Below are 72,089 nucleotides of genomic sequence, written 5' to 3'. Positions count from 1 at the left end.
ATATAGAGGAGCTTCATTCTGCCTGGGGACCAGGACCGGGCAAGACTACCCACAGGTATACCCACTGGAGACAACATCTGAAGTATACCTGGTGACCTATCCTCGTAAGTATATTTTTGTTTTCAATATATCTATTGACTGCACCTTTAGAATCATCATATGGTGTTATATTGTTATTGTTAGGTGTCCTCAAGTTGGTTCCAACTCATAGTGACCCTGTGTACAAGAGAACAAAACACTGCCTGGTCCTGCACTATCCCCACAGTCATTGCAGTGTTTGACGGTATTATATTAGCAATAGTAATGGAAATATTTTATTGCATCTTGCTATTCAAGGACAGATCCTAAGGAAAAAGGAGGAAAGAATATGTTGAGGTTTAGAGATATGGCCATTGAATGATTAAACTTATTTTTTTCTCTTTCTACTAATGTTCACCTCTTTATACAAGATCCTTTGAAGGGAAATAGAGATTTCTATTTGGAATGAGAGACTTGTAGTTTTGATTTGCATTTCTTTAATGACTAATATCGAGAGCATTTCCTCATGTATCTGTTAGCTACCTGAATGTCTTCTTTAGTGAAATGTCTGTTCATATCTATTGCCCATTTTTTAATTGGGTTATTAGTCTTTTTGCAGTTGAGTTTTTGGAGTATCATGTAGATTTTAGAGATCAGGTGCTGATCGGAAATGTCATAGCTAAAAACTTTTTCCCAGTCTGTAGGAAATCTTTTTACTCTTTTGGTGAAGTGTTTGGATGAGCATAGGTGTTTGATTTTTAGGAGCTCCCAGTTATCTAGTTTTTCTTCTGCGTTCTTAATAATGTTTTATGTACTGTTATGCCATGTATTAGGGCTCCTAACATTGTCCCTATTTTTTCTTCATGATCTTTATCATTTTAGATTTTATATTTAGGTCTTTGATCCATTTTGAGCTCATTTTTGTGCATGGGTCTTGTTTCATTTTTTTTTTGCAGATGGATACCCAGTTATGCCAGCACCATTTGTTAAAAAGACTGTCTTTTCCCCATTTAACTGTTTTGGGGCCTTTGTCAAATATCAACTGCTCATATGTGGATGGATTTATGTCTCAATTCTCAATTCTGGTCCATTGGTCTATGTATCTGTTGTTGTACCAGTACCAGGCTGTTTTTGCTACTGTGGCAGCATAATAGGTTCTAAAGTCAGATAGAGTAAGCCCTCCTACTTTGTTCTTCTTTTTCAGTAATGCTTTACTTACCTGGGGCCTCTTTCCCTTCCATATGAAGTTGGTGATTTGTTTCTCCATCTCATTAAAGAATGTCGTTGGAATTTGGATTGGAATTGCATTAAATGTATAGATGGCTTTTGGTAGAATACACATTTTTATAATGTTAAGTCTTCCTATCCATGAGCAAGGTATGTTTTTCCACTTATGTAAGTCTCTTTTGGTTTCTTGCAGAAGTGTATTGTAGTTTTCTTTGTATAGGTCTTTTGCATCTCTGGTAAGATTTATTGCTAAGTATTTTTTCTTCTCGGGGGCTACTGTAAGTGGTATGGATTTGGTGATTTCCTCTTTGATGTTCTTTTTGTTGGTGTAGAGGAATCCAACTGATTTTTGTATGTTTATCTTGTATCCCGATACTCTGCTGAACTCTTCTATTAGTTTCGGTAGTTTTCTTGAGGATTCCTTAGGGTTTTCTGTGTGTAAGATCATGTCATCTGCAAATAGAGATAATTTTACTTCTTCCTTGCCAATCTGGATGCCCTTTGTTTCTTTATCTAGCCTAATTGCTCTGGCTAGGATCTCCAGCACAATGTTGAATAAGAGCAGTGATAAGCGGCATCCTTGTCTCCTTCCGGAACTCAAGGGGAATGCTTTCAGGCTCTCTTCATTTAGGATGATGTTGCCTGTTGGCTTTGTATAAGTGCCCTTTATTATGTTGAGGAATTTTCCTTCTATTCCTATTTTGCTGAGAGTTTTTAGCATAAGTGGGTGTTGAACTTTGTCAAATGCCTTTTCTGCATCAATTGATAAAATCATGTGATTCTTGTCTTTTTTTTATTTATGTGATGGATTACATTAATTGTTTTTCTAATGTTGAACCATCCCTGCATATGTGGTATGAATCCCACTTGGTCATGACGAATTATTTTTTTGATATGTTGTTGAATTCTATTGGCTAGAATTCTGTTGAGGATTTTTGCATCTAAGTTCATGAGGGATATAGGTCTGTAATTTCCTTTTTTTATGGTGTCTTTACCTGGTTTTGGTATCAGGGATATGGTGGCTTCATAGAACGAGTTTGGGAGTATTTCATCCTTTTCTATGCTCTGAAATACCATACTTCTCTGGTTCCGGAGGTGTGAGTAGGCTGTGTGGCTGGCTGCTTGTCCCTGAGAAAACTGCGGCCAACTGCTAGTATCAGCCCACCGCTGCTGCTCTGGGAATCGTGCCTGAGGGCTCCCTGCAATTCAGGTCCAGTAACTCCTCTCCGCTTCTGAATGGTCTCTTCCTCCCCCTGCCCCTCAGTTCATTTTCTAAGCTTACCTTTGATGCTCAGGGCTCCTAGCTTGTCATAAATATACTCGTTTCACTTGTTTTTTGAGGTCTTTGTTGTAATGTTTTTTTGTTGTTGTTGTAATGAGGGCTCACTGGGAGCGTCTGTCTTTTCTGCCATCTTGGCTCCACCTCCATGTAACTTTTGACAACTTCCAATTTTCCTAGATTCATATGTACATTCTACATTCCAGTTATTAATGGATGGTTGCAGCTGTTTCTTCTCATTTTGAGTTGTGCCATATCAGCAGATGAAGGTCCCAAAAGCATGACTCCATTCACGTCTTTAAGGTCAACTCTGCTTTGAGGAGGCTGTTCTTCCCCAGTCGTATTTTGAGTGCCTTCCTACCTGACGGGCTCACCTTCCGGACTGTACCAGACAATGTTCTACTGCTATTCATGAGGTTTTCACTGGCCAGTTTTTTCCAAAGTAGACTACCAGGTCCTTCTTCCTAGTCTGTCTTAGTCTGTAAGCTCCGCTGAAACCTGTCCACCAAGGGTGATCCTGGTGTTATTTGAAATACTGTTGGCAAAGCTTCCAGCATCACACAAGCCATCACAATATGACAAACTCATGGACACATGGTGGTGGAATGAGGTAATGCCCAAATAACGCCACAGTTATTCTCTCGTCTTACTTGCCCACTCTCAGCTTCAAGCTTTGCCTCAGTGCCTGCAGTGCTTGTGGGCGGGGAGTGGGAACAAACCAACTGTTCAAGTATGCCAGGGGCCAGTCCCTTTAGAACCCTTCTGAATGCCAATTAGTTAGATGAATCATTAAATGTCTCTTTACTCTATCTGCTCAGTGCAACATTGCCCCGGATTATATCCACATTCTTACCTTTGAAGAGAAGGGTATCATTGCTGATATCAGATGGATCTTGGCTGAAAGCAGAGAATACCAGAGAGATGTTTACCTTGTTTTATTGACTGTGCAAAGGCATTTGTCTGTGTGGATGATAACAAATTATGGATAACATTGCCAAGAATGGGAATTTCAGAACACTTAATTGTGTTCATGCAGAAACTGTACATAGACCAAGAGTCAGTTGTTTGAACAGAAGAGGGGATACTGTGTGGTTTAAAATCTGGAAAGGTATGTGTCAGGGTTATATCTTTTCACTGTACCAATTCAATCTGTATGGTGAGCAAATAATCTAAGAAACTGGACTATATGAAGAAGAACGGGGCATCAGGATTAGAGGAAGACTTATTAAGAACCTGCAATATACAGGTGATACAGTCTTGCTTGCTTAAAGCAAAGAGGCCTTGAAGAACTTACTGATGAAGATCAAAGGCTTCAGTATGGATTACACTTCAATATAAGGAAAACAAAAATCCTCACAACTGGACCAGTAAGTAACATCATGATAAACAAAGAAAATATTGAAATTGTCAAAGGTTTCATTTTACTTGAATCCACAATCAATGCCCATGGAAGCAGGAGACAAGAAATCAAATGAAGTATTGCATTGGGCAGTTGTGCTCCAAAAGACCTCTTCAAAGTGTTAAAAAGCAAAGATGTCACTTTGAGGACTAAGGGGCCTGACCCAAGCCATGGTATTTTCCATAGCATCATATGCATGTGAAAGCTGGACAATGAATAAGGAAGACTGAAGAAGAACTGATGATGCCTTTGAATTATAGTGTTAGCGAAGAATATTGAATATACCATGGACTGCCAGGAGAATGAGCAAATCTGTCTTGGAAGAAGTGTAGTCAGAATGCTGAACCGATTTGATGGCACCTAACAACAAAAGCCACCTTTGATTCTAAATCGAAATTAGGACTTGCTTGTTCCTTTTGGCACATTTTCATATCGTGAGCACCTTTTATGATATGCCCATCTACACAGCTATCTAAATAAGAGCAGTTTTATGGGGAATGTGGCAGGGAGTTCATTTAAGATCCTTCACAGGCTCCTGCCTGCCTCTTTCAGATTGGCAGCCACAAATGAGGTTAATCATGAGTGTATTTAATAAGGTAGAGTGGTCTGGTCATACATTACACCTGGGAGTGTTGAGTCTTGCTCTGAATTGAATGCCTAGTACTGTTTCGGTGACTTGGGCTTTGAGCTGTGTTGACTTGTCTAGGGGACAAGTCAAAAAAAGTTAGTGGTATATTATTAGGAATGTTAGATAAGGCAGTTCCATGTAACTCCTATCATCATGCATTCTTGGATTGAAAATGAGCCAGTCTCTCAACAGTTTGGAGAGAGCAACTTTAGAACTGGCCCTTTGAACATCATAAGAAAAGATAATATATGGAGGCACTTTGAAGAAAAGCACCTCTAAATCCTCGAACCTACTAATGTAAAAAATATGAAGGGTATAGACACTTGTTATGAAAATACAAATGTGAACTAAGCCATCATTTCTAAGAGCTGAACGTCTTTTGTCTTTTCCCAGATGGTTACCTAAGGAATTGAAATCATAACCACTTTAATTTGATGTGTGCCGTAGTTATCTAGTGCTGCAATAACAGAAATACCGTAAGTGGCTGGCTTTAACAAACAGAATTTTATTTTCTCCCAGTTAAGGAGGCTAGAAGTCCAAGCTCAAAGTGCCAGCTCTAGGGGAAGAATTTCGCTTTCTTTTGGTTCTGAAGAAAGGTCCTTGTCTCCTCATGGTGATCTCCATGTGTCTTGGCATCTCTCTTTCCCCATCTCTCTCTGCTTGCTTGTTTAATCTTTTTTATATCTCAAAAGAGATTAACTCAAGATACACCCTGCACTAATCCTGCCTCATTAACATAGCAAAGACAACCCATTCCCAAATAGGATTATAACCATAAGCATAGAGGTTAGAATTTACAACACATATTTTTGAGGGACATAATTCAATCCATAACAATTAGTTAATCTATACTCTGTAAGTCATTATGGAACCCATGATATTTGTAGTCTGCAATCAATAGCAATATTAAGAAAAGAGAAGAAAAAGATTAATTAGCTAGCACTGATAGCATTTAATTAATGCCCATTAAAAAGAAAAAAAGCAAATGCTTGCAAGGACATGATTCATTATTGAATTTTTAGAGGGCAAATCTCCAGAAAACCACATGTCATCTGAGAAGTAAACTTAGAAAGTTTTCCAAGCATCAGTCATCTATTTAATATCTTGCATAAAAGCAACAATGATTTCATCAGAACTGCTGGAGAATACAAAATGATGTGTCATAAGTAATCTTAATCCTTAATTAATAATGAAAGAGTAACAGTCAAATGGCCTTACTCTCATTCAACTATTATGATACAGCCAGTTAATGGCAATTTATAAAACAGAGGTAAATTTTCCCGCCTTAAATTATGAATGATGTTGAAATGTGGATTTATTACTCAAGGCTGGGTCACTGTTACTCTGCCAACAGCAGAGGTCAACTTTGAGTTACCAAGAAAGAGCAAACATACCCATTATACATGGTTGCTTTAGATGCAGGTTTTAGCAAATTCTACTCTTAATTGTTCAAGTAATGGTCAATCTGCCCACATATGTTGTAGTTGTTTGGCTTTACTCCAAGGGAATGGGAATTTGGTAAATCAGGTTCAAAACCAGAGTTAAGATTCAAGCCAGAATCTTAATTCTTAATAATGAAAGAGTAACAGTCAAGTGGCTTTGCTCTCATTCGACTATTATGATACAGAAAGAGATGGAGAGGCAGCTTCTATGTTTCCCTTGATGATGCGTATTTGCCCTTTGGAGGCAGAATAACTTCAGTTTAGTTACAAAAAACAAATGGTCTCCTCTCCAATTGTCAATAACGTGGATTACCTCAAAAGACTGTTCATTTTTATATTTTACTTCTTTTTGAAGGTTTGGACACCACCAAGTATCCTCTGGGTGGGCTCTTGTGGTAAAAAAATTATTTTATACTATGCTTCTAAATCAAACTTCTCAGAACTTAGGAGCACATACACTGCTTGGACATGGCTTTGACTTCTAGCGAAACAACAGTTGGGACTTCAGTTGGGGCTTAGGACTTAGCTTGAAGTGCCTCCCTTCTCCCTGGCCCTATAGTACCTATTTTGTAATCAAATATATGATATGAAATTCATCACTATCATAACTTCAGAACATTGGAATGGGCTGTCAAGGTAGGCTATGGAAGTCTTCAAGAGTTTAGACAACTTCTGGTTCTAAATGACTTAAATGTCCAACTGCTTTAAAGTGAATGATCTCTAGAGATTCTTTCTTGTGCTGTAATGGTAATATTATACATTAAGCTATTCTTCAGAGATAAGAACAGTTAAGATAATTAACTAAAATATTATTTCACTGCCCAACAACACTCAGGTTCTTCCCAGCCCTGGAATGGTTTTATCCACTTTTCCTGACCATGTCTGTTTCTGGATTGTGTTAAGCAGAACTGTTACTCTCATTGATGAATTCCCTGCTGATTGTCTGGTTTAGGCAATGACATACACCAGAGTATTCTATCTAATTTTATTAAAAAAAAAAAAAAAGGAAGATGATTCAGAGTAGGAAGTGAAGTAAGGAAAAAAAGGCATAAAATTTTCTAATTGAGAGCATAATAGATACTCATTATATAAAACTTGTTGTTGTCGAGCTGTTTCCATCTCATAGCAACCCTGTGCACAACAGAACAAAACACTGCCAAGTCCTGCATCATCCTGACAATCATTGCTATGTTTGAGCCCGTTGTTGCAGCCATTATGTCAATTTATTTCACTGAGGAGCTTTCTCTTTTTTCTGACCCTCTCTCTACTTTACCAAGCATAATATCCTTCTCCTGGGACTGGTGCCTTCTGATTAACATGTCCAAAGTATGTGAGACAGTCTCACCATCCTTGTTTCTAAGGAGCACTCTGGCTTTGTACTTCCAGGACGGATTTGTTTGTTCTTGCAGTCCATGGTATATTCAACATTCTTTATCAAAACCGTAATTCAAAGGCATCAATTCTTCTTCAGTTTTCCATATTCATTGTCCAGCTTTCACATGCATATGAGGTGACTGGAAACATCATGGCTTGGGTCAGGTACACCTTAGTCTTCAAAGTGACATCTTTGTTTTTTAACACTGCAAAGAGGTCTTTTGTAGCAGATTTGCCCAATGCAATAGGTCGTTTGATTTCTTTTTTTAGTTTTTATTGTGCTTTAAGCGAAAGTTTACAAATCAAGTCAGTCCCTCATACAAAAATTTATATTAAAAAAAATTTATATACACCTTGCTATATAGTCCTAATTGCTTCCCCCTAATGAGACAGCCTGTTCCTTCCCTCCACTCTCTTTTTGTGTCCATTCCCCCAGCTTCTAAGCCCCTCTGCCCTCTCATCTCCCCTTCAGATAGGAGATGCCAGCATAGTCTCAAGTGTCTACTTGATCCAAAAAGCTCATTCTTCACCAGCATCTTTTTCTATTCCATTGTCCAGTCCAATCCCGGTCTAAAGAGTTGGCTTTGGGAATGGTTCCTGTCTTGGGCTAAGAGAAGGTCTGGGGGCATGACTGCTGGGGTCCTTCTAATCTCAGCCAGACCCTTCAGGCTGGTCTTTTTACGAGAATTTGGGGTCTGCATCCCACTGCTCTCCTGCTCCCTCAGGGTTCTCTGTTACGTTCCCTGTCAGGGCAGTCATTAGCTGTAACAGGGCACCATCTAGTTCTTCTGGTCATCATTTGATTTCTTGACTGCTGCTTCTGTGGGCATTATTTGTGGATCCAGGTAAAACAGAATCCTTGACAACTTCAATATTTTCTCCGTTTTTCACGATGTTACTTATCGGTCCAGTTGTGGGGATTTTCGTTTTCTTTATGTTGAAGTGTAATCCATATTAAGGCTGTAGTCTTTGATCTTCACCAGTAGGTGCTTATAGTCCCCTTTGCTTTCAACAAGCAGGGTTGTGTTATCTGCATATCGCAGGTTGTTAATGAGCCTTCCTCCAATCCGCATGCTGTGTTCTTCATATAGTTCAGCTTCTTGGATTATTTGCTCAGCATGCAGATTGAATAAGTATGGTGAAATGTACAACCCTGACACACACCTTTCCTGATTTTAAACCATGCAGTATTCTCTTGTTCTGTTGAATGACTCCCTCTTGGTCTTTGTACAGGTTCCTCATAAGCACAATTAAGGGTTCTGGAATTCCCATTCTTTGCAATGTTATCCATAATTCATCATGATCCACACAGTTGAATGCTTTTTGGTGTTCTCTGCTTTCAGCCAAGATGCATCTGACATTAGCAGTGAAATCCATCATTCTATGTCCTCTTCTGAATCCAGCTTGAATTTCTGGCAGTTCCTTGTCAACATACTGCTGCAACCATTTTTGAATTATCTTCAGAAAAATTTTACTTGCATGTGATATTAATGATACTATTTGACAATTTCCATATTCTGTTGGATCACCTTTGAAATGAGCACAAATATGGATCGCTTCCAGTTGGTTGGCCAGGTAGCTGTCTTCCAAATTTCTTGGTGTAGATGAGTGAGCATTTCCAGTGTTGCATCCATTTGTTGAAACATCTCAATTGGTATTCCTTCAATTCCTGGAGCCTTGTTTTTGCCAATGCCTTTTTTTTTTTTTTTCAGTGCAGCTTGGACTTCTTCCTTTAAAACCATCGGTTCTTGATCATATGCTACCTGTATTTGTATTATATCCTATTTTGGGAGTCTTAAGAGGATAAACTCATTGCTCTTGAGTCAACTCTGACTCATAGTGACCCTATAGGACAGAGTAGAACTGCCCCATAAAGTTTCCAAGGCTGTAATCTTTACGGAGGCAGACTGCCACATCTTTCTCCCATGGATTGGCTGGTGGGTTCCAACCACTTGGTTAGCAGCTGAGTGCTTAACTTCTGCGCCATCAGGGCTCCTTCTTAAAAGGATAGGGATGACATTATGTTATTGTTTGTTCCATGTCTCCTATCCATTATCAATTACTTTCGAGCTGATTCCTACTCATAGTGACCCTGTAGGACAGAGTAGAGCTGCCTCATATTGTTCCCAAGTCTGTCAATCTTTTACTGATGTGGACTGCCACATATTTCTCCCACAGAGCAGCTGGTGGGTTTGAACCATTGACCTTTTGGTTAGCAGCTGAGTGCTTAACCATTGTCCCACCAGGGCTCCTTTGTCTCCTTCTAGCTGCTAGTATAGTGCATTGTACATGATAGGCCTCAGATAAACATCTTTTGATTGAATATTTTACAATTTCTTGCTATCGTTTCACAAATTGTGGGTTGAGACATCAAGTTCTAATTTGCTGTAGAATTTTGTGAGAGTTTGAGATCTTGATTTTTTGTTTGATGTATTCAGAAATTCCCCCAAAGAGAGGCTTTTCTAGTCCATGCTATTTGACCCACTCTCTGATAATGAATCTTTAAAAAAATAATAAAAAATGGTGAGAATTCTTGAGTATGAAACTTTCATTTCTGCGTAGAATGTAGTAGGTTCTTCTTGCTGCAATAAGTAGAAAAAAGTGGTTACTAAAGGTTACCAAAATATACTTTTAAAGATATTAGAGGGCTGTGGAAGCAATGAGGACTAGGTGAACTAAATTTCCATAAAGGCAAGAATCCTTCTGGAGGTGAAATGTTCTACTCTGGCATATATGGGTTTGCCATGAGTCAGAATTGACTTGACAGCAACCAGTTTTAATGCTACACCAAAGGACTTTGAGCAGGCCTGTCGTGGTTATCTAGTACTTCTACAACAGAAAAACCATAAGTGGATGGTTTTAACAAACATAAATTTATTTTCTCACAGTTTAGGAGGCTAGAAGTCCAAATTCAGGATGCTGGCTCTAGGGGATATCTTTCTCCCTCTGTTGGCTCGGGAAGAAGGTTTTTTTCCCTTCTGAGCTTCTGCTCCTGGGCAGTCTTCGTGTGGCTTGGCATCTCTTCCTGCATCTCTGCGTCTCTGCTTGCTTGTTTAATCTCTTTTATATCTTGAAAGAGGTTGACTCAGGATACACCCTACACTGATACTGCCTTACTAACATAACAAATACAACCCATTCCCGAATGGGATTATAATCACAGACATCGAGATTAGGATTTACAACACATATTTTGGGGGGTCATAATTCAATCCGTAACATTCCACCCTTTGGCCTCCAAAAGTTCATGTCCTTGCCCCATGTAAAACACATTCACCCCATTGCATCCTAAAATTCTTAAATCAACTCCAAGACCTAAATTTCATCTTCTGAATCATATAAATCAAATATAGGTGAGAGTTTAGGCATAGTTCATCTTGGGGCAAAATTCCTCTTCATCTGTGAACCCGTGAAATCTAGAATATGAGTTAACTGTTTTCAAAGTACAATGATGCAACAGGCACAAGGTAGACATTTCCATTACAAATGGGAGAAATTGGGGGAAAAAAGGGATAACAGGCACTAAGCAAGCCCAAAACCCAGAAGAACAATTTACTTTAGCTCTCAAAGCTTGGAAGTAATCCTGCATTCTCTGAGACCATCTGGACGATGGTCCTAACCTCCAGACTCTGGGTGTTGGCCAGGCTTTTTGTATTCTGAGTGGAGTCATCTTGGCTGTGGGCTTCAGCTGGGATGGCAGCTCTGCTCCCTCACTTTTGGGTGACCCCATTCTCCTAGTCCCTCTGAGTGGGACCCACCCCCTCAGCCCTGGTAGGTCCTGTTCTTCTGCCCCTTGGACATGGAAACCCTGCCCCCTCAGGTGTAAGTGGCAGCCCTATCCCCCTAGAACACCTAAATGGCAGCCCAACACTCTGGAACCGAGTTGGTGAAGACCAGACTCTTTGAAACCTAGGAGGCTGTGGCCCCACCCTTTGAAACTGAGAACACCCTGCTTCCCATGTCATTCCAAAAGTTCTGCTGATCTCTGAGCTGCTCCAGGGATGGACCTTTTATTTTCTTGGAGGACAACAGATGTAGCTCCTTTGGCCTGTTTCTGCCTGTAAAATTCCAAGACACAGACAGTGTTCTTTATTTTTGTTCTTTCTCTGTCCCCTTCAGTTTAAGCTGATGGGTTTTCTGCTGTGGTAGTTTGTTATATCCATCAGTCATAGGTTTAATCTCTTTAAAAAAAGATTGTGTAGCCACGTCCTTGGTGAACATTTTAGGACACATGTCCTTAGTTTGTACAAGAGAATTTTCCAAATCTTTAAGTTCTGTTTTCGTTTTACATGGTTCATTCTTAAATCCATCTCTTTCCTCTCACATTTTACTATAAGCAGCAAAAAGAAACCACATGGCCCCTTTAAAATCTTTCTTAGAAATCTCATCAGTCAGATATCCAAGTTCATCACTTCTACCTTCCACCAAAAATTTGAACATAATTAGACAAGTTCTTTGCCACTGCATAAAAAGCATCGTCCTTTCTCCATTGCCCAATAACATGTTGTTATGGATTGAATTGTGTCCCCCCAAAATGTGTGTCAACTTGGCTAGTCCATGATTCCCAGTATTATATGATTTTCCACCATTTTGCCATCTGATGTGATTTTCCTATGTGTTGTAAACCCTACCTCTATGATGTTAATAAGGCGAGATTAGTGGCAGTTATGTTAATGAGGCAGGACTCAATCTACAAGATTAGGTTGTGTCTTAATTTGATAGCTTTTGAGATATAAAAGAGAGAAGTGAAAAGAGAGACAGGGGGACCTCATGCCACCAGGAAACAACAGCTAGGACAATAGCATGTCCTTTGGACCCAAGGTCCCTCTGCTGAGAAGCTGCTTGACCCAGGAAGATTGATGACAAGGACCTTCCTCCAGAGCTGACACAGACAGAAAGCCTTCCCCTGGAGCTGGCACACTCAATTTGGACTTTAATCCTTCTAGACTATTAGAGAATAAATTTCTATTCATTAAAGCCACTCATTTGTGGTATTTCTGTTATAGTAGCATAGATAACTAAGACACATGTTTATCATTTTCTTTTAAAGCCTCACCAGAAGCACGTTTAATGTCCACATTTCTAGCAACATTCTGTTGCTGGTGCCGTATGTGTTCTCTAAGACTATAGACATTTTCTCTGTAGCTCTCCTCACTTCCTTCTGAACCCTTGACAGAATTGCCTTTGGCGTCCATAATTCTTTTTCAAGGCAACAGTTTTTTCAAGGCAATCTAGGCTTTTACTATTAGGCACCTTAAAACTCTTCCAGACTCTACCCATTGCCCAATTCCAAAACCGCTTCCACATTTAAGTATGTGTTAGAGCAGCACCCCATTCTTCTGGTTCCAAATTATGTCTTAGTTATCTAGTACTTTATACCAGAAATATCACAAGTGGGTGGTTTTAACAAACAGAAATTTATTTTCTCACAGTTTAGGAGTCTAAAAGTCCAAATTCAGGGTGCCAGCTTTAGGGGAAGAATTTCTCTCTGTGTTGGCTCTGGTGGAAGGTCCTTTTCTCTTCAGCTTCCACTTCCTAGTTCCTTGGAGATCTCCGTGTGTCTTGACATCTCTCTTCCCCATCTCTCCCTCTTGTTTAATCTCTTTTTATATCTCAAAAGGGATTGACTCAAGATGCACCCTATACTAATCCTGCCACATAAACTTAACAAAGACAACCCATTTCCAAATGGGATTATGACCATAGGAATAGAGGTTAGGATTTACAACACCTAATTTTGGGAGACACATAATTTCAATCTATGGAGCCCTGGTGGCATAGTCGTTAAATCGCTCAGCTGCTAACCGAAAGGTCAGTGGTTCGTACCCACCAGCTGTTTCTTGGGAGAAAGATGGCCTTCCATAAAGACTTACAGCCTTGGAAACTCTATGGAGCAGTTCTGCTCTGTCCTATAGGGTCACTAGGAGTCAGAATCACCTTGATGCTAGTGGATTTTTAGTTTTTGGAATTCTGTATATAACAAGGCCCAAGAATTAAAAAAAAAAATACATTTATTAAACTGATGCTCTTTCCCTTAAATTTGAAATTGGACAAATAACAGGCTTCTGGTTGTTGCTAAGCAATACTGTTAGCATCTAATTAGGTGTCTGGTATGGTTGTTCAGGCAAGGCGTTCTATTGATCTTAGCACTGGTTCCTTTGCTCTGGAAAATATAAGTCTTCACTGAGAAAGATGGAGTTTCTTTTATGAATCCTTCTGATATCAGCTTCAGACTATAAGATGTGGGCAGAGAAATGCCCTTCCAGCAGGGAGATTTCTTCCTCCTGTTGTGCCTCAGTTTTTCACACCACACCAGTCATGTTATCCTCATGGGGCACTGACACTTCCGGTTAAGCCACTAACTATACAGTTTGGTACCTGACTCATATTTTGGTGATTCTTCTCTTTTCCTTCTTATAACTGAAGACTCAGTATAACCAATTGCAGTTGGGAAGTTGCTTTAATCTCTACGGGAGCATGTATTTTTCTAATAGCCAGGGCATTCCTTTTTAGAATAACATTACCTTTGGGAGTTGTATGTATGACGACTGATTTGAAACAGACACTTGTTTACCCAAGAGAGGTTTAGATACTATTGAAATCTGGTCTTCATCAGGTATTGTACCTGTTAATATGTTTGAGTGAGTGAAGGAAAACTAAGTGAAACTTTTTGTACGGGGAGCAGAAATAGTATGCTTTATGCATTTGGAAAATTGGAGGTCAGCAGTGGTTTAAAGTTAGGCAAGCCACTTAATGTATTTCTGGACTCCAGTCTCCCACAGTCCCCAAGCTATGTTGACCTGGTATTTGAAGGTAAGTGAGCCTGACACTTTTTGAAAAGAGTGTCTTGCTTACAATGTGCAGTGTCTTTTGGTTCCTCCCCACTTTTGTTTAGTGAGGGGAGCTATTCCTCTACCTCCGTCTTCCTGCTGAGAGTAGCTTTAGACTAGAGAGGTTGAAAATATGATCAACTCAGATCTGGAAAGCCTTATGATTTTTGAATTACCCTAAATTATTAAATAAACATGAAGCTAAATTCTATATTTGAAGAAGTTCACTTTATCCCATAACACTGAGCTCCAAATACAGGAGAAGCAAACTCAAAAGGAAAGGGTAACTTTTGTTGAATACAATCCTTTTAACATGCTTGTGAACCCAGTCAAAACCATGAATCTCATCTGAAAGGAAACCATCTCTTTCACGTATCATTCAGGATATGACTATCTACCAGATTTTAGATGTGCATCTGCTCATGTTCCTAGGTTTATTAATTTCAATTTCAATTTATCAAAGACCCTTAAAAAATCTTTCCAATAGAAACTTTCTCTTTGTAGCTGGTTTCCTCCTGTAAGAGGTGGTGTGATTTTGAGAGAAGTTTTAGTATTCTGTCAGAGAGAGTTGGTGTAGGGAAGATCTATAGAGAGACATCCAGACATGACCCTTCTAACCATGTGACAGGTAGAATGAAAGACAGAAAATGTTGTTTTTCAAAGAGAAGGGGAGGTAGTCCTCTACTTGACTCTCTTACTGAGGACTGCATGGAACTACAGCAAGGAAACTGGGTTGCAACCAGAACTCATGAGTTCAAGTCCTGACTGTGCTATTGGCTAGCTCTGTGATTTAGGCCAAGTCACCAAGTTTCTCTGAGTGGGAAGTAGGGTTGGGATCCATTTTCCCACCTCCTTCTGTTTTACTCAAATTTGTTTTTTCTTTCGGCAAGCACTAAAAACAAAACAAAAGACAAACCAAACTGTAGGACAGAGTAGAACTGCCCCATAGGGTTTCCAAAGAGTGGCTGGTGGATTTGAACTGCTGACCTTTTGGTTAGTAGCTGTAGCTCACCATAGCTTTTAACCATTGCAGCACCAGGGATCCAGGACAGAAACACAAAGACAAGAAACAAAAACAGCAAAATAAACCTTCAGCCATGCCACTCCAAATACCTTCTTTCCCCTCTCAGACTGTGCCAGAGACTAGGAAAGGGCCCAACCCATTAAAAACCCCATTGCTGTCAAGTTGACTCATAGCAACCCTATAGAACAGAGTAAAACTACCCCATAGATGGTTTCCAAGGTGGTGAATCTTTATGGAAGCAGACTGCCACATCTTTCTTCCATGGAGCAGCTAGTGGGCTTGAACCACCGACCTTTCAGTTAGCAGCTGAGCACTTAATCACTGCACCACCATGGCAGCTCTATTACCTAGCCCTGAGGCAGAGGCCCCAACTAGCCTGACTCAGATCTCACCAAAAGGCATCGTATAAGAGGAGCACTACCTAGCCCTTCTACGGTGCTCAAGCAGGGGTGGACTGAAGTTAATAACCTAGAATCAATTACAAAGTTGTTAGGAAAACAATTTTGTGCTGGGAGGGCTCGTTCTCTTCAACAGGCAAGATGGTTGGGTAAGGGAGGCAGAGGATATCTCCAAAGGCCACAACAGTGGGGCTAAGAGCCATAGGGGCAGAATTCAGCTTTTTTTCCTTCACGAAGCAGAAGAATTGTGAGTGGAGGGAAGAGACACACGCAAGTGTCATTACTGTTAAATTTTGTTGCTATTAACCGTATCACAGAGTTGTTGTGAGGATTAGATGAAACCATTACATAAATGGTTAAAAGTCAAACAAATGAAAGTGATTATTACTAGCACAAGCTCTTGATGGATTTAGTTGATTTTCTACCGAAAGTTCAATGTTGTTGGAAATTAGTTGTTTTTCCCTTATTTTGCTGGTGATAGCAGAGATAGGCAGTGGATAAAGAGGCCTTCAATTACAATCTCTTAATGGGACTAACTCAAACTTAAATCCCTGCAATATATCTCTATACTACCAAACCCAAAACCCCCTAGTGTTGAATTGATTCTGACTTCTAGTGACCCTATAGAACACAGCAGAACTGTCCCATAGAGTTTCAAAGGCTGTAACTCTTTATGGAAGCAGATTGCTCATTTTCCTCCCATGGAGTGGCTGGTGGATTAGAAACACTGACCTTTTGGTTAGCAGCTGAGTGCTTAATCACTGCATCACCAGGGTTCCTTTCTCTACAGGCATTAGAAAAGATATAAAATATGCTACCAGTAAACCACAGAATCCCCTGGCATGCATAGCCCTTGGCCTGCCAAACTTGGACTTAGGACTCCGTACAATGTTTCTTTCAGGCATGAAGAATTGACAAATCTAAAAAAAAAAAAAAAATAGAATCCCACCAATTGGAGCCTACAATGAATCAGGTCTTTATTTTATAATTTTCTTTCCTCAAATTATTTGTAAAGGAGCTGAGTGATAATTAATAAAGCTATTTACCCTTGCTTAGTAACTTTTTTTTTTTTTTTTAGTAACTTAATAACAGGTCCAAATCTGTGACTGTAGTCTTTAATTGATGAATGCTTGGTTTCTATCAGTAGCTTTAAAAGAAATTATACTTAGGAAGAACTATCTAAGAAATATACCCTGCTAATCTTTGGATTTAGTTAGATGTCTAAAGCGGTGTGTTACTTTAGCTTCTAAAGAATAAATGGACTTCTATGGACCATACTTAAATGTTATGTCCTCAGCGTTTATTTATTTATTCTTTTTTTATTGTACTTTGGATGAAGGTTTATGGAAAAAACTGGTTTCTCATTGAGCAGTTAGTATGCATATTGTTTTATGACATTGGTTAAAACTCCACAACATGTCAATACTCTCCCTTCTCAACCTTGGGTTCCCTATTACCCGCTTTCCTGTCCCCTCCTGCTCAGCTTTTATTTAAGGTGATTGCAAGAAAAAGCATATGAAATCAACTTTTGATTTATGTAAAAATGCTCTTGAAGGCATTGTCAGTGTTAGTGTCTCCAATATAAAGTCCTACATAAGAGATTTTGTTGAGAATTTAATCCCAGGAAAAGCTTTGCTTCCCCAACTTAAACTTTTAAATAATGAAAGCTACATTGTGCTTGCTTGTCACCCTGGGTTTGAGAAAGCTTAGAGCAATATTTGGATCTTAATCATGGCATTTATTTTACTTTTTAAACAATTTTTATTGTGCTTTAAGTGTAAGCTTACAAATCAAGTGAGTCTCTCATATGAAAATTTATATATACCTTGTTTTTTTTTTTCTTGCTATATACGTCTAGTTGCAGTAAGCATTGAAAGAAGATGGAAGGAATATACAGAGTCACTATACCAAAAAGAATTGCTCTATGTTCAACCATTTCAGGAAGTAACATATGGTCAGGAACCGATGGTACTGAACGAAGAAGTCCAAGCTGCAATGAAGGCATAGGCAAAAAAAAAAAAGGCTCCGGGAATTGATGGAATACCAATAGAGATGTTTCAACAAACGGATGCAGTGTTGGAAATGCTCACTTGTCTATGCCAAGAAATGTGGAGGACAGCTACCTGGCCAACCGACTGGAAGAGATCCACATGTATGACTATTCCCAAGAAAGGTGATCCAACCGAATGTGGAAATTATTGAACAATATCATTAATATCACATCTATGCAAAATTTTGCTGAAGATCATTCAAAAGCAGCTGCAGCTGTATATTGACAAGAAACTGTCAGAAATTCAGGCCTGATTCAGAAGAGAACGTGGAACCAGGGATAGCATTGCTGATGTCACATGGATCCTGGCTGAAAGCAGAGAATACCAGAAGGATGTTTACCTGTGTTTATTGACTATGCAAAGGCATTCAACTGTGTGGATCATAACAAATTATGGTAACATTGCAAAGAATGGGAATTCCAGAACACTTAATTGTGCTCACGAGGAATCTGTACATAGATGAAGAGGCAGCTGTTCAGACAGAACAAGGGGATACTGCGTGGTTTAAAGTCAGGAAAAGTGCGCATTAGGGTTGTATCCTTTCACCATAAGTATTCAATCCTCATGCTGAGCAAATAATCCGAGAAGCTGGACTATATGAAGCAGAACGGGGCATCTGGGTTGGAGGAAGACTCATTAACAACCTGGATTATGCAGACGACATAACCTTGTTTGCTGAAAGTGAAGAGTACTTGAAGCACTTACTGATGAAGATCAAAGACCACAGCCTTCAGTATGGATTACATCTCGACACAAAGAAAACAAAAACCCTCACAACTGGACCAATAAGCAACATTATGGTAAATGGAGAAAAGATTAAAGTTGTCAAGGAATTCTTTTTACTTGGATCCACAATCGACACCCATGGAAACAGCAGTCAAGAAAGAAATCAAAAAAGGCATTGCATTGGGCAAATCTGCTGCAAAAGACCTCTTTAAAGTGTTGAAAAGCAAAGATGTCACTTTGAGGATTAAGGTGCACCCGACCCAAGCCATGGTATTTTCAGTCGCCTCATGTGCATGTGAAAGCTGGACAATGAATAAGGGAAACTGTAGAAAAATTTACACTTTTGAATTGTGGTGTTGGTGAAGAATATTTAGTATACCATTGACTGTGAAAAGAATGAACAAACCTGTTTTGGGGAAGTACAACCAGAATGCTCCTTAGAAGCAAGGATGCGGAGCCTGTGCCTTATATACTTTGGACACATTATCAGGAGGGATCAGTCCCTGGAGAAAGACATCATGCTTGGTAAAGTACAGCGTTAGTGGAAAAGAGGAAGACCCTCAAGGAGATGGATTGACACAGAGGCTGCAACAATGGGCTCAAGCATAGCAACAATTGTGATCATGGTGCAGGACTGGGCAGTGTTTCATTCAGTGGTACATAGAGTCGCAACCAACTCGATAGCACCTAACAACAACAGGAGCTTCTTAGCACAGAAACCTTGGGTCCGAAGGACTTGCTGTGCTCCCAGCACTGCTTTCTTGGTGGTAAGAGGTCTCCTACTCTCTGCTTACTTCCCTCTCCTTTTATCTCTTGTGCGATAAAAGGTGGTGCAGGCCATACCCCAGGAAAACTCCCCTTAGATTGGATCAAGGATGGGACCTCAGCAAAGGTGTTACATCACACCCTAATCCTCCCTAACATAATGTAATCTTGCCTCATTAACCACAGGCAGAGATTAGGATTTACAACACATAGGAAAATTACATCAATTACAAAATGGAGGACAACTACACAGTACTGGAAATCATGCCTAATCACGTTGACACATATTTTTTGGGGACATAATTCAATCCATGATACCACCTTTGCATGTCTCCGTGTGCACAAATGAGAATTTCTTTAGGATATGTGCATAGAAGGGGAATTGCTGGATCATAGGTCTTCAGTAATTCGTTCCTTCAGCAAATAATCCAGTGCCTAATATGTGCCATAAGCCCTGGTGGCACAGTGGTTAAGACCTTGGCTGCTAACCAAAAGATTGGCAGTTTGAATCCATGAGTTGTGCTCTGTCCTACAGGGTCGCTATGAGTCAGAATTGACTTGAGGGCAACGAGTTTGGTTTGGTTTTAATATCTGCCAGGCACTATTTATTGCAGGCACTGAGAACGCTGCAGTGAATAAGACAGTCAAAATTCCTGTTTTTATAAAATTTGCATTCTGGGAGTGGGGTGGAGAAAGGGCAAGAAATAAACACAATAAATAAATAAAATACAAGTATGTTTAATAGTGACAAGTGCTGTAGAGAAAATACAAGCAGGGGAGGTAATGAGAGTACATATGTGAGGTGGTTTGCAATTTTATATAAGGTGGAAAAGGGTAACTAACTGTGGTTTCAATTTTCATATCATATTTTGAGTGATGATGAGTACATTTTCATATGCCAAAACTGTTCATATTTTACGGACCCCTTAAAAATTCTTATATCACCCCATTGTTGATTTAAATCCTTAAAATTCAAGTGTTCCTTGAAATACATACAAGCTAAAATTAGGTATAAACTTCTTGTGCTTTTAGCTCTATAGCTTGAAGCTCTTATCAAAACAAATGTACAAGTTACATATAATGATCTCCTCTGCAAAACCAATAAACTTTAAATTAACTTAAGTAATTTAATGTGATATACTGTGTTAATGACTATGGCTCAGCGTCTCTTGGGTTTGGTCTGCCTTTCTCATCAGGTGCCATGAGATGATGTAATTCTTTCACCAGTTTTCTATGTCTGAAACACCTTTGTTCCTCCAGTGCACTGTGAAGTTATCTGGCCCACACTTTGTACAAAAGCTTCATTTCCCTCTGAAGTCTGCCTCTGTTCATTGCTAATTAGCTAGAGACAACTAAAATGGGCCTATTTGGCACTGATCTGATTGCAAAACAGAGGCAAACTGGGCCTGAGAGGCAGCATTTGGTTATTTTAGATAATCAATGAAATGAAAACTCCAAATTAGGAAATTCTCAGTAGTGTAGTCCCACTGAGAAGGTGCAAATCCCCCCAACTGCGTTAGCAGACCCCAGTTTGAGAAATTATGATTCAATATAGATTTAGTTCAAGGTGGATCGCAAACACTAATACAGTTTCTGGATTAAAATGTATTTTTCCTTTTGTTTAGGGTATATACCCAGTGCCGTCGTGTCGATTCCGACTCATAGCGACCCTATATAGTTACCCAGAATTGGTTGAGCCACTCTTTAGGAATATTTTGAGTGTTTTTCCCTGGTTTACTTTGTTTGGAATTATACCCTGTGTGAGGCTCAAAATGCATTTCCCTTTGTTATAGAAAAGACCAGGTAAGATTTGCTGTGTTATCCTTCACTCTATGATGCACAGCACATTACCAGGTTTCCATGTGCTTCCCTTCCCTCTCAGGTCCAGCTATGCAACAGCGGTCTTTATTTTATTTTTGGTTCTTAAGCTGAGATTTCCATATGTGCTTGTGCGTGCTGTTGTCATGTGGATGACATATTCAGTGGGGAGATGACCCAAGACATCCAATTTCTTTCATTCCTGATTTCTGGTAGATTTATGTGTGGATTTCCAGGGGTGAAGGGCTAATGCAAAATGTAAATAAGATTCTTTGTTTCATTATTTACAACATGAATCATCAAATAGCCTTTTCTGGCAAGTCAGGGTCATTATATCAGTTTTGAGAACAGGCTTTATAGTTAATATATACTAATAGTGTTGACAAACCCTGGAGGCGTAGTAGTTAAGACCTACACCTGCTAACCAAAAAGGCTGGCAGTTCAAATCCACTGGGCGTTCCTTGCAAACCATATGGGACAGTTCTACTCTGTCCTATAGGGTTGCTATGAGTCAGAATCGACTCAACGACAGTGGGTTTGATTTTTGGTTTTAATAGTATTGAAAGAAATGGCTTTATTGAGAATTTATTACTTGTCAGTTAGACGTTAATAGCACAAATGTGCTAACAAAAGTAGCATAGTTAAATTTTACTAAAATAAAGGTGAGAAATTTTACAATGAATATGTGTGTGTATTATTAAATCATGTGAAACTGCAGTTTTTATAGGTTAAAAGACACTCAAATGTCAGCAATTTCATACGGTTCATATATCTATTTATACATATTTCGAATTTCAGCTGCCTCACCAAAGCAAGGATAAAAATTTCTAGTTTTCTTTCCTTAAAAAACAGTAACAATAAAACCAATCACTTGGGTCCTAAAACAAAATTTTCTTTACATACAATATTTTAATCCACTGGGGGACAAAGCACTACAATAGAAATATCCTGTCTGACAGAAAACTGTGAATGCCTTTGTCCATCACCTAGCTAAGTTCCTTCAGGGGCCAGGGCAAATCTAGTCATAAAACTGCCATCCCATTCTAGTCCATAGTGAAGGTCCTTTTCTCTGAAATCACAGTGATTTTTCCATTGCTAGTATTTTTTTTTTTTTTTTTTTAGTATTATTTTAGTAAATAATTCTACATTACCTTCTTTCTAAATAAATGTCAAACTCGTTGGGTACAGAGACCATGCCTTGACTCACAGGGCCCCACAGGGTCTATTGGTTAGGCTGACTGAGTGGTTTGGACAGCATTCTGAATAAGATTTAGTTATTTAAGTTAGTGGAGTAACGAAGAAATACTTTCAAAGGGCTAGGAATGTTGCATCTTGGGAAATCCATTGAGGATCTTTCCACTTTCAAGGAATTTACAGTCTCCATTGGGAGACAATACATAAACTCATGAAAGGTTTAGTGAGGCAAAATCATCCGTGTTTTTGATTCTCGTAACTGTTCTATACCTAGAAGAATGATAAGAGAAAGGTAAATCCATCAGATTGGGTGTGTGCTAACTAAATTCAGCTCGTAGATCTTCACCTATTGATTTTAGTAAAGCAGTAATGCACATTTAGCTGACAAATAATTAAAGATAGTGAGTTATCTGATTTGTACACTTATATTGATAATAGGGTGGCATTTTCCTTCATGGACGAATTTGAAGACATATATGAATAACCTACAAGCATAAAAATCTGATTTTTAGTATGTCCTAATGTTCACCACCACAATCTTCAACAAAAATGCCCCCATCTCTCAGAAGTCAATGACAGTTTTTATCACAGCTCAGCAGACCTTCAGGTAACTAATGATATTACTTCAGCTAATAATTTTTTTTCTTTCTTTTGCCCTTTCTATTTTCGTAAGAGAACTCAATGCCCTAAAGAGGAAGAAAGATAATGGTTCACAATCAGTGCTCATGGACCAGATGCCTAATCCGAATTTAACCAAAAAGTCAATATTTAGCTGTACCTTATCAGTGTAGAAATGTCAAGCATAGTGAGAGGCATGAACAAATTTCCAGCTGATTTCTCGTTTTTATGCTTTGGTGTTCAAAGCTGTGTGGATGGGTTTCAACATCAGATGAGACAAAATGGCCTTGGGGGGGGCATGGAAACACAGCAAATGATAACACTTGCAGCTGCAGAGACCACAGTTTATGAGACGGAAAAAGACGTTGGAGATGCATTCTAATCTTTCCTTGCACATTCCCTTGGTCACCTTCTTGTGTGATGCTAGCTCTTGATAGTTACACCAGACAGCCTTTAAGGAGAGACAGCAGCAGGAAAGGTCTCTTTGCTGAGGAAAGTCACAAATTGGTGCCACCCAAGACAGCTGACACAAATTGTTTGCATTCTAAATTTGTTATGGCTGGGAGTAGAAGTATCAAGCATGACTAGAAAGGCCGCTGCCTTGCAAAACAGGAACTCTGCTAGGGTTTCCCTGAAGCTAAGTTCAGGTAACGTGTATACAGCAGAGGTTTTCAATCTTGTAAGGACTTCAGAACCCTTTCAGAATTCCCTCTCTCTCACAGAACTCCAGCTGACCTCACCCATATAATTACTGTTGAAAGTTGTATTTTGTTAAAAAACAAAGTTACATTGGAAAAACCTGTAATGATACTTGCATTTAATGAGACCATTGGACTGTCAGCACTGAAGTGTTTGGTTACAGAAAAAAGAAAATAATGTTAAGGAAGAAAGGTGGTTGACTTAAATGAATAAATATGCTTTTGTTATTAACTTTTTAGGGGATCATACGTGGGCTTGGCATTTCATGAAACATGAAAATCTGAAAATTGCTGATAGAAAAAAACATTATTTCATCTAGGAATACAATTAGGAAGAAACTTTGTGAACTAGATTCACAGAACAGTGAGGCATAATAGTTCCACCAAGGGCAGGGACCACTGTTCTAAAATATCCATATGATAGAAGTCACCTTTGGTCCTTGTTTAAAGTACAGATTCCCAGGCCTCTCCCCACTGGAGATTCTGGATCAAGGAATCTATGGTGGGACCTGGGAACCTGTGTTTTTAACAAGAGCTGCGGGAGATCTTATTATCAGACAGACCTGGAAACATCACCCTGAGGCGTGACCCAGGCATCACTTTTTGTTTTTAGGTTGCCAAGGTGATTCCAGTATGTGGCCCAATTTGAGAACCAATGATCTCTAGTCTGATTGGATACTCTGGAACTTGTCTACTTATATGATATTCCCTCTGCCTAGAATGGCCCTTCTTCCCTCCTTCTGGTGAAGACATGCTCATCTTTAAAAATTCACTACAAAATACCTCCCATTGACAGAGTTAGTTAATCCATTTATTTGACAAGTATTTACTAAAAGTAGGTTGCTTCTTCCTCTATAGCAATCCAAAACCATAGCAGTCAGTAATAACACTTAATACATTTTAATTATTTATTATTATTATTATTTCCACTACCGACTTTGAATTCTTTTGAAGAAAGGGTTTGGATATTATTCATCTCTGTCTTTTGTAATACAGCTGCTTTTATTTCTCCCATGCCTCCATATTCCTAGCTCACTGATGCTCGTCCTACAGATAAGCCCTTCAAAAACCCAAACCCATTACCATCAAGTCGATTCTGACTCATGGTGACCCCATGTGTTAGAGTAGAACTGCCCCATAGGATTTTCTGGGCTGTAATCTTCATGGAACCCTGGTGCCATAGTGGTTAAGTGCTATGACTGCTAACCAAAAGGCTGGCAGCTCGGATCCACCAGGCACTCCTTGGAAACCCTGTGGGGCATTTCTACTCTGTCCTGTAGGGTCACTCTGAGTCGGAATTGATTCAATGGCAATGGGTTTGGTTTTTGGTTTTGGGTAATCTTTATGGAAGCAGATTGCCAGAACTTTCTTCCATGTTGTCGCTGGGTGGGTTTGAACTGCCAACCTTTAGGTTAATAGCTGAGTGCAAACCGTTTGTGCCACCTAGGGATCTTTGTCCCACAGAGATTCAAAGTTAAATAATAATGATTTTTTGAGGTATGGTCTGGCGACCGCATTCTGTTGATGCAAAATTGCTATGGTTTGATTTCTAAATGTAAACCTGTGTCCTCAGATTTGTTTGTAATGCCATTCTCAGCGATGTTCGTTTTGTAAACCTTTTGTTTACAGTAGCATTAAATGCTGCCTTTCTGGAATAGTGTGTGATGGCTCCGAGGTTATTTCCTGGGCGATATTCGGCATTGCTAAGTTTTATGTTTCACAAGCATGTCTTTATATGCACCCACTCCCAAGTTCACCTGTCTCTTTTTAGTTCACTTACTCTTTTAGCCGACATTTAGGGTTCCTAGACTCAGGCTCTGTCCCTGGGTGGTGTAAACAGTTAAGTGCTTGGCTGCTAACGGAAAGGCTGGAAGTTCGAGTCCACCCAGAGGCATCTCAGAAGAAAAGCCTGGTGATCTACTTACAACAAATCAGCCATTGAAAACTTGTGGATCACAGTTGTACTCTGACACATGAAGTTGCCGTGAGTGGACGCTGACTCAACAGCTACTGGTCAGCCTCAGGCCCTGCCCTACCTGACTACCCTACCTGACTACCCTACCTGACTACCCTACCTGACTACCCTACCTCACTACCCTACCTCACTACCCTACCTGACTACCCTACCTGACTACCCTACCTGACTACCCTACCTCACTACCCTACCTCACTACCCTACCTGACTACCCTACCTGACTACCCTACCTGACTACCCTACCTCACTACCCTACCTGACTACCCTACCTGACTACCCTACCTGACTACCCTACCTCACTACCCTACCTCACTACCCTACCTCACTACCCTACCTGACTACCCTACCTGACTACCCTACCTGACTACCCTACCTCACTACCCTACCTCACTACCCTACCTCACTACCCTACCTGACTACCCTACCTGACTACCCTACCTGACTACCCTACCTCACTACCCTACCTGACTACCCTACCTGACTACCCTACCTCACTACCCTACCTGACTACCCTTCACCTGCCCACGTAAACTTTCCAGTCCAGTCACGCTGGTCTCCTCAATGCTCCCCAAGTGTGCCACGGTCATTTTCCTTCTTGCCTAATATTATCCTGAATGGTCCCTATCCTCCAAGGGCCAACCTTCTCCCTGACTTTTTACCTGATTTCTTTAGTTTTTGCGTAAAATCTGTACCAAAAACAATTTAGCACTGGCTTTTATTCAGGCTTGTATTGTCTAATTTTTCCCTTTATATCTGACCTGTCTCCTTACCTGATTGTAGGGATTGTGTTGTGTACTTCTTTCATAGGCCCTGGAATGCCTAACACAATAAAGGCCATGCTCTAGGTACTTAATAAATAGTTGATTCTCTAGAGATTTAATTAAATCATATCTGCCATGTGGTAAAATAGGAGTGTTTAACACTCCATTTGGAAGATTTGAAAAGGTTTTATGTGTAATAATTTCCCATAGGACATGATCTCATCAAGGAGGAGTAAAGTAAGATCCTTAAATCTCTGAAATTAGGGATTCCTTTCTTCAAAACTCCTGGTTTCCTTGTGCATAAGTATAGTGCATTAATTTGTTTTGGATAGAATTCTTATCCAAAAGAAGATATCTTAGTTTGTGTTTTCTCCAAATCAGATCCTGTGATCTGGAGCACGTAGTTTTTAGTTTATGTTTAGGAGCCCTGGTGGTACAATGGTTAAGTGTTTGAACCCACCCAGTGGCTCCGTGGGAGAAGACCTGGTGATCTGCTTCTCTAAGTGTTACAGCCTAGAAAAGCCTACGGGACAGTTCTACTCTGACACATAGGTTACCATGAGCTGAAAATTGACTTGAAGTCACCCAACAACAATGATGACAACAGCTTATATCTAGAGTGATCCCAGAAAGCCCCATAAGGCAGCAGGTATATGAGACAGGGATGGGAGGAAAGTCAATACAGAGTGCATTCAGCTGTGGTTACTGCTGTGGGTACCTGGACTCAATCCTGCCAGGGATCCTTTAAGAGACTGTGTAGTCCCAGCGTGGCACAAGGAAGGTGGTCTATTTATCCATGCTTTTCTTCACCTCATGAGTTGAGGGTTACTCCTGGAGGAATTCTGGCCTATCCTGGGAACAGATGGAGAAGTCCACAGGCAAAGAGACACAGATGCTTGAGGTGGACGTCCCTTGGCTCATTAGGGGAACTGTTTACCAAAGCTGCAGGCAACCAAACCTATGGGAATGGGACAAGGGATATGGGCGGCCACCAACAGTCTGCTACTGAAGATTATCATTTTCAGATCTGAGGAAGCTAGAGTTATGTTCTCTAAAGTTATAACTCACTTTGTTAAAAAAAAAAAAAAAAACCATAAAAACAGATCTTTAATGTTTTGGGCTTTCTGTGGCTAGATTTTGCTTATCCTCCAAATCCACATTTTAGAGCCATTCTGCTAGAAATCAAGTTATTTTTGCAGTTCCACAGCAACTGTTCTTGGATTGATCCTGATCATTGTCTCCTGGTGGACTAGTTATTCTCAAAGTACTTTCTATCCTGCCTGCCCCTCCTTCCCCCAAATCTCCTAAATAAGCCACATCAAAAGGCTCGGATAATTTAATTCTATATTTAGTGGCCCTGCCCCCCACTCCACCCCCAGGCTGTTTGTTTCCTAATAAGAGTGTGTGAGGGAGATGGGTGGGTGGGTGTTGAAACATGGGCATAAGCCTAGGCAGGGGCTCCCATGGAGGTTCGGCCATGTTGTGGCCATGTTAAAATTACTGGTGGGCAGGGCCTGTCAGAAGTCTTTTTGTAAAAAGTACTAAGAACATCCTGGGAGGTAATTATTATAAGGGATGGGGAAACCAGGGATGACAAACTCGGTCCAGTAGTAAAGCCTTAGTCATTAGTGGAGGAGGCCATTCTGAGAATAGTGTGGTGTGTCTGTGACTCAGATTTGTCTTCAAGCCTGACCTCTCTTTAGACAATGTCTCGGTCCTTCAGGGAATTGAGGAGAAAGCTGTAAATGAAAACTAAAAGATTTGTTTTGCTAAAACTCTGTTGGAACAGATGTGGATGAGAATATGGAGGAACTGGAACCTTCATCTGTTGGTAAGGAGTCCTGGAGGCACAATGGTTAAGTGCTTTGCTGCTAATCAAAAGGTCAGTTGCTCAAACCCATCAGTGCTCTGTGGGAGAACAGACCTGACAATCTGCTTCTGTAAAGATTACAGCCTTGGAAACCCTTTGGGGGCAGTTCTACTCTGTCCTATAGGGTTGCTATGAGTTGGAATTGACTTGACCACACAAAAAAACAACATCCATTGCTGGGAAATAGTACAATCACTGTGGAAAACATTTTGATGGTTCCTCAAAAAGTTAAACATGGTATTAGCATACAATTTCCACTCCTAGGTATATACCCAAACGAACTGAAAGCATGAATACAGATACTGGTACACCAGTGTTCATTGTAGCACTATTCACAATAGATAAAAGATGGAAACAACCTAACTGTCCACCAACAGATATTGTAAAGATAAACAAAATGTGGTACATAAGTACAATGGAATATTACTCAGCCATACAGATAAATGAAGTTCTGATACATGCTACGACATGGCTGAATCTTGAAAACATTATGCGAAGTGAAATAAGTCAGTCACAAAAGGGCAAATATTGTATGATCTCACCTACATGAAATATCTACAATAGGCCCAAGTATAGAGACCAAAGCTTATTAGTGGTAACCAAGGGTGGGAGGGAGGGAAAAGAGCAATGACTTGCTTAGGAGGCATTCAGCTTCTGTTAAGGATGATAGAAAAATTTGGAAATGGATAGTGGTCATAGTTGCACAACATGATGAATGTAATTAATGTCCCTGAATTGTACATGTAAAAAAATTAGAAATGGGATATGTTTTGTTATATATACATATCACCAAACCAAACCAAACCCAGTGCTGTTGAGTCGATTCTGACTCATAGCGACCCTACAGGACAGAGTAGAACTGCCCCATAGAGTTTCCAAGGAGCGCCTGGCGGATTCGAACTGCTGTCCCTTTGGTTAGTAGCCGTAGCACTTAACAGCTATGCCACCAGGGTTTCCATATATACATATACTGCAATAAAACAAAACAAAACAAAAAACTCTGTTGGACACTGGAGGTGCAAGCAAGATTACTTTATGATCCTTCCAACACAGTGTAATGCAATTGAGAGAGAGAGGGCTTTTCTTCCAGTTCCAACAGTGCCTATGGAAAGGGTTGGAAAAGGGTTAGAGGAATAGGAAGCCACATGGTATCTGACAGGGCTTGTTCTTTAGCACAGGTTAGATGCCCCAGGAATCTATCAGAGTTATTTGGGCAATACTTGATTGATAGGTGTGTCTTGATGAGTTGAGGAGAAAAGCCATGAAATATGGGTTAACTGATTAACTCAACCTCACGTTCCCATAGGCTGATGAGGAGTGGGCAAACTCTAGTTGCATCTGGATCATTCTGATCTTTAGGGACACATTCATCCATTTCTTTTCACCATCAAGTTTGGGACAGACATATACTGCCTGGCACATAGTAAATGTTCAATAAATACTCATTGAAAGAATTGATTTTAATGGATTAAACTTGATAAACATCAAGAGTGAACAAGAATTGGAGAAATGATCCCTGATAAATTCCTAGTCCCTTAAAGCGAGGAGGCCTTTATCTCTTTTTTATTTGTTATGTCTTACAGAAAAAAACTCATGTGATGAAAGAAAATTTACAAATCTCTGTATGACTTAGTCACCATGAAAACTTTAGAGAAACAAATTCACTGGTGAATAGTACTTTAACCAATTACTTTCAGTTTAGCATTATTTATTAGTGGCGTGTCTTTGGGCAAATTTCTAAACATCTCTGAGTCCCAGGTTCTTCTTCTATAAAACTGAGATAATGTTACCTACCTAATGAGGTTATTAGGAGCCCTGGTGTTGCGGTGGTTAAAAGCCTGGCTGCTAAACCACTTGGCAGTTCAAATCTACCAGCTGCTCCTTGGAAACCCTATGGGGCAGTTCTACCCTGTCCTATAGGGTCACTATGAGTCAGAATCAACTCAATGGCAATGGATAATGAGGTTATTGAGAGGCTTAAAGAAGATAACATACATAAAGTTCTTAGTGTAGTGTCTGGGACATGGATAGCATTTAATTAAAAAATTATTATAATTCTTAGCATTATCATCTTTTAGATAATCTATGCTAAATAGATTAAATAACTATGCTAAGAAAGATCCACCTGGGGAAGTGCCTCTATTTGGTTCTTTGTTTTTCAATTGGTTTTGTAAGAATAAGCATTTAATGTAAACTTGTAACAATGTTTTGATAAAGCCTTTGATGTAGATGCTTGTAAAAACTTTCTGGAAGTTAGATACATTCTGTATGTCCAGCAGTTTTGTCTTGTCTATTTTTGAGCCAGCCAAAGGGTATCAACAGATTAGTGAAGCCTCATTTCTCCTGATAGCCATTGAGTTGTCTTTTCTGCTTTTCAGTATCAGTTTTTGCTTGTTTGCGTCTCTTTTAACCAAACCAATACCTAAAACTAGGGTCTATTGTGTACTTCTCCTTATATCTCCTTTATAAGCTGCTTGAAGCTTGCTGGAGCCATGTGAAAGCGCATATTGTCTAGAAGACAGGGCTATTTTTAGCCTGAATGTACAGCTGTGTTTTTCCTTCTTGGCAGATTCCTTTTCTTTTGAAGAAAGCCAAAACTTGAAGCCAGTGGTGACAGATGAGGATCTAATTGCTGTGCGGCTGGAAATAAGGAGATATTGCTGATCAAGTAAATAGCGAACTGAATCTCATCAGCATAGTAAGATGAGACTCAGTGGGCTGATCTTATAGAATACTATTTCTAGTGAGCCTAGGGAAACTTGAGAAGTGGCAGTAATAAAAACAGCATATGGTCTTTGCAGAAGCTTTGCCATTCATAAGCAATGTGCAGTGGGTGTGGTAATGAATATCAGGTGTATTTGGCTCAAGACTTATAAACTTGGGGAAGAGGAATTTTGCTTTTATGCACAGACTGGAATGTGTTTTTGCATTTCTGGTATTTAAAAAAAAAAAACAAAACTTAAAAAGCCAAACCCATTGCTGTTGAGTTGATTCTGACTCATAACGACCCTATAGGACAGAGTAGAACTGCCCCATAGGGTTTCCAAGGCTGTAAATCTTTATGGAAGCAGACTGCCACATCTTCTCCCTCGGAGCAGCTCGTGGGTTCGAACTGCCGACCTTTTGGTTAGCAGCTGAGTGCTTAACCATTGTGCCCCCAGGGTTCCTTAAAATAACTTAAAAACTACTTTTTTTTTTTTTTAATTCCTTATTTGGAAGCTATACTGGTCAGCATAAGAAAATACTTAAGATCTTCAAAGGCATACTGTAGAGGTTTGGAAAGCATTTGGTTTGGCTTGAAGCAAGTTTGGCTAGTGAAGTGACAGGCACACAAGAAAGAACAACAGGTGAAAAAATGTGGAATTTCTTTCATCTTTCAAAGGATTTTCTTGATGAATTGAAACAGCCATGAAAATAAGCACTGGCCTTCGTGCCCAGTGGCCTAACAGGGCTTAAAAACAGTGGGCCAAATCGGAATCAAGCAGCGGCCTAATGAAAATCAGGCAACGAGCCTAGGCTTAATTAAATATGCACTGCTTCTTCTTCTTCTTTTTTTTATTTCCTTTGGCTCAATTTTTAACAAAAAAATCTGATTTTGTGATGGGAAGACACTTCTCTTCTTTGACTCAGATAGAGCTGGTAACAACTAAAAAAGGCAGACACTGGCATTCATAACTCAACAGAATCAATGAAAATTTTTGTTGGCTAAATAGATTTTCTTGCCAGCCCTTTTCTTTTAAAACTACTTAAAAGAATTAAATAATATATTTCTGGCCTAAAGTAAATATTTCTTGAAGTAGTTGAATAGGAGTCAGAGACATCCTTCATTTTGTTTGGGAAAAATATTGCATTAGACTGTAACTATGTGTTAGAACAGCTTTTAAAGATGTTCATTGAGCTTCAGCATTTTCCCAAACTTGTTTAAAGGAGTCTTTGGGATCTATGAGTCATGAATAATTTTCTGATTAAGATCACATCTCTCTCCGTGGAATTCTGCAAAACTTTAAAACGTATTTGAACCATGTGGGTTTGACGTAAGAGTAGAACGTTTTCTCCAACATCCTAATTCATAGAGTGGGCACACGGAGGACCCAGGACTGGATCACGGACTCCCAGGCTCTCAGTCAGGGCTTCTTTCTCACCAGTACCTCCACCTCCCATGAAGAAGTTGCTGCTTAGTTTAGTATTTGAATACAAATAAAACTTTTATGTCACGCAGGGAGATAACATACTTAATTTATGACAGCGCATAGATGAAGTCCTAGGAGATGCCTGAATTGTAATAATTGGTGAGTCTGTTTTGTGTCTTTCTCCAAAGCCTTTGCTTAGGGAGCAACTTTTGAGTCAATGACAATGCCAGATTTAGAAGAATTCTAGAGGCATGTGTTTTGGGAGCAGAGTGGATGAGAATCGCATCGCATCTATACAGGACATTGCAAATATGAATTGAGCACATGTTATATAAAAGGAGGACAAGATGGTCAAGTCCTATGACAGATTACTTCTTTTAATGAGAAATAAATACGATGCCCAGCCACTGTCAGAGGATAGTCATAAACAACAACAAAAAGCCATACAGTTTCAAAAGAAGGCCGGTGCCCCATTTTCCTTTTGAAATGCTTAATGAAAAGCTGCACAACAAATTTCTGTGGATTTGAGGATTCTGGAATAAGGAAGAGGCAGGAACAGAAGCCCACGTTCTCTGTCTTTACTGGCTTTAATTGTTTTGGTTTCAGGCTTAACAGCAATATGTTCCTGCCAAGTGAATGTTCATGTGCATGGGACGTTTTCTGCTTTGCTTCACTCAGGCATTCGAAGAAATGCCCTGGTTTGTATCAGTAATACATCATTTTAGTGTAAGAGAAAACACACCCCTTGAAACAATTAAGGACTTGCAACTTATCATTAGAATGAGTAATAGGTTGCAGTGTCTGTTTTTCCCTGATAGACTTTCAGAAATTAATTACTGGGATGGGTCACAAAATGCTATGCTGTTTTCTAATGATTAAAAACTACAGTTCAACAATTAGATGGTGAGACATTTGTCAGGGCAATATATTTATCATTTATCACTTTACAGAGGGGTTGATAAACTTTTCTGTAAAGGGTCAGATGGTAAATATTTTAGACTTTGAGCCATTGTCATGTAAGAGCAGCCATGGACAATAGGTATATATGAATGAGTGTGGCTGTGTTCCAATCAGGGTTTTGAGCCGGCTTGAGCCGGTTCTGTCGTGGCCAATGAAGCAACTTTGGAACAGACCGGAATTTTTAAAATGTGGGCGAACCAGAACGATAACCAGAATGGGAAAAATTATGGCCTGAAGTCCTGGAATGGGAGACTTGGAAGACTCGTAGTGAGCCCTTTCAGGAGCCTGCTCCGGGAGGTTGGATTATTGTCAGGACTGTGGATGAAACACACATTCAGACAGTGTAGTTGGCTAACATCTTTGTTTCTGACTCTTGGACGTGAGATTTGGTTGCTATGCAATGCACACGCTGCCCTTGTTTTCTAAGAGGAAGAGTAAGTTTCTAGCAGGGCTTTCACCTGTAATTTTTCCTGTTCCAGTTGTTTTGGTTTACCCACATTTAAAAAATTTGAGTCTGTTCTGATGTTGCTTTGTCGGACATGACTGAATTTGGAAGGACCGGTTCAGGCCCTAATTCAAATAAAACTTTATATATAGACAGTGAAGGAGATCTCATGGCATAATGGTTAAGCCCTCTGCTGCTAACTCAAAGGTTGGCAGTTCAAACCCACCAGTGACTTCACAGGAGAAAGACCTGGTGATCTGCTTCCGTAAAGATTAAACAAACAGACAAACAAACAAAAAAATTGCTGTGGAGTTTATTTGGACTCATGGCAACCTTATAGGACAGAGTAGAACTGCCCCATAGAGTTTCCAAGGCTGTAAATCTTTACCGAAGTGGACTGCCACATCTTTCTCCTGAGGAGCGGCTGGTGGGTTCGAACTGCAGACCTTTGGTTAGCAGCTGAGCACATAACCACTGCCTTGTTAGGGCTCCTCTCCGTAAAGATTGCAGCCTAGAAAGTCCTATAAGGCAGTTCTACTCTCTCGCATGAGGTCAGGATCTACTCAATGGCACCTAACAACAACAACAACATAGACACTGAAATTTAATTCTATGTAATTTTCATGTGTCTTGTGATTTTTTTAAGCCATTTGAAAATTCAAAAGCCATTTTTAGCTCTGGGTCATGTAGGCATTGAGCCAGATTTGGCCAATGGGCCATGGTTTGCTGACCCCTGCTTATTATTTACACTAAGGTATCTAAGTGTTACTTTAAAGAGCAGAGCATTTTTTTTTTTCCAACTCATATTATTTTATAATTCTGATCCAGTGATTCTTATTTTTAAAATGCATTGTTTGGGCTGCTTGAGGACTGCAGCATGGGGCTTGCTGAGTGGCACGAGGTTTGACAAATTAGACTCTGACTGTGTTCCTCTCATTATATTCCAATTCCATTCACCAGTGGAGGGAACTTGTGTTATTGCCTGACTTGTTGCAGTGAATAAATCTGTGTAATTTTACAAAAGGACAACTGCATGGATTCTTTTGCTGCCTGAAGACTTGAGTGTTGGGCTCCTCTTTATAAAAGTTTCCATGACAGTCCAGGCTGAGACAATGACAGGTTTGCCCTCATGGGGAATTTCTCATTAAAGAAGCTTTTATTTGACCAGGAAGCTTTATGGGGACTTAATAGCAGGTCAAACAGAAAGGACCAAATAGAACCTTTTCAGAAACCATGTCTTATTCCCACCCTGGCCTGAAACACAGCTTGTTTCCTCCCGTGTGTGATGATGGGGTGATGTTCAGAGGATGAGGGGTTAGAGAGGACCACCATGCTACCCTGAGAGACCCAGACACAAGCTATTAATATATGGGTTAACCTGAGAACTATAGCTCCCTAGTTTTCCATACTGAAAGGCAGTATGTACGGCAGTGAAGCAAATGGTCTCTGGTCTTTACTATCTGAACCTTTATCCTGGCTTTACCATTTACTAAGGAGCCCTAGTGGTGCAGTGGTTAAATGCTTGGCTGCTAACGAAAAGGTCAGCATTTGGAACCCATTAGCTGTTCCACGGGAGAAAGATGTGGCTGTTTGCTTCCGTAAAGATCACAGCCTTGGGAACTCTATGGGGCAGTTTTACTCTGAGTCACTATGAGTTGGAATCAACTCTGTCTATGAGTTTGGTTACCATTTACTAGCTGTGTGACTTTCACTTCCCTGTGCCTCAGTTTCTTCATCTGTAAAACGGAAATAATAATAATGGTGTCTATCTCATGGAGTGAGATGGGGATTAAACAGATTAATATATGGAATACATTTGAAAACAACACCTGGCTCATGGTCGTGAATAATGAATGATAGCTATCGTAATAATTTTCTTTCTTCTTAGCCTTGAAGGTAATGCAACATTTGCACACTCTTATTTAAAGGGAGATTCTTTCCCTTAGGTGTAATTTACTGTAACTATATCCTTTAATTGCTTGCCTTTCTTCATCATCCATTATCACATCTCTTTTCTATTGGTCTATACCTTCCAGCCACCACAGCCTCCCTGTCCTCATGCCATTTTGTATCTTGGCTCTTAGTTTCTTCCTGCCCACTGCATTTTGTTATAAACTCAGTGATCTTCTATACTGACAAATACTTGGCTCATATATGTAAGAGGGAAGCCTTATTCATCAGGTACAATCTAAAACGCTGCTGCCACGTAGCTGTGGTGCAGCCCAGCATGGATTTGGTTGGAAATCTCCAGGCCGTTCAAGGCAGGCATGTAATAAGCTACCCATCAGCTGCCTGAAGCTGAGAACTTGAAGGGAGAGAGCCTAAAGGGAAAACTAGTGGTGGTCTGAACATAGGCTTTATGGCTTATTATTCTTTATGAGGTCTCCCAGGGGCCTACTAGAATGTTCTGTGTGCTAAGGACCTTCAATAAATACTTTGTGCTTGACTACATAGGTTTGGATTCCCTTCCCTGCCAAGTGCTTTCTGGGCTGGAGGGAGAAGAAGCCGTAAACATTGCTGTGCACTATTTTAAGTCCAGCTTAAGCTCCATTGTCTTTTCTCTGGGCCCTGCTTCTGCTGTGTTTTCTGGAGCAGGCAGGGAATGGAAGCTTTTATTTCAATTAATTACCATCCTAGATTTGTCTATCTCTATTTTCTTGGAATAAAAGTGGGATGATATTTTTAGACTATTCAATATTACTATTCAAAGTAACATATTTTTCTAGAGAGGAAAAAATGGCTGCTGTATTAAACTCAGGGATACATTGTGTTAAGTTATAGAAAAAAGCAATTCTGAAACGTTTTAATATGTTTGCATAAGGGTAAGACCATATGGAGGAAGACTACCGGCAGGTAAGTGAGAGTTACACAAGGTTTATGTGAGATCTTTGAGCTTTTCCCTTTTGGGTAACACTAAAACACAGTTCTCAGCCCTATCAGAAAACAATGCCTGCATCAAATACTTGCTATCCCTTTTAACAAAAACATACAGGCCTAGTTTTCCTTTCATGTATTTTTACTCCCTAGGCATCTCATTCACATGAGACACTCTCCTGTACTTCAAAGGGTGCTTCGTATATGCAAGAAAATACCCAGAGAGTACAGTAAGACTGTGCCCCAAATATAGTTTTATTTGATTGAAACAATTCATCCGAATGACATTTAATGTTGTGTTAATAGTTCATGCTCTTGGCTCAGAGTTTACATTCATTTGGTAACTCCTCTTTCTCTTGTATACCAGGTTCCTTCTGTGTGCTAAGTGCAAAACCAAGCTTGTTTGGACAGCAGATATGCAAGTGCCTGTTTCTGTTGTTTACCTCAAAGATAAAACATTCTTATCTGTGCAATATTTTTACTATAGAGATTCTGGAGTACAACAGTGGTTTTCATGATGATGCTGTGTTCATTTTTCTAAGGGAAGGGGAAAAGAGAGTGCTTACTATATGCCAGGAGTTAGACATACATGGTTTCATTCAATCTTCACATTTAACCCTTCAGCATAGTGGTATTAGTATTCCCATATTATAGATGGGAAAACTGAGGCTTGGGAATTAAATCATTTGACTAAGCCACACAGCTGGTAGATTGTACAGCCAGGCTTAGTAACCAAAGTCTGTCTCTTTTCAGCAACCCAAACTGCCTACCTTTAAGTAAAGATGGTTTTTGTTGACTATCTGGCAGAAAATTCTCAGTTGGCATATACAAAAGTGTTCTTCAAACCGATTTAACTTTTCTGTTATAGAAATACATGGAAAATATGTGTTGCTTTCCAGATTTTAAAAAGCAAAAACATAAAACTTAAATCATTGAAAAATGGGTACGATTACATGATTAAAATAAGCTGTGTATATGGGTCTATACCCAGAGAATTAAAACATTTAAAATTATTATTCCATATAACCAGTCAAATCCACAATCTGTGCCAGAGTAAGATATAATTTAATAAGCATGATATAGACATAAAAATGAATAGCTGCCTGTTTGGTTGCTAAATATAATAATAATTTTTATATTTTAAAATATTTTATAAGAGAATTGCCAACAAAGGAAAATAATCTCAGACGTTCTTGCAAATGCTTAAGAGCAACCACAAGTTCTTCTTCTAAAGCAGAGACAAAACCTAGTTCGTTTTTGTGCCAGAATCTCCTTTTGGTTCAGATGACTGATCTACAAAGGAGAAGTTGGGGACATTTTGCTATTCTACAAAGATTTCCTTATATACTTGGGGGAAAAGTGGTAAAAGAACACATGGATTCTTCTAAAATGGCTTATCTGTGGGTTATCTTGTTACTGCGCAAGATTCTTTCATTTTTCTCAGTCTTGGTTTCTATTTTTATCTACAAATGGTAATAACTTCTCTATCTAGGTTTTTGAGAGGGTCAAATGATATGTAAAAGTGCTTTGGAATGGATAAAGTGCTATTCATATGGGATTGTAAGTGCATGGGAATAATAGTTTTCAAAATTCTTCAATGTATTTTTCCCATGTAGTAATCCTGTTTTTTCCCCTTCTGCCTTCCCTCCATTATTGCCCCAGGGAAGAAGTGGGAGAATGCTACCTAGAAGAGGGAGAGGGAGACAGGTCTTGTTGGTCAAAAGGGAGAAGTTGAAATTACTTCAAATTCTAGGAGACAGAAGGGAAGGAAAGAAGTCATGAAAGAAAGAAAAGAAAGAGGGAAAGAAGGAAGAGAAAAGGGCAAGAACTAAGCAGCAGCCTAGTGCTTAACGATTGTGCCACAGGACTCCTTAGATAGCCCATATCAGCTTTAAAAGTTACCTGCTATTACCTCCAAATATTGTGATGAAAACTCCCATAGAGTGGCTAAAACACCCAGAAAGGTTTTAGGAGAATTGTTCCCTCTCCTGAGGAGACTGGAAGTCTGTAAGAGAAGTCCTGAGGTTAGCACGGCTGTGCATGGCATAGAAACAGTAGAGTGGGATTGTGAGAGAACAGTCTACATAGATGGTCCTGAGTTAGCCTTAGTTGCCCAGGGCTTGTGCATGGCATGTATAGCATCCAGAAATTCTCATGAACCAAAAGGAGGAGCTTCAATCATTTGAGAGAACTGGTGGACCAGAATAGGTCTGGGCCAGACAGAGCAATAATTTAAAATAAGCATTCTAAATATGTTCAAAGTGCCAAGGAATGCTATTTGAAATAATAAGTGGGAACAAGCAGTTATGAAGAAGAACCAGTTGGAGATATTGAATTTTAAAATCATAACAATTGGAAGAAAGAATTCAAAATGGAAAGAAGAACATACCAGACTAGTGAACTAAAACATCAGATTGAGGAACACTCCCAGAAGGCATTAGGAAGGGAGATAGATACAGAGAGAAACAGAAAAGTTAATATAGACATTAGGAGTAGAAGTGTCAACATCTATATGTTAGGAGTCTCAGAAAGATAGAAAAATTAAATTCAGAGGAGAAAACATTTGAAGAAATGATCATGAACTTAACATAATTAAAGAAAGATAAAAAAAATTTTTTTTAAGAAAGATAAAAGACCTCAAATTGAAAGGCATAAAGTTTTAAAATGTTGGGAGACAATTCTCTTGCATTTCTGCATGTTTTGGGAGTAAGGCTGACTGCCTTTTGTTCTTGAATATCTTTTCAAGGATGTTTGTATAGAGAATAGCTTTTGGAAGACAGAAATAGTGTGGTCCTCTGGAGCAAAGGGAAGCCTTGGAAAATAGAGATAGCATGTTGCTTTGGAGCAAAGGGCAGAGATGCTGACTGTCCTGTATAATAAAGACAATGTCTCCTTCTGTAGCAAAGGGAAGGCATACTCAAAGTCCATTATAAAAAAGTCAGAGTCCTTAAGTTCAAGGCTCCTCTCCGGTAAAGCAACCCACTGTGTGTGTAGGTGTCACCTTGTTTTCGTGTTGCCCAGTGGAAACTGGAACTTGAAAAACTGGCATAAAAATGTCGATGCTGTGGCAACGCTATTGACTTGAGTAAGAAACTATCCTTCATCTCTGAAACAGGAGTCTCATGTCTTCTGCCAGCATCTATAAAACTGTGACAGGCTAACTTGTTAGCTTGAAAATACGGTAAGATCTCAGACACGTCACAGTTCTTGACACAAACAAGATATATAAGAAAGAGACCACACCACAAAACGTTGAATGAAATTTGAGATCAAAGAAAAAGGAAAATCTAAAATTTTGTAGAAAGAGAAAGCAGATTACTTACAAAGGAATAGGAATCAGATTGATTCTAGACTTCTCAGTTGATGCAAGGGGACAATGAAATTGTATTTTAAAAGTGTTGAAGGAAAAAGATTTCTACTATTCCTCTACTATTATATCATGCTGTTCCATACTTTAAGTTTGAGAGTAAAAGAAAACTATTCTTGAGTTCACAAACCCTCAGAAAGTTTATTACACAAAGACCTTCTACAGATTCACTTTTGGGAAGTACTTCAGAGAAGAAAAATAAGGAAGACGCAATGGAATTTGGGAAGCAAAGGTTTATAAATAACCCTGTAAAGTTTACATTGCCTAAAAGAGCTAACAGAATGAAAAAAAGGAAGGAAAGAAGAAAAATATTTATAAGTAACCAGAATTAATAGATGAACTCACCACCATGGAGGTTTTGTTGGGATCAGAGAGCGTGGTGTCAAAGGTACTTGACTTATTTAGGAGGAAGATATTTTGATCTGTTCAATGGATGGTAGCAAAGGAGAAAAAACAAAAAGGGAATACAATAAATTGAAACTTGAAATAAAATGGCATATTATTGTATAAGCAATAGATACAGAACAAGCATTTGATAATGTTCAACACCTATTTATGATAAAAATTTCAGAAAGTTAGAAATAGCAGGTAACTTTTAAAGTTGATATCTAAGGAGTCCTGTGGCACAATGGTTAAGCACTAGGCTGCTAAGTGAATGGTTGTCTGTTTGAACACACTAGCTGCTTCGTGGGAGAAAAGATCTGGTGATCTGCTCCTGTGAAGATTACAGCCTAGGCAACACTCTGGGACAGTTCTACTCTGTCCTGCAGGGTCACTATGAGTTGGAATCAATACGATGGCATCTAACAATAACAGCAACAATGGGTTGTCTACTGAAAACTACAGTAAACAACACACGAAAGTTAAAACCTTTACATATATTCTCTTTCTGGTTAAGAAAGATCCAGTGCAATAAAATAAGAAAATCGGCAGTGTTAGACAAAATTTTAATTAATAACATGATATGATAGCATCCATAGAACACACAACAGAATCAGCAAATTCTTAGACTAAGAGAATTTAGCCAGATTGCCAGATACAAGATAAACTTACAAAAAATGAATAGCATTCCTCTACTCTATGATATTTTTCAATAAAACTTTAAGTGTCTAGTAGTCAACCTAATGAAGAATAAGACCTTTTGAAGATAATTTTGAAACTATTAAAAGTTATGGAATACAGATAAAAATAAATAAATAAATAGATAAATCTTGTTAACGAATGATACAATTTAATGTTGAAAAAATGTCAGTTCTCTGGAATTAATCTATTAATTCCATCAGGATTTGTTTGGAGAATTTGGCAATCTGATTTAAAATTTCTATGGAAAATAAAAGCTCACAAATAACCAAGGCAATTTTGAAAGAGGAAAGGGGAGGATTTATTCTACCAGATAATAAGATCTAACAGAAAATCATAATAACGAGAACAGTGAGGACATGACCCAAGTTACAGTAATAGACCAACAGAACAGAATACAGATCTCAGAAACAAATTAATGTATACATGGAAATTTGGTGTATGATAGAGGTAGCATCACAATGCAGTTGGGAAAATAAAGATGATTTAGTATGCAGATTTTGGAAAACAGGATTACTATATTAAGAAAAAGAAGGTTGGATTCCTACCTCATATTTTTACAGATATAAAATCTAAATGGATTAAAGACATGTATGAAAGACAAAACCATGAATGAAGAAAATTTAGGAGATTATCTTTGTCGTTGTGAGGTAGGAGAAGATTTCATGAATAAGTTCCCCAAAGCACAAACTATAAGGGGAAAAATTAATGGATACAACTATATCCAAATTAAGAATTTCTTTTCAGTGAAGAATACTATAGCTAGGAGAAAAATGGAGAGAAAATGTTTGCTATGTCTAAAATAGACAATGCATTATTATTTAAAAAAATGTAAAAATTGAGGTAACATTCACATTAGACAAAATTAACCATTAACTATTTCAAATTCTATAGTATATGGCGTTTAGAACATCTACGGGTATTGTATAACCATCACCTCTAGGTAGTTCCAAGGCATTTTCTTTACCCCCAAAGGAAACCCTGTATCCATTAAGTAGTCACTCCCCATTTTCCCCTACCCCAGCCTCTGGAAACGACTAGTCAGCTTTCTGTCTGTATGGATTTACCTATTCTGGATGTTTCATATAAATGGAATCACACAATATGTGACGTTTTGTATCTGGCTGCTTTAATTCACGTAATGTTTCTGAGGTTCATCCACAGCCTTCAGTGTGGATTACACCCATATATCTGCACTCAATTCCTTTTTATGTCTGCAAAATTTACCATTAAGCATAATTTTTTAAAATACATAAGAGACGTCTGCAAATTAAGAAGAAGAATAGGGACAACCCAAGAGAAGAATGGGCAAAGGATATGAATAGGCAAACCACAGAAGAGAAAATTTGAATGGCTAACAAGATTCTAAAGAAATGTTCAACCTCCCTGGTAATCAAAGAAATGCAAATTTAAACAACAGGAAGATAACACTCATTCAAAATCAAATCCCTTGCCTTTGAAGTAGATTCTGACTCATTGTGACCCTACAGGACAGAGTAGAATTGCCCCATAAGGTTTTCAAGGCTGTAATCTTCATGGAGGCAGACTGCCACATCTTTCTCCCGGGGAGTGGTTGGTGGGTTGAAATTGCCAACCTTTTTTTTTTTTTTATGTAATTTTTATTGTGCTTTAAGTGAAAGTTTACAAATCAAGTCAGTCTCTCACATAAAAACTTATATACACCTTACTACATACAGCCAATTACTCTCCCCTCAAAAAAAAAAGAAAAAAAAATTTTTTTTTCTTTTCAATGAGACAGCCTACTCCCTCCTTCCAGTCTGTCTTTTTGTGACCATTTTTCCAGCTTCTAACCCCCTCTACCCTCTAATCTCCCTTCCAGACAGGAGATGCCAACATAGTCTCAAGTGTCTACCTGATCCAAGTAGCTCACGCCTCATCAGCATCTCTCTCCAACCCATTTTCCAGTCCAATCCATGTCTGATGAGTTGGCTTTGGGGATGGTTCCTGTCCTGGGCCAACAGAAGGTTTGGGGACCATGACCGCCGGGGTCCTTCTAGTCTCAGTCAGACCATTAAGTCTGGTCTTTTTATGAGAATTTGGGGTCTGCTTCCCACTGTTCTGCTCCCTCAGGGGTTCTCTGTTGTGTTCCCTGTCAGGGCAGTAATCGATCGTGGCCAGGCACCATCTGATTCTTCTGGTTCTCCTGGTCTCAGGATGATGTAGTCTCTGGTTCACGTGGCCCTTTCTGTCTCTTGGGCTCGTAATTACCTTGTGTCCTTGGTGTTCTTCATTCTCCTTTGGCCCAGGTAGGTTGAGACTCATTGATCCATCTTAGATGGCCGCTTGCTAACGTTTAAGACCCCAGACGCAACTCTTCAAAGTGGGATGCAGAATGTTTTCTTAATAGATTTTATTATGCCAATTGACTTAGATGTCCCCTGAAACCATGGTCCCCAGACCCCTGCCCCTGCTACGCTGGCCTTCGAAGCATTCAGTTTATTCAGGAAACTTCTTTGCTTTTGGTTTAGTCCAGTTGTGCTGCCCTCCCCTGTATTGTGTGCTGTCTTCCTCTTCGCCTAAAGTAGTTCCTATCTACTATCTACTTAGTGAATGCTCCCTCCCACCCTCCCTCCCTTCCCCCTCACGTAACCACAGAAGGATGTTTTCTTCTCAGTTTAAACTGTTTCTCAAGATCTTATAATAGTGGTCTTATACAATATTTGTCCTTTTGCAACTGACTAATTTCACTCAGCATAATACCTTCCAGGTTCCCCCATGTTATGAAATGTTTCAGATTCCTCACTGTTCTTTATCGATGCCTAGTATTCCGTTGTGTGAATATACCATAATTTATTTATCCATTCATCCGTTGGTGGGCACCTTGGTTGCTTCCATCTTTTTGCTATTGTACACAGTGCTGCAATAAACATGGGTGTGCATATATCTGTTCATGTAAAGGCTCTTATTTCTCTAGGATATATTCCGAGGAGTGGGATTGCTGGATCGTATGGTAGTTCTATTTCTAGCTTTTTGAGGAAGCACCAAATCGATTTCCAAAGTGGTTGTACCATTTGACATTCCCACCAGCAGTGTAGAAGTGTTCCAATCTCTCCACAGCCTCTCCAACAATTTGTTTTGTGTTTTTTGGATTAATGCCAGTCTTGGAGTGAGATGGAATCTCATTGTAGTTTTAATTTGCATTTCTCTAATGGCTAATGATTGAGAGCATTTCCTCATGTTTCTGTTAGCTGCCTGGATGTCTTCTTTAGTGAAGTGCCTGCTCATATCCTTTGTCCATTTTTTAATTGGGTTGTTTGTCTTTTTGTGGTTGAGTTTTAGCGGAATCATGTAGATTTTAGAGATCAGGTGCTGGTCGAAGATGTCGTAGGTGAAAATTTTTCCCAGTCTGTAGGTGGTCTTTTTACTCTTTTGGTGAAGTTTTTAGATGAGCATAGGTGTTATAGGTGTTTGATTTTTAGGAGCTCCCAGTTATCTGGTTTCTCTTCAGCATTTTTAGTAATGTTTTGTATTCTGTTTATGACTTGTATTGGGGCTCCTAACATTGTCCCTATTTTTCCTTCCATGATCTTTATTGTTTTAGACTTTATGCATAGGCCTTTGATCCATTTGGAGTTAGTTTTTGTGCATGGTGTGAGGTATGGGTCCTGTTTCATTTTTTTTGCAGATGCATATCCAGTTATGCCAGCACCACTTGTTAAAAAGACTGTCTTTTCCCCAATTAACTGACACTGGGCCTTTGTCAAATATCAGCTGCTCATATGTGGATGGATTTATATCTGGGTTCTCAATTCTGTTCCATTGGTCTATGTGCCTGTTGTTGTACCAGCACCAGGCTGTTTTGACTACTGTGGCTGTATAATAGGTTCTGAAATCAGGTAGAGTGAGGCCTCCCACTTTCTTCTTCTTTTTCAGTAATGCTTTACTTATCCGGGACTTCTTTCCTTTCCATATAAAGTTGGTGATTTTTTTTCTCCATCTCATTAAAAAATGTCATTGGAATTTGTATCAGAAGTACATCGTATGTATAGATGGCTTTTGGTAGAATAGACATTTTTACAATGTTAAGTCTTCCTGTCCATGAGCAAGGTATGTCTTTCCACTTATGTAGGTCCTTTTTGGTTTCTTGCAGTAGTACTTTGTAGTTTTCTTTGTACAGGTCTTTTACATCTTTGGTAAGATTTATTCCTGAGTATTTTATCTTCTTGGGGGCTACTGTGAATGGTATTGATTTGGTGATTTCCTCTTCGATGTTCTTTTTGTTGATGTAGAGGAATCCAACTGATCAAATCGCCAATCTTTTGGTTGGCAGCTGAGCACTTAACCACTGCATCACTAGGGCTCCTTCTTACCACCCATTAAAAAACCCAAACCAAACTCATTGTTGTTGAGTTGATTCTGACTCATAGCAACCCTATAGGACAGAGTAGAACTGCCCCGTAGAGTTTCCCAGGAGCACCTGGTGGATTCAAACTGCTGACCTTTTGGTTAGCAGCTGTAGCTCTTAACCACCATGCTACCACGGTTTCTTACCACCCGTTAAACCAAAAACCAAATCTTTTGCTGTCGAGTTGAATCCGAGACTCAACAGCAATGGGTTTGGCCTGGTTTTTGGTACTACCTGTTGGTAAAAATCAGAAAGTCAGATAATAAATACCAACTTTTGATGAGGAAGTGGAGAAACCTCCTTGTACTGTTAGTGGAAGTCTAAACGGGTACGGGTATTCTAGGGAGTTATCTGGCAGTGCTTAGAGAAACTTGGTCATATATCTCAAGACCCAATATTCCCACTCCTGGATATATGTTCCAGAGCCAGTCTTACATGGGACTATAAGGGTACGTATATGCACTATCAGTTTATTGATTCGTTATTTGGGGCGTCAGGAAGACAATTGAAGTGTCTATCACTGGGGGGTGGTGAGTTAGTCAATTGTGGGTTATACATATGTTTTGGAATTCTAGGTACCATTCAGAATTAATGATCTAGATGTACATACAGCAAAATGGAATCTTAAAAACATATGTTGAATAAAAAAAGTTCTATAACACAATTACATATAACAAGAGGCACACGTCAACACAAATAACATTACATATTTCTCAAGGATACAAACATGCCTAAATGCATTTATGTTTTATAAACACTAGAATGGACGAATGTCTCTAGTAGGAAGGGGAATGGAGATTAAGACTAGAAGTTAAGGAAAAAAACAATAAAATTGAATAAAATTTAGTAAAGGCCTTGTGAGTTTGTCTCATGGTGTACCATGCACTAAGGGATATGATTAACTCAACTCTGAACCTTAGGTTAAAAAAAAACCTATAGTTTGCACATCTGAATCAAGGCGAACGCATAGTGTTGTATTGTAATGATCATCTTCAGGAATGCCTCCACCTTATATGGTTGGGCCTTCAGGGTGTGATCAGCCTCTGTGAGTGAGCTCCTCATTCGTGTGACAAACCCATTATTTAAGAACTAGGATGGAATTTAGTAAATTGCTTGTTATTTAGTTCTCTGATGCCCTGAAAGATGAAATATTTACCCCCTGAGATTAATTTTTCACCAGCTGATCAAACTCAATGTACTGTTTATGTTCTGTGTAACAAGAATTTTAAAGTACATAAATTTTTTAGCAAGAGCCTGATATACAAAAAGATACATTACTTTCCTCTGAAGTAATTCGAAGTTCAACTGGGTGAAATACTGCTGCTGTTCAAGCTCCTTATTTATAAAATATGGATCCAGTTAATCAGATTTATAGTGTGAAGCTGGAACTTCCTCTAATAACTGGAGATAAAAGGCTAATGTTCTTAAAATGTTATCCCTCATGGTCTTCATTATTCACTAGCTTGTTGGCTAGTCACTTTACCTTTCTAAAGCTCAGTTTCCTCATCTATAAAATGATGGACTAGTTTATTGCTCCCTGTAAGTTCTAAACTGCTATGATTTCACAACATCAAGAACAAAAACCTGATTAAAATTCCTCTGACTAGAGTCTCTCTGCTGTGTTACGAACAGTCTATCATGGTTTGCCTCAGGGCTAGAAGTTGACAAGCCATAATTCCAAAGGTATGGGTGAGTCAAATTCTATTCCACACTGTTATCTTTGAGTCATTCAGTCCTTTTTAGAGTCTGACATTTAAAAAATTCCATTGTGCAAGAACAACTACTTTGAATTATTCTTAAGGATAGAACTGGAGCAATTTGTCTGCATACCGGTGCTTCTGTGTCTTAGTTTCCTAGGTCTGCCATAAAAACATACTGCAAAGTGGTAGACTTTAAAGAACAGAAATTAATTTTCTCAGAGTTCAAGAGCCTGGAAATCCAAATTCAGGGTACTGGCTGCGTAGATTCCCTCTGAGGGCTCTAAGGCAGGAATTGTTCCATGCCTCTATCCCAGCTTCTGATTGCTGCCTGTGATCCTTGGTGTTCTTTGCTCCTGTAGGTGGATCCTTGATTGCTGTCGTCCACTTGTGTGTGATTCCCTTTCTGTGTCTGTCCTTCTCTTTTATTAAATGTCACTCAGAAGGGATTAAGATTAGGACTGACTTTCCTCCAGTATGACATTGTTAATTTAACTGATACCATTTGCAAAGAAAAACCCTATTTCCTCAAACAAGGTCACATTTACCACTGCAGGGACTAGGACTTGAACAGATCTTTTTGGGGGACACAATTCAATCCACAACACTCAGAATAAGCCCATCATCAGAGTCCATGATTCTGGATGGTGCTAGAAGTAAAATTATTACTACAAGTTTCTTTGGGTACTTCCAGTATAAAAATATCTTGATGGTGTGCAAGGTGGTCGTGTAATATAATAATAATAGCTAATACTTTATAACACTGGAACAGACACTGTGCTAAGTGCTTTATAAATATTAACTCAATTCATTTTCACAACAACCCCAAGAGATAGGTACTATTGTTATCCCCTTTTACAGAGGAGGAAAATGAAGCACAGAGACATAACTTGCTTAAGGTTAAGTAGCTAGAAAATGGGGGAGATGGGATGTGAAATCAGGCAATCTGGCTCAGGAGTTCATGCTTTTAACAACCAGGCCTATTTCTAATGTGTATTGGAGGCGAAGTTTACATCAAATTTTTGACATTACGTGAGAGATTTTTCTGGACTGTGTGTTTTGAATAATGTTTCCATTACTCCACTGATAGTCAACTCTTGGAGGACTTTCATCAGAAAAATCTATTGGCTTGGCTCCCTGACTCTGGTTTTTCCTTCATTCCTGTCTGTGTAATAATAGCGATATCCCATATTTGTCCAGATCCTACTCTGTATTAGACTAAGTGGTTTATATTTATTAAGTTGTTCATTCCTCACAACTCATGTAAGGTATGCATGATTATTACCCCATTTTATGGATGAGAAATGAGAGGCTTACAGAGGTTATGCATTTTGCTCTTGGTAATATGTCCAGTGAATACCCGAGGGAGTACCATCTGGTGCCAGAACCTGTGTGTTAATCCCCCTCCTAAGGTGCTTAGCATTCGTGGGTCTGGGTTTCTCCATCAGTACAGTAAGACAGTTGTTCAGATGTCTTTTAAGACAATAGTAGCTCTAATTCTTTACGAGTATATTCTTCATATGGCTCATGGATCCCCTTACTACTGGCTAAAGTAGAATTTAAAACCAGGCTCAAAAACTGGAAATTTTGTCTCTTGTTGGCTTTGGCAAATCAAAAATTTTGAGCTTATTAAACAACAAAACAAACTTATACACAGAAAACTTGATTTTTAGTCCCTTTCCCTGAAACAACGTTAAATTGAGAATTGTTATTATTTATATTGTGTGGGCTTTTCTTTCATTAATAAAGCATTTTTTAATACAAAAATTTTCTTCAAAAAGTTAGTGTTTTATGTTAGGGGAGGAATTGTGTTAAACCATGTAAGGTGTTGCTGGTAATCAAATCTTGAAAAATAACTTCCAAAAGTTGACTCCAAGTTTTTAAACCCCTTGAAGCAAACTTTCTTAATAAAAAGTATCAGGAGAGAAACTGAGGTATAAGCGAGGTCATGACTAATTGCCCAGGAAAGTTGAAAAGAGGTGGAAGAGTGGAATGAGGAAGTGGCGTGGTGTGACTGTGTGACCTGAGATGTCTTGTTATGTTTTCTTATCATGAACCTGCTTGCTAAAAGTAAAGTGCTGGTAAAGTGGCTTTAGTCTGCTGGAGAGACTCTTGGCCTCGGACCAAGCCTAACTATAATATTATCAGAAATACATTCTTTACCATGTATAGCACTTGCAAGTTTCTCTAACGAGGCCCACATATCCCAGCCTATTAGGCAGGGCAATCCAGTGCTCTCTTGGACAGGAAAGAGCATGCCCTGTCACCACTATCTGTCATGTATGGGTTATTCACCAAATGTGGCTTTGCACAGCATGTCCAGGGGGCTGATGCCAGAGTGTGGTTTTGTGGGACAGAAATAAGTAGTAGTGGTGGCACAGTGGTTAAGAGCTTGGCTGCTACCCAAAAGGTTGGAAGTTCGAATCCACCGGCCGCTCCTTGGTTCTCCTCTCTCCTGTAGGGTTGCTATGAGTTGGAATCGACTTGACAGTAATGGGTTTATGTATTTGTGAGCCTCAGAAAGACCATCTAGTTTTTTGACTCTTATTCAGGAAAAAAGAAAGATTAAAAAGTTAACATTTTGGTACAAAAATTCAGTCTGTTTAAAATTAATTATCTAAATTACGTAAAGATAACTGAGTATATTCAAGCATGGTTAAATGGGCAACCTTTATGGAGTATGCCTCTGGAAGCACGCTGTCCATGGCAACTTTAGGAAAGGTGAGATAATAGATGGTTAACAGAGGAAAAAGAAGGGGTTAGTGAGGTGACAGGATGGAGAAGATTAAAAGCTCATGACACACAACAAGTTCAAAATATACACAAATTCATGGAATGTCTAGAATCTACATGCGTTGTGTGGCAAAATACACAAGAGTCCAAAATATACTTTACAATATCAGATGTACTATGCTTTTTATTTACTTAGTACTTTTTTTTTTTTTTATCTCTAAGGAGGATCTCTGGTGGCTTAGTGGTTAAGAGCTATGGCTGCTAACATAAAGGTTGGCAGTTCAAATCTACCAGCCACTCCTTGGAAACCCTATGGGGTAGTTCTACTCTGTCCTATAGGGTCACTATGAGTCAGAATTGACTCGATGGCAACAGGTTTGTTTTTTGGGGGTTTGATATTTCCTAAGGAACTTCAAGAGTTTTGCTTACAATTTAGATTAATCTTTGAAAAGCCAAATTGGTTAGGAAAGTAACACTTCTGTCTAGAAGTGAGGAACCATCTTAGTTTCTTAGTGCTGCTATAACAGAAATACTGCAAGTGAGTGGCTTTAACAAACAGAAATGTATTTTCTCACAGTTTAGGAGGCTAGAAGTTAGCATTCAGGGTGCTGGCTCTAGGGGAAGCCTCTCTCTTTCTGCTCCAGGGGGAAATCCTGGTCTTTTTCAGCTTCTCTTCCTGGGTTCCTGGATGATCTCCATGAGATATCAGTCTTTCTCTATTTGTGTTTCCTTGCTTGGGTGCACAATTTGCTCTTTTTATATGTCAAAAGTGATTGGTTTAAGACATACCCTACACTGATATGACTTCATTAACATAACAAAGAAAACCCTTTTTCCGAATGGGATTACAAGAAATTGTTGTTGTTATTGTTGTTAGGTGCCATAGAGTCCTGTTCTGACTCATAGCAACCCTGTGTACAACAAAACAAAACACTGTCTAGTCCTGCATTATTCTCCCAGTCATTGCTATATTTGAGCCCATTGCTACAGCCAGTGTGTCAATCTGTCTCAGTGGTGGTTTTCTTCTTTTTCACTGACCCTCTACTTTACCAAGCATGATGTCCTTCTCCAGGGACTGGTCCCTCCTGATAACACATCCAAAGTACAAGAGATGAAGTCTTAACCATCTTCACTTCTAAGGAACTTTCTGGCTGTACTTCTCCCAAGACGGATTTGTTTCTTCTTTCTACAGTCCATGGTATATTCAGTATTCTTCACCAACACGGTAATTCAAATACATCAGTTCTTCCTTATTCATTGTCCAGCTTTCACATGCATATGAGGCAATTGAAAATGCCATGGCTTGAATCAGGCTGCACCTTAGTGTCTTTGCTTTTTAACCCTTTAAAGGGATCTTTTGCAACAGATTTGCCCAAATTGATTTCTTGACTGCTGCTTTCATGGCGTTGATTGTGGATCCGAGTAAAATGAAATCCTTTTACAACTTCAAAATTTTCTCTGTTACTTATTGATCCAGTTGTGAGGATTTTCGTTTTCTTTATGTGGAGGTATAATCCAACCTGAAAGCTGTAGCCTTTGATCTTCAGTAAATGCTTCAAGTCCTCTTCACTTTCAGCAAGCAAGTTTGCGTCTTCTGCATATCAAAGGTTGTTAATGAGTCTTTCTACAATCCTAATGCCGTGCTCGTATAGTCCAGATTCTTGGATTATTTGCTCAGCATGCAGATTGAATAAGTCTGGTGAAAGGATACAACCCAGACACATGCCTTTTCTGATTTTAAACCATGCAGTATCCCCTTGTTCTGTTTGAATGGCTGCCTCTTGGTCTATGTACAGGTTCTGCACAAGCACAGTTAAGTGTTCTGAAATTCCCATTCTTCCCAATGCTCTTCATAATTTGTTATGATCCACATAGTCGAATGCCTTTGCACAGCCAATAAAACACAGGTAAACATCTTTCTAGTATTCTCTGCTTTCAGCCAGGATCCATCTGACATCAGCAATGACATCCTTTGTTCCATGTCCTTTTCTGAATCCTGCTTGAATTTCTGGCCTTTATTGGTTCTTCCCCAAACACAGGGGTTAGGATTTACAACACATGCTTTTTGGGGATACAACTCAATCCATAACAGAAAGCTAGGATGTGGAGTGCTTGAATAATTTGCTCAAAGTCACTTTATTTGAACTACGACCCAGGTCTTCTTTGGCCCACTGATTGAGTAAGTGATGTTTCTCCTCTCCACCATTAAAATTTACCACATTTCATCTGAGTACTTCTGTTTGTCTTGGAATCATTCAACTTCAGAGCCTTTTGCTTGACTTTCCTCTATACAACCTTTTCCACCACATTTCCCAAATCGAGTATTTCCAATGATGACATAATTGAGTAGTAGCACTTCTTTAACAATGAGAAGGAGCTGGGAGAAGAAAGCCTAAGGATTGCCTGAAGTAACTCTTAGTTAAGCATGTTGTTAGGAGCCGTAGAGTCAGCTCTGACTCCTAGTGACCCCATGTGACAGAGTAAAACTGTCCCGCAAGGTTTTGTAGGCTGTAATCTTCACAGGAGCAGATTGACAGGTCTTTCTCCTGTGGAGTTGCGGAGCGGGTTAGAACCATCAACTTTTTGATTGGTAGCTGAGTGCTTAATTGTTGTGCCCCCAGGGCTCAATGACAGCAAAACCCTTTCTTCACTTGTCTTATATTGGTGATGAGTAAAAATGATACCACATTGGCCTTAGCTAACGTTCAGACAGTGTGATTTTGGCCAAGGCTAAAACTTTTAGGCAATTATAGCTTCCATTTATCAACCACTTCTTATCATTAGGCACTGAGCTAAGAGTATCACATATATTCCCTTATTCAAGAAAAGGCATGGTTAGGACATCCTGTACGTATACAGTAATGGACCACATAATGTCCATTTGGGCAATGTCTGACTGCATAGTCATCCATAGTCCCATAAGGTTATGTGGGCAGTCCCCAGATTACAAACAAGCTCCATTCCTAAGTCTGTCTTTAAGTCGAATTTGTACGTAAGTTAGAACAGTTTGGTACGCTTTGTACCTTACATCAGTTAGTTAAATGTTTATCTTAGTATACAGTATATGGTATACCTTTCTATGTATAAAAAACTTTAAAGAAACACGTTCAGATATGCTAAAACCAGGGCTTTGAACTGGTTCCAAGTGATTCAGTCATGGCCGTCTTAAACAAGGGCACTGCATGCATTACATAGCAAACAAATCTCTTGCTCTTTGGATTTTGACTCAAGTAGGAAACAAACAGTGGTGCCCCGCTCAAAGATGGTGGCTGACTGTGCTGCTTTAAAATTCCACCCACAAAGATATATCTTTGCTGGTTTATGACCACATCAGTATTATTGTTATGTGCTGTTGAGTTGATTTCAACTCATGATGACCCTATAGGACAGAGCAGAATTGATCCATAGGGTTTCCTAAGCTGTAAGTTTGTAGAAGCAGACTGCCACACCTTTCTCCCACAGAGCAGCTGATGGGTTTGAAGCGCTGACCTTTTTGTTAGCAGCTGAGTGCTTAACTATTGTGCCACCAGGGCTTCTTACCACATCACTAGACCTCTGGAAATGTAGAAGTATGCTTTGGATCTTCTTTGGCCTCAAGCAGCTAAAACTTTAACAGGATTAAGATAGTGCCCTTGGATTCTCAAAGGCCTTGTGCTCCTTTTAGACAGGCAATAACTTCTCCTGTTCCTGGCCACAATCTCCTATTAAGAAACCCAGTTCCAATCAACATTTTCTGAAGATGGCTTTGATTCATGGCAAAATTAGGTCTGTTCCACAGAATCAAAACAATCAAACCTGAGAGGCATGCGATAGAACCTGCCTCTGCCCAGAACATTTTTCAATGCTGTGGGCAGTCAGTGAGCCTGCAAAACCATGACCAAGGTTGCTTCATCCTCACTCTTTGGGGAACAATGAGGCTGCATTTCTCAAAGGTACCTTTCCTGTCTTCACTGGGATTCCTGGCAGCCAGTACAAGAGAACGTTATAAATTGGCAGGAGGTGTGCACCTCATTCCTTGAAAAAGACCCAACACCAGCTCCTATGTCCAAACAGACCAGGTAGAGTGATTCAGCTGTCAAATCTAGATGAAACTTGCTTCAAGCAAGTAAGAAATTGTGAGCCCTAGTGATGTCTTTCTGGAGTTTCAGGAGCTTTTGTGGGCAGAAAAAGTTATTTGTTCTATTCTCAAAGACACTCTCCGTCATTGGAAAACCAACTGAAAATCTTTTACCAGCATGGAGCTGGCTTAAATGGATCTGCCAGAGAGACATCTAAGTGGAATTTTAAAGTCTTGGTCTCTTTTTGAGACTATTTTACTTTCTTTTTGTGCCTCTCTGAAGTGTAAAAGATGCTAATGAATAATGTGTTACCTTTTGTAAGTGATGTATTTGTGTTTTCACAGGGATATCCTAAAGATAGTATAACCTAAAGGAGTGAATCTTATGGTAGGAATTTCAATGACTATGATAGGCCAGTGGAAAAGAAATTTTGAGGGTGGACTTGCTTTTTGGAGAGGCTCAAATCAGTTGAAATGGATGGATGACTATAATTCATGTTGCGCCATCACTTGCCATAGTTACCTCTGGGAGCTTTTCCATAGGTGCATAGAACTCTGTGATCAGAAGGAATTCAATGAAAAGATTCAGCTCCAATGGGGGCTCCCTATGACCATCAGTGCCGGGCCTGGATGACTGGGTGTCTTAGTCTGGGTTCTCTAGAGGAGCAAAACCAGGGAAGCATATACATACATATATACATATATACACATATATATATATTTACTTCAAGGAAATGGCTTACACAATTTTGAGGAAATGGCTCATGCCATCGTAGATATTGGAAAGTCCCAAATCGATGGGTCAGGCAAGAGGTTGAAGACCTCTGCTGGCTCACATGGTTGCAGGAGCTGATGAACCCCAAATCTGCAGGCAGGCGGCAGGCTGGAGGCCTCTGCTGGCTCATGGGGTTGCTGGGATTGGTGAATCCAGTATGTGAAGGTGAGGCAGCAGGCCAAAGACTTCTGCAGGCTTATGTCCTAAGAACCAGAGATCAGGTGATGAGAAGAGTACAGGCAAAGAAAGACTGTAAGCTTTGCCAGAATATCCGTTTATATACTGGAAGCAGGACACACTGCCAAGAAAACTCCTCTTTCAATTCTCATATCAGATTGCGAAATGGAAGGTGATTACATAATGCCTGCCAGCCAATGAAAATCATAGCCTAGCTTTCATGCATTGAATTGTGTCCCCCCAAAATATCTGTCAATGTAGCTGAGCCATGAGTCCCACTGTTGTGTGACTGTATACCGTTTTATGCGATTTCCCCATGTGTTGTAAATCCTATCACTATGATGAAATGAGATGGATTAGTGGCAGTTATATGGATGAGATATACAAGGTTAGATAGTGTCTTAAGCCAATCTCTTTGAGATATAAAAGAGAGAAGTGAGCAGAGAGACATGGAAACCTCATACCACTGAGAAAGCAGTGCCGGGAGCAGACTGCGTACTTTGGACCTGGGGTTCCTGCACGGAGAAGCTGCTAGTGCAGGGAAAGATTGACGAGAAGGACCTTCCTCCAGAGCCAACAGAGAGAGAAAGCCTTGCCTTGGAGCTGGTGCCCTGAATTTAGACTTGTAGACTAGACTGTGAAAGAATAGATTTCTCTTGGTTAAAGCCATTCACTTGTAGTATTTCTGTTATAGCAGCACTAGATGACCAAGACACTAGCCAAGTTGACAGATAACATTAACCATCACACTGGGAGTAAAACTTAAACCCTACTCATTGAACATCACGCTCTGTTGGAAGGTCTGGACTTCTAGAATAAAAGAACTGAGACCAAAAATGATCCTGAGACTGGGAGTTGTTATGATGTAGGGAAGGAAGATAGCAGGTTTGTGGGAAGGGAGAACGCCATCCACTTATTTCACCCCCTGGAAGAACTGGCAGGAAAGGATGCTAACTTATCCCAGGCCTAACTGTGCCATGACCTGGCTGAGGGGCCCTGCTGAATCCCAGTCAGCAGCTATATTATCTAGTGCTTCCTGGAAGCTATATACTGCTCAAAACTGGACATTTTCTCAGAGAAATCTTGGCAATTTCTATGACTGGTAGGTCACTTCTGCTTTGAAAACAACTTAAAGCAAATCATTTTGGAGATGATGTATGGTGAAGAGCTTTAAGGCCTTAATTTACTTTTTATTTACACCTGGTATAAGTCTAGAACCACTTCTTGGGGGAAAATTTGGCTCTGCCTGCAGGCGTTCTGTGGCCTCCTCTGCATAGCTGAGATAACATGCCATTCAGGCTGCAGTCAGGGTTAGAATCTAAATTCCATAATCTCACATTGGTTATTTTTAAAAAGAATATTTTTCTAATTTTAAAAGTAACTTAAATCATTCTGGAGAATGTAATAAAGTATTTAAAAAAAATCACTCTTAACTCTGTGATCCAGAGATATTACTGTAAAAATTTTAGAGTATTTCCTTCCGTTCTTAACTCTATGTGCTATTAGCCTATTTTACAATGTAGGGATCATACTATATATACTTCAAAAAAATTTGTTTCTTTTGTTGTTGTTGGGTGTTGTCAAGTCAATTTCAACTCACAGCAACCCTATGTGACAGAGTAGGGTTTTCTAGGCTGTAATCTTTACGAAAGCAGATCACCAGGTCTTTCTCCTACAAAGCTCCTGGTGGATTTGAACCTCCTACCTTTCAGTTAGCTGTTGAGTACTTAACCGCTGCATCACCAGGGCTTGGTTTTCCTTTGAAATTGCACTATTTACAGGTTGCATAATACTCCATTATGTGGATACATTATAACTTATTTAAGTGATCCTTTATGGTAATGGCTCTTACTGCCTTGACCCCTCATTCAGCTGCATTCCACTCATGTTGTGTCCTCAAACGAACCAAAAGTTTGGCAGTTTGAATCCACCAGCTGCTCTCTGGAAACCCTATGGGACAGTTCTACTCTGTCCTATAGGGTCGCTATGAATCAGAGTCAGCTCTATGGCAACAGGTTTGGTTTTTGGTTTTGGTTTGTTGTTGTTAATTGCCATTGAGTTGATCCCAACTCATAGCAATCCCGTGTGTGCAGAGTAGAACTGCTCCATAGAGTTCTCAAGGCTGTGGCCTTTCAGAAGCAGATTGCCAGGCCTATCTTCCAAGGTGCCTTTGAGTGGGTTTGAATTGCTGACCTTTTGGCTAGTAGTTGAGCGCTTAACCTTTTGCACCCAGGGGCCCTAACTTTATGAGAGAAACTATTAAAAACACAGGTGTCTGAAATCTTTTTTTTTTTACCACATTTGCCTTAAGAATGTTGTTAGAGACCTTGTCTATCAGGCCATATATAAAATTTTCGTAAAAATTGGTAGTAGGAAAATATTTACTTCCACTGAAGTACTAGTATGCTTCCTATTTTCTGAGAATTATCCCACTGTACTACCTCCCTTTTGGTTTAGTTGGGAGGAAGCATGGAGCTCAGGCCTGGTAGTATCCTGGGTCAATTTGTGACTTTCTTCCTGGTCACAACTTAGCACTCTTGAATTTTCCTCCATCCTTTTCTCTACTCTTATCTGTAAGCCATCTCAATTCTTTGTGAAAAAAAGACAATACGTAAAGACCAAAAAAACCTAAACTCGTTGCCATCGAGTTGATTCTGACTCATAGTGACCCTATAGGACAGACTAGAACTGCCCCATAGAGTTTCCAAGGAGTGGCTGGTGGATTCAAACTGCTGACCTTTTGGTTATCAGCCAAATCCTTAACCACTGTGCCTAAGAAAATATATAAAAACAAATAAAAACAGGAAATAGAAAAAAATTTTTTTTTTTTTTCTAATGCACTTTTTGTTTTCTACTTAGATTTTAGGGTGGCTTTTTTTTTTCTCTTTCTTATCTGACTGAGTAAAATTATATTTGCTTTTGCCAGATTTTGAGGAAAATCATTTTTAAAAGCCCGTTCTCTTTTCTCCATCCTATGTGTGAATATAATATGTGCTGCTTTAGTAATGGCCTTCTCCTGTGTTGTACCCAAGGGCTGACCCTTGGCTTACACCCTGGGCAGAGTCATTGGTGTTTGAAGTTGGCCAGGCCTGGTCAGTAGATGACCCTGGAGACTAGAAAGCAGGACATTGGGCAGGCTTAACTGACTCAATTGTATATATAAGAAAGCTTTGCACTGTGCAATCCGCGTTATTTCAACTTGAAGGCCTGCTTCAATAAAAGCCATTTTGTTGTCAGCATCAAAATTTTCTACACAAAAATCTGGCTCAGTGGTGGCCATTGGCTGTTTAATCAGATTCAGATGGCATATAAGCCATCTTGAGGATATAAAATTCTTAGGCACACAATAATGTCTCGCAATCCTGGCAGCACAAAGTATCAGCAAACCTCAGGCCTGTTTTTTGCTTCCAGTAGATACTTTTTTGTTGTTGTTTTTATAATTTTTTATTGTGCTTTAAGTGAAAGTTTACAAATCAAGTCAGTCTCTCACATAAAAACTTATACATACCTTGCTACATACTCCCAATTACTCTCCCCCTAATAAGACAGCCTGCTCCCTCCCTCCACTCTCTCTTTTCATGTCCATTTCGTCAGCTTCTAACCCCCTCCACCCTCTCATCTCCCCTCCAGGCAGGAGATGCCAACATAGTCTTAAGTGTTCACCTGATCCAAGAAGCTCACTCCCCAACAGCATCCCTCTCCAACCCATTGTCCAGTCCAATCCATGTCTGAAGAGTCCAGTAGATACTTTTGATTTACACATACATTAAAATTACATAGGAAATATAAATATCTAAAGTAAAAGGCATATGAGAGAGATTATCTTACATGTCCAGGAATATTTTATACTTTGATGAGAAGGAAAAGATACAATAGCCTGGCACATTTAAAATCCCAGAGGAAAAGTGGGCCGTGTAGCCCTTAAAGAAAGATACATGAAATAGAATTATCTCCAGTGACTAATTAATATGTTTAATATGGTATTTTACTTACTGATGAAGATTAAAGACTACAGCCTTCAGTATGGATTACACCTCAACATAAAGAAAACAAAGTCCTCACAACTGGACCAATAAGCAACATCAGGATAATGGAGAAAATACTGAAGTTGTCAAGGATTTCATTTTACTTGGATCTACAATCAACGCCCATGGAAGCAGCAGTCAAGAAATCAAAAGACCTATTGCATTGGGGAAATCTGCTGCAAAGGACCTCTTTAAAGTGTTAAAAAACAAAGATGTTGCTTTGAAGACTAAGGTATGCCTGACCCAAGCCTCATATACATGCAGAAGCTGGACAATGAATAAGGAAGACCAAAGAAGTATTGATGCCTTTAAAATATGGTGTTGGTGAAGAATATTGAATACACCGTGGATTGCCAGAAGAACGAGCAAGTCTGTCTTGGAAGAAGTACAGCCAAAATGCTCCTTAGAAGTGAGGATGGGGAGACTTTGTTTTATGTACTTTGGGCATGCTAACAAGAAGAGACCAGTCCCTGGAGAAGGACATCATACTTGGTAAAGTAGAGGGTCAGCGAAAAAAGGGAAGACTTCAAGGAGATGGATTTACACAGTGGCTGCAACAGTGGGCTAAAACATGGCAACGATTGTAAGAATGGAGCAGGACCGGGCAGTGTTTTGTTCTCTTATGTGAGGGGTCGCTATGAGTTGGAACAGACCTGATGGCACCTAACAACAACAACAACAGTACAGTATATTTGGAAACAGATGCTCTCATTTTCTTCCTCTAGGAGTAAAAAGAATAGAGAAATCCAGTGTCGTGTGCAAAAATTTTCTGTATTTATATTGCTCAGTCTCCACAGTGGCTGTTCTTCCAAAAGGCAAACATAGTTTATGAGTTCAGAATTTGGATTTAGCCTTAGAATTTCTCTAAATACCACTTGTCTGATGTTTCTTTAATATGGAGATTAAACGCAAACATGAAATTAGCTTCCTTGAAACGTTAACTTTGAAGTTTGCTTTTCTGCTGCTGAGGAGATGATTTCTTGAACTGATGCCCTGCCACATCGACAGTGCGTCAGAGCTTGGATATGGGCCAGGATTGCTTAGCTGTTTTTCTTTATTTAGCTTGCTCAATAGTATAGGCAGGTTGCTTCCACCCAAGCCCCCGTTTTCTAAAGGATTTTTGACGACTTCAGGTAGGTTCAATATCTTCCACGAGAAGTTGTGCAAACTGGGCAGAAAGACTGAAGTGCCAATTATACCAGCAGCAGCAGAAGGTGACTTGCTTTTGCTTCATTGGGAATATAAGGGAATCCTGTCCTCTTTTTAAAAAACATAGCATGCGATAACCGGCCAACTAGTCACCGTCGAGGGGATTTATTTCATGGTGACCCCATCCGTGTCAGAGTGGAACTGAGCTCCACAGAGTTTTCAATGGCTGATGTTTTGGAAGTAAATCTCCAGGTCTTTCTTCTGAGGCACTTGTGGGTGGACTTGACCTCTAACCTTTTGGTTAGCAGCCAGGTGCATTAACTGTTTGCAGCGCCCGTGGACTCCCGTAGTATATAGCACTCTAAGCCTAAAAAAGCAGGGAAGTAATTCTTTTTATGTATTTTCTATCCTTAAAATTACAGGGTCACATGTTAGACTGTGAAGAGTGAAAGTATTGCCTAACCTCATTAGGCAACAAAGAGGCTAAAGCCACAAAGATATAGAAGTGGGTATAGAGTTGGGAATGGTGGAAAATTCTCTGGTTCGGGAGGGGAGGAAGGAAGATGGAGTGGCCGGTAGTAGAGAAAAGAGGCTCATGCTGCTTCCGCACAAGACATGCGGATTGTTAAGAGGTGACTGTAATCACCAGCTGCTGTTCAGTGGTTTGATTTCAATAACCAGCATTTTATTGGCCTTAGCCAACAAAATTTCAGATATACATATTATTTCCACACCACTGTTTATAACAGAAAACAATGGGAAAATAACAAGAAAGTAATGTTAGAGCTAATTTTATTATAAAAGTAATTAATTTTTCCATAAAATATGGTACACGTTCCCAGCCTTTAGAAATACACATTTATTTTGAATCAGTGCACATTTGTTTAGAAATTTTTTGTATTTGCTTTAATTTGCTTGATTAAATTCAATCTATTTAAAGATTGGGCAGAATAAACATCAACAAATCTTTATTGGAAATAGTCAAATATTATGACTTGTCTGTCTATAGCTGACCTTATAGCTGTTTTCCAAAAATCATTGTTTTATGTTGATCTTCTCATTACTAGCTACCATTTATTGAATGCTTATTATGTGCTAAGCACATTAAAAAAAAAAAAATTAGTAACATTATTTTATTAAATCATTGTAATAACCCAATGAAGAAGCTATTGTTTTACCCAGAAGCAAGTTGAGGTTCACAGAGTTTAGGGAAAGTGCCAGTGGTCATATAGCTAGTAAGAGGCAGAGCTGGATTTGTGTCCAGTTCTGCCCGGCTCCATATTCTAGGCACGTTACCACTGTAACACTCTCCATCTAGCAATTTTCATTGCTGACATTTTCTTGAGAACTAGCACCTTTCCTTACGTTGCTTTGGCTACACATCAGGTACTAATGTTGTAACAAGCAATGCATTCCCTTCTTGCCTTCCTGGAACATCCTCTTGGCTATGTCTAATAGGACAACTGTTCTTAGAGGCCCTGGGGAGGCCGTGATCTGAGAACTCGGCTTGGCAGCTCTTGGGTATACTCTCAGCCTCTGCCTTCTGATTTTGTGATAGTGGCTGGAAGGCATAACAACGTCAGAGGGTCATCCCTGTTGGGGAGAGGGCTTCTGGACAGAGTAGAACTGTGGGCCTTTCCCTCCCTCATCCATCTCCTTGCTGGCTGGCACAATATTTTCTAAGCTTTGGAGAACCCAGAACAGTCTAACTGAGCTGCCACTCAGAAGCATCCCAGAGGAAGATTGAGCAGAATCCTTAAAGTTCACAGTGGGGATGGGGGAGACGGAGGGTGTATAATTTCATACTCAAGTCCCTTAACCAAGGTACTGACACAAACCCCAAAGGTCCCCATTGGGAAAAGGAACAGAAATAACTCTTTGACAGTTCTGCCACTCTGTGGAGACCTAGTCTGTGTCCCCTGCCACCCCCTCACCAGCCTTTTAAGGACACTTTAAATAGGAATAAAGAACATTTGCACACACACACACAAAATGCTTGGCAATGTGGTTGGCATATGCTTTGGAATCTGGAGAAATCTTGCACAGCAAAGTTAATTTTTATGGCATAGTGAATTTCCTCTTGGTCTGCACAGAAGCATTCTGACAGTGGGAATCAGCAAAGGGGAAATTCTTCATACGATACGTTAGCACTGGTGTCTGACATATTTGTTGCCTCCTCTCCTTCCTTCCTTCCTTCCTTCCTTCCTTCCTTCCTTCCTTCCTTCCTTCCTTCCTTCCTTCCTTCCTTCCTTCCTTCCTTCCTTCCTTCCTTCCTTCCTTCCTTCCTTCCTTCCTTCCTTCCTTCCTTCCTTCCTTCCTTCCTTCCTTCCTTCCTTCCTTCCCTCCCTCCCTCCCTCCCTCCCTCCCTCCCTCCCTCCCTCCCTCCCTCCCTTCCTCTCTCTCTTCCTTTTTTCTTCCTTCCTCCCATTCCTCCTTCCTTCTTTCTTCTCTCTCTTCTTTTTTCTTTATTAAGTACCTATGGTTAACGTACTCAGCTGCTAACTAAAAGGTTGGAGGTCAGATTCACCCAGAGATACCTCAGAAGAACGGCTTGGTGATCTACTTCAGAAAAAACCAGCCATTGAAAGTTCTACTCTGACACATATGGGATTGCTGGGAGTCAGAATTGACTCTGACGGCCATTGGTTTATACAAAACTTATTAGAACACTGAGGAATTAACCTTCCACCTATGATAGGTAGTGGTCATAAAGGGTTAAATGAATATGCATGCTATGGAAATTTCTTGGGCATTAACATTTCCCACTTACTTTTCCTTGGCTGAATTGAATGCCCTTGTGATGGGAGAAAAAGAACAAACATCAAAAGTACCTTTTAACTTCACAATTCTTTCTAAATTTCTTTAAACTTATAGGCTATACTGCTGATTTGCAGACTTCAAAGTACACAGAAGGATCAGGGTCAGATTGAAAAATTATTTTTTACAGTTTGATAAAATATGCATGTGAATCCTATGACCTGCCACTGAAATTATTTATGTATTAATGTAACTTTGTAACTCTAATTGCACAGTTTTAGTGCTTTTTTCCCCCCTCTCCCAGAAGCGTAAGTTCTGATAAATAAAATTTGCTTATTATTTGTGCTGAACTTTAGAGATTCCTTGTCTTGCTTATGGATCCAAAAATGTCAAGTTGTTTTTTTGGAGGATTTATGGCAAGAAGACTAACTGGGCTTTGTTCTGATGAGCAATGTTTGGGACTTTTGTATCCAACCTGCTGTCAGTTTTGAAACTTTTTTTTAGTCCTTTTTACTTAATGAGAACACCATCTTAATATATTTGTGATAATTTTTCTCTGAAGTAACAGTTTATGGCTTTTCAACTTTTTGTCACATTTGAGTCTCTACTCTCCTTCCTCCCAACTGGAGGGAGGAAATCAAGATAGAGAATTGAGAATGGAGGCATCCCCCATAAATTTACTGGTGTTCCTGGTGTTCTCGTATTTGGCTATAAAATCTTCTATAGCCTCATCATTAGCTTTAGGCTTTGTTGTAATAAATACACAGAAATTTGAAAACAGGAAATAGAAAGGTTGACTTTTATTAGTATGGAAATAGTCCTGTCCGTTTCTAGAACGGTTTTGCGGTAGCTGGAAGCTTTGTTAAAAATGTGGCATTGACAAAGAAGTGGTGATATGACTGGTCTCACACACCACCAAGTATTAATGACAAAATAAGGATCTCTAAACTTTTGAAGAATAAAGTTTTGTTCTTGTGAGAATGGATGGAAATATGACCTTTGATGGTACTGAACATTTCCTGCAGTTTTTGGATATTGGTCATTTGCAGTTTTCCTCTTAGACTTGAATGCTGATATTTAAAAACTCTTAAGGCAATGACTTGTCTTTAATGCTTGGTTGTGTGGTATCTACACAATTATTTTTAGTAGTTTTCTTGACTTCTCAGAGGTTTGAAGCAGTATTGTGAAATGGCTACAAAAACAGGCTTTAGTTTCTCCCAGTGCTTCCCAAACTTTAATGTGTGCGTGAGTCACCCAATGATCTTTGTAAAGGGCAGACTGCGATCGAGGGAATCTGGGCTGGGGCCTGAGATTCTGCGTTTCTAATAAGTTAGTCTATAGGCTACCCTTTGAGCAGCACAGCCTAGGTCCCAGCTCTTGTGTATATTACACTTCCTAACTGTGTGACCTTGAGCAAGTCACTTAATTACTTTTTAGTTCATTTTCCTCTCTTGCTACAAACCGCAGGGAGGCTGTGAGGATGAAGTGAGAAAACATAAGCAAAGAGCCTGGCACATTGAAAGTGTTTAATAAGGCAGATGGTAGCTATTGCTACTTTTCATTGCCTTTAGAGATGTTGTTGTTAGTTGCTGGCCAATCGATTCACACCAGTGGAAAACCCTGCTTGTGCAGAGCAGAATTGCTCCACAGGGTTTTTAAGGCTGTGAACTTTCAGAAACAGATCGCCAGGCCAGTCTTCCAAGGCACCTCTGGGTGGGCTTCAACCGACAACCTTTTGGCTAGTAGATGAGTGCTTAACCATTATTGCCATGGGGTATTATTTTCAGACCTTTTTGAGAAGTCAGAATTTTTGCATGAGGACTAAATCTGACTTTGGAGCAAAAGTTGTTGGTTGAAGTTCTGTCTCTTCCGTGTATTACTGTGGGACCACAGATGGTCATTTCATCTCTTTTGATGGGTTTTATCTATAAAGTAAAAGGGTTGGGTTAGAGATCTATGAACTTTCTTTCAACTTTACCTGTGATTCTATCACGATTCGATGAGGGTACATACTATTCTATTTTTTAAAATACTGACACAGAATAACTCATTATGTTTGTATTTGTTTCCTCTGCCTGTAATTTCGTTTGAATTTGATTTTAAATCTCCTTAATAATTTTCCTCCCTGTCCCCCATATGTTGATCGCTGTTTTGATAAAGAGTTCTGGAGGTCTCCTGGGGCTTCAAATTGAAGTTATAGACAATTCTGAAGTATCAGAAGAAAGCTCAATCACGATTTTAGAGAAACCGCTATGTAGCCGAAGACAAAAATTGCCTTAGGCTGCTCTGTAAATTGTCGTATCTAAACCAATATGATAACTCAAAAAACTATTCCCGATACTTGCCTAGTTGCTTGGATAATTGTCTAGAGCTTACATCCAAAACTCAATCTTAGAGAAAAAGTATCCCCTAAATACTCCAATTCTAACTAGCATCACATTTTAAAATTTCTGTTGAATTATTTAACATGTTAGAGGTGTAAAATGTTATTGGTATCTCTAAAGGGGTAAAAAAAAAAAAAAAAAAATTAAGGAAATAAATTGCTACCTGGACAGGCATTTGAGAAAACATCTATTATGTAAGATTTGTTAGGCATCAAAATTTTCTGAAGCCACATTATCAGTTTTAGGATATGAACATAGCTTTGTTGTAATAAGTACATAACCCAAACCCAGTGCCGTTGAGTAGATTCTGACTCATAGCGACCCTATAGGACAGAGTAGAACTGCCCCATAGAGTTTCCAAGGAGCGCCTGGCGGATTCGAACTGCCAACCCTTTGGTTAGCAGCCATAGCACTTAACCACTACTCCACCACATTGGAAATTTGAAAATGGGCAATAGAAATGTTGAATATGAAAATATTTCTGTCCATTTCTAGAAGGGTTTTGAGGTAGCTAGAAGCTTTGTAAAAAATGAGGCATCAACAAAGGTACGGTGAATGGCTGCTCTCACCCACTGCCAGGAGGAATGCAAATGTGTGTGACCTTTCTGGGGAGCAACTTGCCAATATTTCTCGAGGATCTTAAAAACATTCATGCCCTTTGACTCCCTAATTTGACTTTTAAGTTGCTGTTGTAGGAAATAATATAAGATAAGGATACAGGTTTATGTTTATAACAGGGATATATTAGAAACTACTTAGGCTATAAGATCCATGAGGGCAGTGATCATGCTTGCTTGTGCTCATTGTTATATCACTAGTGATGAGTACAGTTCTTGGCATGTTTTAGTCACTCAATAAATATTTACTGCATAAATTAAGCAAAATGTCCAGCAATACAGAAATGGTTATTTAAAAGATAGTGTACCACATATGATGAAAAATTGTGCAGCCATTAAAATGTTCTTATATAGAATTTTTATGTGCAAAATGATCATAAAGATAAAGCACTGCATATGTATGACATAAACTGTGTAAAAATATGTATGTATAAAAATAAGACTGGAAAGAAAGTCATTATAATGTTAATGATCATGTATGACTGTTGAGTGAATAGGTGCTACTTTATATTCTGATTTTTTCCAAAGTGCACATGTTATTTTATATTAAAAAGTTTTTTCTTAAAGTGCATAGTTTTCCTTAAACTACTGAAAAGACTAAGTTTATTTTAAATCTAAACAGGAGATTATCTTTCTCTTAACAATATGTTGAATCCTTCGTCTTCTCTGCTTTAAAATGAGTTGAGGATTCAGAAAAGAAAACATATGTCCATGTGAAAACTTGTGTACGAATGTTCACAGCAGCATAATTCGTAATAGCCCCAAAGTGGAAACAATCCAAATGTTTATTAATTGGTGAATGGATTAAACAAAAGTAGTATATTCACACAAAGGAATCCTATTCAGCAATAAAAAGGAGTGAGGCACTGATCTATGCTACCATATGGATTAACCTCAGAAACATCATGTTAAGCGAAAGAAGCTAAACACGAGAAACCATATATTGCATGATTCCATTTACATAAACTATCCAAAAAAGCAAATCTACAGAGGTAAAAAGTAGATTAGTGGCTGCTTGGGCCTGCAGGTGAGAATGGGGATTAACTGAAAATGGGCATGAGGGATCTTGTTGGGGGGATAAAAACATTCTGAAGTGTGGATTATGGGGCTGGTTGTATAACATGGTAAATGTACTAAAAAACATCATTTGAATGTGTACATAAAATTGGTGACTTTCACGATATATAAATTGTACCTTAATACAGTTTAAAAAAAACATAATTGTATTGGATAGGTAAAAATCAACATAGTATGAGAATGTAAAAATAATATATGGAAAGAATATATTCAAAAAGTAGGTGTGTGCATGACAGGAATCACAATGCCTTCTTTATTTGTTTTACCACAAAGAAAAATTTGCTTTTTGATTTAGACGTATTAAATAATTCTTTAAGAGAAAAATGAGTCCGAGATAGTTCAAACATTGTTTTAAGGTGCTTCTGTTATTGAACAAGTATTTGAGGTTTTATTTCATGTGAAATTCCTGCATCACCACCAATGTCATATGAATTTCAGTGCTTAAATATTACCACAATTGTAAGTTTTCTGCTCTGGTTGTGAACACACCTCTGGGCTTAAGCTTGGGGAAGGAACTTCCTTTGACTGGGATTGAGTTTTCCTACCACTTCCTAGCCCACTCGACCTTTCCAATGGAGATCCCCCCTTGGGAAGTGGTTTTCTTCAAGCAAGAAAAACTCTCTTTTCTTGGTAGTTCTCTAGTTCAATTGACAATGCAGGTAGTAGTTTAGAGAAAGTGTTTTGAGTTGTTAGCTTGTTTATTGATAGGACATGTTGTCTTGGCCTCTGTTGGTGAAACAGAGAAAAGTAACAGCAGCCCAGGGCCCTGGCAGGACAGATGGCATGAGAAAACCAGACCAGGCTCTCTTCCTCTGAGGCGCTATGGGAGGCTTGAGTTACCTAAGGTGGAGATCTGGTCCCCACTTGCCCTCCCTGTTACAATATGCCCAACTATAGGATTTCCTCTGCTTTCCAAATGCTGGCGTTTTCCTCACTGTTGCAGGGAGCACTGCACTTTAATGTAATAGGAGATCCCAATTTGAACAGCAGAGATTGATTTTACTGTTGTTGCAAAAGAACAGGAGGTAAGTGATCTAATGCCTGGACCACTTAATGAGCCGGCATCTCGGTTTTCTGGTGGGTGTCAACTGCCACCCGGAAAGCACAGAAATGGATCTACTTTTAAGAAAGAAAGAAGGAGGAGCCTGTCTGTCACTGACCATTTAGCTATTATTTTAAATAAAAGTTTACTTTTACTATAATTGTGGTGGCTAATCGCCTTGTGTCAGCCTCACTTGAGAGCAGAGCAAGCCAGGAGAGGAACTGATATCAAGCAGGCTGGTGGACTCGGCCCAGGAGATGGGCGTGCAGATCTCTCATTTTCAGTTTTTAAGCATTTTTGGTTTTAGGGGTGGGATCACTTCTCTTTGATTTCAACGTGGTAACTATACAATAAAAAACCAAAAAACGAGCAGCCATAGAGTTGATTCTGACTCATGGCAACCCTGTGTGCATCAGAGTAAAACTGTGCTCCACGGCGTTTTCAGCAGCTCATTTTTTGGGAAGTAGAGCACCAGGCCTTTCCTCTGAGATGCCTCTGGATGGACCCGAACCTCCAACTTTTCAGTTAGTAGCTGAGCGCGTAACCATTTGTGTTACCCAAACTATTTAATAAGGGACACAATTTCCTTTCTCCTACTCTTCAGTGCTTGGCATTTTCCTCAGAACTTCCCGTGTGTGAGATGACTTCTAACTGCCAGTATCTGTATCACTGTGTCTGAGGGCTTTTGGTTTGCAGAAACTAGGGATAGCTACTTGCCTGAAAGAAGAGTTAGGAAACAAACATGCCCCCAGTGCCCTATAGCTCTCTAACAATGGCTCTTAGAAGTTGGTATGTAAATACCCCAGTACCCTCACCCCTCGTGTGGGATTATGCTGAAGCATGTATTTTACTCCATTTCCAGAGTTCTTGTGGGAGTAAGCTTCAGTTAAGTGCTACGGCTACTAACCAAAAGTTGGAATCCACCAGGCGCTCCTTGGAAACTCTATGGGGGCAGTTTTACTCTGTCCTATAGTGTTGCTATGAATTCGAGTTGGCTTGATGGGAAGGGTTTAGTTGCTCTCTGTGGTAGCTGGTTTAATACCGTGTTCTTTGTTGGCTGCTTGTTTCCTTCTGAATCACTCTCCACTTCCCTAGCTATTTTCCCTGTACCCACAAATAAGCCACTTGCACCAAAATCAGGGTCTGCTTCTGCGGGAACCTTAACTAAGATACCCCAAACTTATATGAAGGCAAAGTTGGGTGGGAGTCAAAATTGGAGCTCTGTGTTCCCTAAAGAAATGCTGTTATTCCGCATGGGGTAGGGCCTAGAGTGCTGTAAGAACCTGAGTTTAGTTACATTAGGAATAGAATAGATTTTTGTGGCCTAGTTTGGTACCCAACCACCATGTATAAGATGTATTTATGGCAAAACCTGTTCCAAATTGCAAATAACCCATTTCCAGATTAATTTAATGCCTACACTTTCTACTTATTGTTTCAATATTATTTCTGAAAAAACAAAATATAAAAAACTCTGCATTTTCAAAGGCATAAGAATTAATGTGGACTATGGACAGTCATATTGAGACTGATGAAAAAGTAATGTGATTATTCTTAAAAGGAGCCCTGGTGGCACAGTGGTTAAGCACTCAGCTGCTAGCTGAAAGGTCAGTGGCTTGAACACACCAGCTGCTCTGCGAGAAAAAGATGTGGCAATCTGCTTCCATAAAGATTACAATATAGATAATTTCCAGATTAACTGGGACAGCACTCTGCTAGGAATTTCCAGATAAATTCTGCTCTTGTCATATTTTATTTCTTTACCCCACAATCATTTATAGGGTGCCCAGCATGAATGAGGCACTAGCCTGGGCACTGTGACTGTAAAACTGAAGACATAGTCCCTGCTCTTGTGAATGCATGGTAAATAAGAAAGCTGACAAATTGACAGACAACTATAATAAGAGTAGGATAAGTGCTGGGGCACAGGGAGAAACACAGAATACTCGTAGAGTGCTGAGCAAGGGTTTGCATCTGAGAGAAGGTGATGCTGGAGCTCAGTCCTAAGGATGTGGGGAATTACCTAGGCAAGGGGCATTCTGAATAAGGGAAGCAGCACGTGTGAAGACACAGAAGTGGGAAAAAAAGTAGGTCATTAATTTTCTTCTAATCTATATGTTTCTCTCTGTTTATGAATAAAGTTTTAGCTGAACCCTCCAAATTTTAGCTGAGCATATGGACACCCAGCTAGAGACTCTATTTCCCAACCTAGTTTTAGGATTAGGTCTGGTTTATGGGATATGAGCAGAAGTGATGTGGCCTGCCCCCTTTTGGAATATTTGGTGAAAAAGAAATGAACTATCTACTTCTAATCACTGTATTTTGGGATTTCTTTGTGATAGCAGGTTAACTGTAATGCAGCAGGTTCAGGAAGCAGGTTCATAGTTTAGTGCAGCAGGAGAACACGTGAGAGGAGAACGGTGACGTAAGGGGCTAGAAAGTGAAACACAGGCCAGATCATGGAAGGGCCTTGCGTGCAGTGCTAGGATAAGACGATTGGATTTTTTTTCTTTTCCTGAGGACTATGTGTACCCTTTGAAAGAATTAAATATGTTTGCTTGAGCTCACAGCTGACCGTGATTTTTCTAAGTATTGCATAGAATTTAAGAATCTTGGATAGTTTTTTATTATTATTGTTTCCCTTACTGTTTCAGGTTTGGTCTACCTGAGAACTCATATGGTTACTTGTTTATTGAACTATTGGGAGTACACAGTTTTCTGGAGTGAAAAGGTAGGGAAGGAGGGGGAGGAGGAAAGGCCAGGCGAGATGACTCTTAGGCAACGGTTCCTTCCTGTTGCTAGCATTTTCCTCAGAGTGTTTCCAACTTCCAAAAAGCCTCAATCCTGGCAGTTCTGCCTTGTGTTTTAGGAGAATGGGAATATACTTGATTTGCTGGGCTGCTATAATTTGACCCTGTGTGGGAAAGGGCCAGCAATCCCATTAGACCCTGGGCCACTTCCCGTACTGGCTCAGCTCTGCCAGGGTTTCCTGGAACTCCAAAGGAGTTTCAGTAGCTGCCTCCACAACAAGTGGACCATATCCCTTCCCCCTTGTCAATCCACACTAGGGAGTCTCAGAAGGAATGTTACTTAAAAATAAAAAGCCAAGGGAAAAGGAAAAATATGAAAACACAAAATCCTAGGGATAGGCGGGTTTATAGGGCGTGGATTTCTTATCCTCAGACAATTAAAATTTTTGCACACAGGTTTTGTTTGTTTGTTTTTCTAATTTAAAATCACCAAAAGCTGTTTGTGCTTCAGCGTGGTTGATCTGGGCAGATCTGGAGAAGCCTCAGGGCTGTGAGTGGGGTAAGCCCTCCAGGAGGCTGAAGTTGGAGAACATCACAATTCCTACTCTTTTTACTTAGGACTGGCCCTTATCAGAGATGACCAGTAGTGGGACTGAAACTTCCTGTTATAGATTGAATAGTGTCCCCCAAAACATGTGTTGAAATCTTAACCCCTGTACCTGTAAATGTGATCCTGTTTGGAAGGAGAAGGTTGTACCAGAGTAGGGTGGGTCCTAAACCTCATCACTTCTGAGTCTGAGACCAGAATAGGCACACACACACACACACACACACACACACACACACAGAAGAAAGAAAGATTCTACCTGATGACTGAGGCAGATGAATCTATAAGACCAGGAATTCTAAGAATTGTCAGCACTTCTGGCCTCCTGAACTGTAAGAAAATAACTTTCTGTTCTTTAAAGCCACTCACTTGTGCTGCTTCTGTTATAACAGTACTAGGTAATTAAGACACCCCTCATCATGATGAAAAATCAGAAATAGCTGTTTCTAGAGGTCACGTTTCAGTGCCCAAGGGATCAGGAATCGTGGCCTGAGGCTTGTATCAAGAGAAATTTCTCTTAACATCATTGTATATATTGAAATATATATATATTTTTTACAGCAAATATTTTTCTCCCACCTTTTTACTTGGCTAAATCTTATTTTTCAGTTTGGTTTAGATGCCCGTTCCTTCAGGAAGCCTTCCGTGGCCATTTCTGTTCAGCACTCTATATGCCCTCTTTTGTAGGACTTGATACATTGGTGTGTAACTGTATGTCTAATTTAGACTGTAAACTCCTTGATGACTGGTTAGAAGCCTGCCTTATTTATTATTGTCTCCTCAGCTTAGCACATTGTTTGGCTAAGTAGATGCTCCAGAAATATTTGTTGAATTGAACATCATATTTAACATGACCAAACAAAGTGAGTTGAGACAAAGGTTTACAAGCCACCTGTGCATGTGAGAAGTATAGCCATGGTCTGAA

The sequence above is a fragment of the Elephas maximus genome, chromosome 8, assembly GCF_024166365.1.
Source record: "Elephas maximus indicus isolate mEleMax1 chromosome 8, mEleMax1 primary haplotype, whole genome shotgun sequence".
In the NCBI taxonomy this organism is placed as follows: domain Eukaryota; kingdom Metazoa; phylum Chordata; class Mammalia; order Proboscidea; family Elephantidae; genus Elephas; species Elephas maximus.
Note: the sequence above shows the minus strand (reverse complement) of the source record.